A 72,089-nucleotide genomic window follows, 5' to 3' on the forward strand; every position below is an offset into this window, starting at 1 on the left:
CTAGCCACTCCATTTGAGCACATCGAGCTCCTGTGCTCGAGATCGACCGAGGCCCCGCCGCTTCGAAGCTCCGTCGATCTCAGGCTACGAGCCAGCTCTAACGCTCCTCTCTCCTTCTCCATGACCCTAGGAGCCTCAAGGAGCTTCCCGATCACCTCCCCGAGCTAATCCTTGCCCGTATCACCTAGTCCATCAACATCCCGAATCGGCTCCGCCGCAGCCACCTCGTCGCCGGTGAACCAGGGCCTCCCCGTCGACCCCTCGACCACCAGCTGGTAGGCGATGGTGAGATGGATCCATTTCTGCCATCAGCTGGGCTCGAGGGCACCGGTAGCGTCACCGGCGTACCTCCCCTCCCCTCTGTCCAGAGGTGGAAGACGACCCCGACAGGTGGGGCACACCTGTCGGTGGCTCTCCTCTCTCCCCCTCTCTCCTGTGTGTCGCTGACCGCAGGGGCCCGCGCGTCAGGTTTGAACCTAGCCGCGCGCTCGCTTGGGCTGGCTGGCTCGCTGTCTAGCTCGGCCGGCCCAAGCCACAGGCCGAGCCAGGCATGAGCCTTAGCCCCTTTTTCTTTTTCTGTTTAATCCAGTTTTAAAGGATTTATATAAAATTTGTTATCCAATATATTTTTATTATTTTTCCACCATAATTCTTCTAAAAATGAGTAGGATTTAATAAAGCATTTGCACAAATTTTTGTAACAAGTTTTCTGTATAACAATAAATAAAAAGGCTATTTGGAATATTTTTGCTTTTGTTAAAATGATTTTTAAAATAATCCTTTCACCAAAACCAGAGACAAATATTTTTAAAATGATAATATGGATTTATCAGAATAGGGCAACATTTTTAAAGTGAGTTTGTGATCTGTTTTTGAGTGAGCTACTTATTACTTCTTTATTTATTACGACGATAGAAACCACGTTTGACGAAGGAGTTGGACTTGAAGACCTCGAAGACCCCGAAGACCCCGGATACTTAGCTGATCAAGGCAAGCAACCCTTTGACCATGTTTGAGCAAATATTATATTGCATGCTAAGTAGAACAAATATTTCCGTTGCATATGACCATAAGTATTCGGTAAATCATCGATATGATGTTACCGATGGCTCCTCTTGAGCACTTGCATTTTGAGCATGATCCTACCACCTATGAGGGTCACACAAATATCATGTTGACAAGTAGAGCTAAGCATAGTAGAAGCATGAGCACAACGATGGTAAAGATCAAAGGCTTATGAAAACCCCGTCGGGTGCCACTAATGCCCGAGGGTGATGATGAGATAGGTGGACACTTGTGAAGAAGTGGTGCACCGGGTGTATTTTGGTGTTAGTGGTTTCAGAAATGGGCTTAGATTTATGATATGTCGACCGTCCCAACCTTACATGTGCGACCACGTTACCCCTTTATGGGACGGGGCTTTGTTGATTACTCTGGTCGGTGCTAGCAAAGAGCCACATTACTAGTGGCGGGAGTGATGTGTGGTCACTCTCGTGACGGGGTCGTGCCAGGTAGGACGACTATGCCGTTTTTATGTGTTCCAGGCACACCGTTGGTCCCCGCATGGATGATATTGTCCAGAGTTGGTGCTCGTAAGACGTACATCATGTGGGTTGGGTACCAATCGAGTGGCTCTCTTTGTCTAGTATCGTCAGGGGAAAGGCATTGATCGGGTACTTACCTCGGGTATGTTATATACCGCGAGTCGTGGATGACACGGAAGTTTCCCGGATCTCGTGGGTACAGCGTACAACCTCTACAGTGTGTAAAACTATTCGAATAGCCGTGTCCACGATCAAGGAAAGTTGGGTAATCCTTCTTAAACTACGTCTAGTCGTTTCCGCGTAAACCAAGTGTGTGTGTGTGTGTGTGTGTTTAATGGTGTTACCTCAGAAAGAGTTGATATGACCATGTTGGGTGACTTGGCATATCGGGTGAACCGGAGTGTTCATCCCACATCAGACATGATGATATCTGTAACATGTTCTTCTAAATACCATCTAGCTTAAGTTGCATATCCATCTATAAACATGTTTATTTACAATTAAGTTGCTATCCACCAATATTGCATATTACTTGTTATCCCATCGAATGCATTATCCATATCATGGGTTGTTTGCGAGTACATTCAAAGTACTCATTGGCTTGCCACTTGTTATGTTATTGACTAGGCATGGAAAGGCCAGAGTTTGGAGAAGAGTACGTCATCGGAGACGGACCTGCGAACTAGGATGCTTCTCAGTCAGAATGCTTGTTCGTGTAGGCTGATGGCATGGGCACCTACGTAGCCCCAAGATTTCCGCTATTAGATGTATGAGTGTGTTTTGGCCTTATAGGCCCTACCCATGTGAACTTGACCTTACTCATCATGTGTTGTATTATTTCGGTATGTTGGATGTAAGACTATTAATATTCGGCATCTGTGTGTTCGGTGTGCATTGATCTCTGGGATCACTGAACACGTTCATTCAGCGATCTCGGCTCGTAAGTCTGGGTCCCCACAGTTGTTGAGCCCATCGGCCACACCCTCAGCTTCTCCATGTTTCATAATGAAGCTCTTGACAGCATTTTCTTTGTGCCTATCTCATGAAGAACGTGTTGATAGAAGACATGTTTTCCCAAAGTTCAAGTGCATTCTTGCCGTCGTGAATATGAGAAAGTTTTGTTTTCGTTGCCTCTGGGGTTATCCCAAATCATTCACGCATGTGTGAGGTGTTATATGTTTCGAAGATTTGCTATCTTCACTCCATATAACTTGTCTTAGTACCCCAAGCCATTGACTGGTTTCATCAAGGGAAATAAGTTCCTTCATATGAGCTAATCCAGACTTACACAAGGACCTTGATATCCTCGATGATGGTTCCCAAATTAGAACTCGATCGCATTTTGTTGTAAGAATTATATGTGGGCACGAATGTCTCGACATTGTGTCCATGTGTCTTACAATCCAGCTCATGATTCAAGACTTGCTCCCGTAGTTCATATCCCGAGGATCTTGCATCATCATCTCGTAAGTTGTTGTTGCCATGTTTTCTTCCCACGCGTCCTGAGCGTGAGCTATCGTGATACCACTCACATCTGAAACCTGGGCAGATATGATGGTTGGAACATATCCCAATAATTATCTTTAATCTCTATGTAACCTAGTACGGTGATGTCTTGTCTAGCGCACCTAGCCGGAGGACCTATTGTTATAGCATCTTGTTCACTAAGATTCGTCGTTCTTCCATGCGGAAATTGTATGACTTATTTTACAAGTTGTTTTTGATGAATCCTTTGTGTATCCAAAGTCCGACCCTTATATGATGGCCATGTCGATTCTACCTCGAAGCACGAATGTGGTACTTCATTTGTCAACACGAACATTGGAAGCGCAATGCTAAACTGTTCCTGATCAATTATGCAAACCGTATGGTATGGGTAAACATCATGATTCTCCTCGCCCCTTTATCAAAATGGTTATGTACTTGATGACCTATCATGTATTCCATACTATGTTTTCCTCAAAGATGGTATACTTTGTTGCTTGTGTGTGTGAACACATTTTCCTTTCCATTGGCATGTTTAACTGTTTCTTGTAATCTAACTTATCGGAGAAGTGGTGATTGCCTACTTTGCTAAAATCCTCGGTGACACAACTGTCAGTAAGACCCTGTTACTATTCTGGATAGCATTCCGATAGCCGCCGGTGGACGAGAACCTTGCCTATTGGTCCGTCTCGTTTCAGCGAGCAAAAACATGGCTCTATTCGCCCCCCCCCCCCCCCCCGCCCTTGGTACCGATGTTGTTGCCAACATAACTGACACACAGTTATCCTCTGACATGTCTTGATATCAAGACCATATAAGATGTCATCGCTTTGCCTACTCTTAACCTACATGGCGGACCCATAACCCAAGTTCCACAGGATCGAAACCTGACTCTCCTGTACATTTTTGACTTCAGAGTATCCTTTGCACTTGGCTTCGCGTGAAATTCCCGAGGTATCGTCCAATGGGACGATCTATTCTTGTATGAGACACTATTTATTTTAATTGCGCTAAACCCCCTTTTAATCTTTGTTTTAGGCATCAAACGATTGCCTAACCGTTTGAAACCTTGGTACCATCGCATGTTACTCTCAATGAATTCCGTGAGTAACCGCTTGAGGAATTATTCATGTCCTCTTCACTGAGTTCCCCCTCGGATGTCGAGCTTTGTGTAGCTACATTCTTCCAACGTTTCCCTATTATCGCATTCGTACGACGATGAATATCCCGAGGGAAGGGTGACGACTCCATCGGGTTTACCCGAATCAGAGTAATGAATACATCAACAATAAGAACCAACATCATCGATGAGAGCAACGAAGACAAGAAGACTCGTTCGAATTTCGTAACCAAACATTTCCCCCTTACCTCTACCTCTGAATTCTCGGGACGAGAATTTCTTTTAGTGGTGGAGAGTTGTGACGCCCGGGTAATTAAACTGCAGTAACCACACACTAATGGTGCCACATCATCAAGTTTAGCTAAGTTAAACTAACACTTGTTAAAAATCAAAGCCATTTTCAGATTCAAAATAAAGTCTATGAATTATTTCTTCAAACTGTCAAACAAAAATTATGGATGGGTTATAATTATTCTCTAAGCATTTATAAAGTTGTAACCAACTTTTTAGAAGGTGTATTGATGCCTCTAGAACAATTTAACAAAGGTCAAGCCATTTATTAAATGCCCTTTTAATATCTACAATTATCAGATAAATTCAAAGCGTCCCCAAACTTTTTATGTTGCTGCCAAATAATTCATATGACAGCAGGGGCCAACTTCATATTTTTATAGAAGTGCCTTGGTGTTTTTTTAATTAAAACAGGAGCTTTTATATATATAACACATAAGGTTTTATAATAAAAAAGCAAAAGGCCCCCTTCCCCCCTACTCCACATGGGCCCGACCCAACTCGGCCAACCGGCCCAGCCCCGGGCCTTATCCCCCTCCCCCCGGGAGAGTCCCACTAACACCCCCACGATCCCCCACCTCTCTCCCCAACAGATCCCGATCTCGAACGGGACAAGCTGCCCCGTCACTGCCCCACGCCGGCATCGGCGCCCGCCGGCTGCCATGTCGGCACCGATCCTCCCCCTCGCGCCCCTTCACCAGATCCACCACCCCGACGGCTCTCTCCCCTGGCTTCCTCCCCTTGGGCTCGAGCCTCCCAGTGCATTGTTGCTGCTCCGGCCGCCTCGCCGACCTCCCCGCGAGCCACCGGCCACCGACAGGCCGCACCCCCGCGTAGCCTACCCGGCCTCCTCCTTGTCACCTCCCCTACCGACCACCACGAGCCCGCTGCCCCCGGCACCGGACTGTGAGCACCCCTCCCCTCTCCCCCCTTTCGCCCCCTCCAGCTAGCCCCCGCCGCCATCTCGTTGCTGCCTCGCGCCCTGGCCACACCCCGCTCGTGCCCCCTCGCCGCTAGCACCCGTCGCCAACGCACCTTACCCACCCACTCGTGCATTTGTCCCGCGGCCCGCGCCACCCTAAGACGCTCTACCGGGGCTGCGACCGGAGCTTTGCTCCCGTGGGTGCCCAACCCCGTGTACTGGTCCCACCCCTCGTGCCCCAGGCCTCAATTCCTCCCGGGCGGGGCTATGCCCCACTGCGCCGGCTGTCGCCCGTGCGCATTACCCCCCCCCCCCCCCAACCACCTCTCTCTCAAACATGGGGGGTAACCCCTGTGTTAGATTAGATTGGGGTAACCCCCAAGTGGATGACAACCGGGGCCCAGCCCGTGTTAATCACAAATAAAATTGTTATTAAAAAACAAAAGTTGAAAATGAATATTTAGGTAATTAGGTACCTAATTGGTTTGTTAATCATTTTAATTAGATTAATTATGTACTTTGTTATTTTAGCAATGTAGGACCTGTGAACCCCTTATGATAATTTAAAACTAATAAAAAAATTGTTAAGGTGTGTGGAAATGACAAGTGTGCCAGCCCCCTATAAATGACATGTTTAAATAATATGTAATAACCTGAGGCAATGACATGTGGCCCCCACATTTAGTTTGACCCAGTCAACAGTCAACTCAGTTGACTACTGACTGGACCTTTGACCAGTCAAGAGTCGACCCGAGGACCCATTTGTCATCCACTCGGGCTAGATCTAGTGGGTACAAAATGTATTATGTTATATAGTGTTAAAGTAAATAGGTAAAAGAAAATTCAGAATATTAATAAAACTTTCACATTTAACATAAAATAATCCATAATCCGAATGAAAATAATTTATACATTAAAGTTGATCAAAGAAACGAGACAAACCCGGATACGCTATCCGTTCGTGTGTCATGCGTCCCTAGCATGGCGAAAATGGAACTTTTCCATCCGTTTCACCCGTCCGATAGTAGCCATAGACCCAGAAAATATCGTCAGATATTTTCCCGATCCGCCTATTACGTTTAATGCCGCGTTAGTGCATGCCTAGCCCTGCATATTACCTTGTCATGCTTTGTGGTGTGTTTGGTTGTTGTGTTATTTATTGTGTTTCCCCTTCGCTACATCCTTTCCGGTAGACCCCGAGACCAATGATGATCCGGTGATCGACTACTTCCCGGTCGAGGATCTGTTTTTGTCTGTAGAGCAACCAAGCAAGCAACCCCCCCCCCCTTGATCATTCCTATATCGCCTATTCTTTCTCCCTCATGCTTGTATTAGAATTTTGCTACTATTGTAATTATCTTCTATATCGGATGCATAGCCTATTTTTGATAAACTGCTACATTATTCTACTACTCCTTAAAACTGTTTAGTATAGGTGGAGCAGTCATCCCCTTTGCCTCCTTAGTCTAGTTGCCCCATTTCTCGTCAAGTCTCGATCAACTGATCGACCAGCCAAGACCCGACACAGCACTCACGCCCCCCCTAGTTGTACGACGCTGCAGAGCTACTATCGAGTACCGAGGGTGATACCTCGGTACGTACTCCGATGTTAGCGTTGTAGTGTAGTTGACTGGCGGTGGTTCTTGGAGGGTGATTCCTCCTTAACCACCTCTGATAACGACTCTGTCGTACAACCCCTCAAGTGTGGTCCACCGAGGGTGATTCCTCCCTGACCACCTTGACGGTTACATCGTTCGGAATCCATCGAGGGTGATACCTCGGATCCCTCTGATGTAAAACCACACAGCTACTTGGACTGGTTACTGGGAACTTCATGAATGGTATGTTGCGCGTGGATTCCCGTGTGGATGACATGATGAGTTAATTAAAATGCTAATGGATTTGGGTATTTGATCTGGGTTGGTCGGAGACCTTTTCGCACTAACCGTCTACGTGGGAGAAATTATGGGTACTCGACGTCGTGGTATCAACCGAAGCTCTTCAAATGTCAGCAATGGAGCGGCGCGCGCCCGAGTGGTCTGGATAAGCATCCTTTTTGTATAAGAATTGCCAAGACTGACATCGGCTGCCCACGCAACATGCACAAGCGCAACGGGTGATGGGCCCATGAACCCTGCGCGCTTAGGATTTAGACCGGTGGGTTGGCCTCTCTGTTTTAGCCTAGATGGGGTTGTGACGTGTTGATTTTCGAAGGTCGGGCATGACCCAGGAAAGTGTGTCCGGCCAGTGTTTATCAAACGTGACAGGAAACTTGATTCACCCATGCAGGGATGAAAACTAACTATTCGAATAGTCGTGTCCACGGTTAAAGGAATGTCCACGGTTAAAGGACGGCTTGGAGTTGTGCCCCGATCTTATACAACTACAACGGTTACTTAACTCGAATGTTTGCCCCGGGATTGCTTCCTCGCAGGGAGTCGAGGAAGAATCTCTGGGCGTGACTTTAATTAATATTGCTGCAACAATATGACTATTAATTGTGTTACCTGCTCTACTCTCGTCTATTGCTGCAAGACCCCCGAAGATGCTAGTTATTGATAGGACTAGGCCTTCTCTCTCTATTCTCGCATTGCTGCACTCAGTCCACATATAACCCCTTCCTTTGATATTGATGCATACTTAGCAAGTTCTGATGTTAGTCTTGCGAGTACTTTGGATGAGTACTCACCGTTGCTTTGCTCCCCCTTTCTCCTTGATCCGTTGTTGCGACCAAATGGTGGAGCCCAGGAGATGGCGTATCCCGCCGACGACGACTGCTACCCCGACGATGCCTACTACTACATGGAGGTCGTTGAAGACCAAGAGTAGTTTAGGAGGTTCCCAGGCAGGAGGCCTCACCTCGTTCGATCGATGCATCTTTTGTACTAGCCTTCTCTAAGACATTATCATGTTTCATGTCTATACTCAGATACTTGTTGCTTCCGCTGACTCGTGTTCTTTTCGAGCTTCTGTATTCTAGCCCTCGAGGGCCCTGGCTTGTAATATGAAGCTTGTATGTTTTATTTGTGTCTAGAGTTTTGTTGTGGTATCTTCTCTTGAGTCCTTGAGGTTGGTCGTACGCATTTGCGTGTATGATTAGTGTACGATCAAATCGAGGGCGTCACAGTAGTCCATGGTTTTTTTGTTTTTCAAACACGGTCCCTTAGGGCCCAATCCATTAAAAAAGTAGAAGAGAGTTGTGTGATTAGTTAACAGAAACCCGAGAAAAAATCGTTACAACATGCCCCCAAAAGGGCACCACCAACACACCAACTCTCAGGGCCACGCGTCCAGCGATTCGTCGGCTCCGTACCCGAGCAACCCATAACCGACACCCTACAACCAAAACTGAAGGCGTCGCTCTGGTATCCACGCCGACCCCAAGGCCGCGCACCAAGCGAGCCGCCCGCTCTGTCGCACCGAGCAACCAAAACCGACACCCTACAACTATCTTCGGAGCCGCCGCTCCTACATAGAGAAGGAAACCTCACACACCGACCCCGAGGTTGCGCACCAGCCGAGCCGTCGGCTTCATCACCCGAGCAACCAGAACCGACACCCAGCAACCAAATCCGGAGCCGTCGCTCCGACCTACACGCCGACCCCAAGGCCGCGCACCAGCCTGGCCAACGACACTGTCACCCACATGACCAGTGTCCCCTCCATGACGACGAGTTCCGGAGCCGCCGCTGAAAGTGCATGTAGTTCCCATGTGTGGTATTGGTAATTGTTGACAATCCTAATGAACTAATGTTTGCTTTGAGTTATACATTTGAAGGAATGTTCTATTTGCAATACATGAAGAATATTGGATGAATTGAAGTATGTTTGTTCCATGAATATGCAAGAAGGAGCTCGAATGAATTCTAAATGAATGGCATATACATATTGTTGTGCATGCATCAAGGATGACCTCAACGATTGAATCAAATATGATACGATCAATATGAATTCCATGTGATGAACAAGATGTGACCTATGTGGAGTTCATTGAGGATCTTAGACATTCTCATGCTTTGGCCTATGGTTTGAACCATGATGGATCAAGATCTTGAGAGAATAATTAAAGAGAAGAATTCTACATGTTGAAAATAAGAGCATGATGAGCTCATATGTTGAGTCTTAGATGACTATGTCTTGAAGAAAGTAATTCAAGTGAAGAATTCATTGTGCCTCTCAAGAAACTATGTTGTATCACGAAGACGAGCAAGTTATAGCAAATATGAGATTCATGGAGAAACTTGATATGGTCATGGTGAGTTGAGATATTGATAATCATTTCTTAAAGCAATGAAGCCTAATAAGAAATCAATAGGGCCTTCAAGACATCAAGATTAATCATGGATCAAAGATAAATATTGACCAAGATGAAGATCAAAGAGTTAATTCAAAGTTGGTCATCACACAAGCTCAAATGATGTACCACATGGGATCTTGTGGTATGGTAAGTAATTGTCAATTGAACTTTGTGTACTAACCCATACTATGTGTTGTCTATGTCTATGAGGGTTAGGTAATTCCCATCGACTCGCATCAAGAGAGAGATTCCAAGTGTCCATGAGAGGACGACATCAAGTGTTCATGATCAAGTTTGACAAGGGCAAGTTCAAGGTAACCATCCCTAAGGATTACATGCTTGAAGCTTGTGGATGTTCACATTATGGAAAAGTGAAGATGAATAAAAAGCAAGGCTTTCCACATTGTGTATGGGAGAGCTACTTGAAGACTTCATTGTTGAAAGGGATAGAGGGATTGGTGGAATAGTTTTTGTATTGCTTGAACCTCATGGGCATATATATAGGAGTACATGATCATCTTGGAGTACAAGTCAAGGCAGGAACAAATCCTAGTCTATCTATGTTTCCTAAACAATCACGTTACTCAACATCCCCCTGTTGTCACAATAGTAGCAACGCATACAGTGAGGCTGGAGAAGAATTCGAAGGTAAGCCGATGGTCATCCCCCCCCCCCACACACACACAGTCGTAACGGTCGATGCATCGCAGAAGTTGTCCCTGGAGTGGAAACCGACAAGGTTTCTCAAGTAAGGCGGTAGCCCTTTGTGCATTTGTCGAGGTAGCCGAGAGCGTAGGGTGGTGTAGCCGTGATCGAGGTAGCCGTGCGAAGAATGTCGTGGTAGATGTCGAGTCGGGGTAGCCGGTGTCGAGGAAGTCGTCGTGAAGCCGTGGGCGCAAGGAGGTGCCGAGTCAGTCATGGGCATAGTGGTGTCGAAGTAGTGATGCGTCGGGAAGGAGAAGTAGTTGACGACGCGTGGTGTCGGGTTTGCCAAGCCTGAGGACACTTCGTGGACGAAGGCACGCATCAGTGTTGCCAGCACCGGGCATGCGTAGACGGACGAAGACGATGTTGACGATGCGTTGCTCCAGGTTTGCCAGGCTTAGAAACACATCGGGGACGAAGACACGCGGCGGTGTTGCCAGCACCGGGCATGCGTAGACGGGGACCTACACACAACTAGTACGCCATGTCGAGGAGGCTAGCAGAGAAGGACTCAACGACGGTTGTGGGGCAAATCAACGGGGGCCGATGTAGCCCGCGATGGTCGGAGTTGACGAAGTGGTCGAGGAAGACGACGCCGACGCTGGCGATGAGCTGGTGCTGGACGGAGATGAAGGAGGTAGATGGGCGGCGCGGCTCGGGTGAGCGACTTGCAGCGGCACCGAAGAAGAGCGGTGACGGCAGCCTGACAGCGGCGGCGGCGATGCTCAAAGTGGGTGATGAAGAACCCGACAGCTTGACGAATACCGGCACGGACGATAACGTTCCCACCCCGAAGGAGACGGCACAACGCATACCACAGGAAGTTGACGCGCGGGGACGACGGGGTGGACCGTGCGCCGCGGCGCTACGACCCGAAGGGGCGACGAAGCGGCAGCGCGCGGGTCGGGGCGACGACAGGAAAACCTCGGGGTGGTGACGTAGACTGCATGCCACGACGCTACGGCCTGAAGGGGCGATGAAGTGGCGGTGTGTGGGTCGGTGCAACCATGGGGACGTCCTTGGGCGGCGACGGGGACCGTGTGCCGTCGTGTTACTGCCCGAAAGGGCGGAGTAGCGGCAGGTCACGGGTCGGTGCAGCCACGAGGAGAACCATGTGGTATTTCTGCTTATCGCCCTCTCTAGCCGAGTAGAAACGAGACTGATATTTGGCAATCTCGTGATGCAAGGCCTCATGGAGACTGTAGAAGCTCATCATGAAAATAAGAAGGCTGGATAGAGAGGAGTTGATGAGCACGGTTCTAGCCGCCTTGGACAACCACCGGCCCTGCCACGGTTCAATCCGGTGTTGGAGCCTAGACACCGTCGGCCTCAGGTCAGCGACGAAGGGGCGCGAGTCACTAATGGGAATCCCTAGGTAGGAGTAGGGGAAGTGCCCAAGCATGTAGTTAAGGCGGTCGGCGATGAGTTGGGCCTCATCGGGCTGGTAGCCAAGGATCATCACTTCAATTTTATCGAAGTTGATCTTAAGCCCCGACATCTGCTAGAAGCATAGGAGTAGGAATTTGAGGTTGATAATATCATCCTCCGATCCCTCCACCATGATAATGGTGTCATCAGCATATTGCAGGAGAGAAACCCCTCCCCCTCCTACGAGATGAGTAACAACACCATGAATATGGCCGGCCGCCTTGGCCTTGTCTACAATGGTGGCAAGGGCGTCCACCACCATGTTGAACAAGGGGGAAAGGGGTCGCCTTGTCGGACCCCGCAGTGGGTGCGGAAGTACGGACCAGCCTCCCCGTTGATGTTAATGATGGTCCAGTCAGATGAAACCATCTACAGAACGCAGGTCACCCACCGGTCATCAAAGCCCTTCCGTAGGAGCACTTCCCGGAGGAAGGCCCAATACACGGTATCATAGGCCTTGTGAAAGTCGATCTTCAGGAAGACCGCACGTTGTCGCCTAATGCGCACCTCATGCAGATCCTCATGGAGGACTAAGACCCCAGGATAAATCAGTCTTGGATGAAGGCCGGTTGATTAGGATGGGTAATACGGTCATCCAACCGGATGACCCTATTAGCGTACCCCTTGGCCAAGATACGAAAGATCACGTTGATCACCGTGATCGGCCTAAACTAGCGGATGTCGAAGGCCCCGCCACCTTGGGAATGAGGCTAACGTTCCCAAAGTTGAACGGGAGAGGTTAATAGACCCAACGTAGAATTCCTCGAACAGAGCCATCACCTCCGGCTTGATCACATCCAAGAAAGTCTGGAAACTTCACCGGGAGGCCATCCGGACCAGGGGCGAAGGAAGGGTTCATACCCTTAATGGCCGCCCAGACCTCATCCTCCAAGAGCGGAGCGGTGAGTGCCGCATTCTCCGCTGTAGACACGCGCTGGTCAATATCTCAAAAGGATTGGGCCAGGGACAGCCCTCCCCGAGGGGAAGGCGAGAATAGCGCTTTGAAAAAACCGTCGACGTGGGCACGGATCTGGGCGGGGCGTTGGAGAAGGATCTCCCCCTCCCAAAGGAGGGGGGCGGAGTTACGGCGGCGATGGCCTACAGCCACTACTTGCAGCCCAATTAAAAGCTTGCAAGCTAGCCCATGGGGAAAAAAAACAGAAAACATATGTTTGTGACACGCTAATTGCAATTGTCAAAGCAACGGATTCCATATAAAAACGGTTAAAGGAAAGAAAGGAGAAAACAGTGGAAGAGCGACGTGCATATACCTCTAGTATGTGAGTACAGGCGCAACGAAATAGTCAATCCGATATGCTAACACATTAGCAACAACCTCTATTAGCCATCCACCATGATAGATGTCATATCAAAGTGTGTTTAAATTTGATTACAGAACTAAAAACAAAATCGCTCTAGTTGAACAATCGAGTACCCTTCTCAGACTCAGCATCATAACAAAACAGACGAAAAAGTATGGGCTACAGAAGACTGTCGAGCTGAGATTGCAGATCAGATATAGACAGCATACCAATAGACTGAATTTCGTCAGCAGAGTATTCTGAGTTCAGAAGGGACTGTAGCTGCATATGAGCCTCAACTATATTCGTCCTAGAACAAAGAAAAAAGCATAAGAAGAAATTCGCAGAAAATAACTTTAGTACCATGAAAAAAGCATTAGAAGAAATTCGCAGAAAATAACTTTAGTACCATAGTGTTTGACCCTCTTCAGTATACGTTCAGTAGTGTCAGCATACATGTTAGAATTTCGTAGTATGAAAAAACATGAATAAAGGACAATCTCGCATTCAATCAAAACCAAAAGTTAGCTGCATACAGCTTAGAACATTTCAACTTACTAAACGAGGTACTCGTGTGAAAAATCTAGATGATGCACACAAGTAAAAAAGTACCATGATTGACAATGATGTATGGAAGTGTACAGATTTGCGAAATTAGTGGAATGATAAGGTAAAAATCTGCTCAACTACTAGGGACCTTTGAGAAATATAAACATTGCGTCTCTCGCAGTACTAGGTGGAGATATGCTTCAAGTGGCCCAGCTCTAGTTCGCATAATGACAACACAGAATAGAAACGGGCAGAAGCTGAGCTTAGGTTGGAGGCTTTGATCCCCGCACCTGCTGCTGAGCTCTTGTACCTATTTACCTCTCTACTTAATGATAAAATTGTCTATTCATAGTTGTGAAATACCACCCCTAAGGATGATGGGGATCTATAAAGGTGCTTGATCAAGCTCTCTCTTTAGGCTCTGGTACATTTATATATATCGGCCTATGGCATCCTGGGAATACATGTTGGTATTTCCCTAACAAAGATTTGATTTCCATCAATATATGTTGATTTCTTATAGCAAAAACTTATGTTGGTTGCTAACTTTGGCCAGATAAGCATTACTATTACAGTGGATAAATAATGCCATAGTATTCTTGATGGGTGTTGTAGGATGTAGAATCTTACTTGATGGGTTTGAATATAATTAATCTTGTCGAAGGATTTTGCAAATACAACATCAACTTGGTCATTGCTTTGGGCAGATCTTGTTGAATAGCAGTCCCAACCTGTTTTTGGCAGAATCAATAGTTCCATGACATATGAAAAGCCGCACAGTAGTAAATAACTTTTCATAAAATGACATGTACCTTTTGAACCAGCTCTGCAACTTTATCGGGTGAAGCAAATGCTTGTGTCTTGAGGGGTTTTGCTAGAACAGAATCCAAATTCTGGCCCTGGCTACCTGAGGACAGTGCAACTTTGACAGCTGTTACCTGCCATACAAGTGAATCATGTTACAATCGAAATTTTAGAGTATAGCCTACAACACTGGATATAACACTGATTTTCTAGGATTGTGGTTACACATCTCACATTCTGGCTTTGCTATTTGGCCTGATTAATACTAGAGATTGGGATAGTCACAACTTGCAATACAAAATGGCAAGAAAGAAGTCCACTTTACTCTTCTGCAGCATCTCCAATGTCCACATAACATCCGATGTATCATGCTGTTTATTAATCACCAACAAACATCCCAACCCAACCACAACCCCCCCAACCAACCCCTAGGGCTAGTTTTGCCCGCTACAAGTTCCAGTATATTGGCCACATATGAAAGCCGTGTAACCTGGTTTTGTTTTGCACATCATGGCGTCCATGTCACCCTTTCCTCTCTACTTCTCTCTGCCATCCATCCATCTTTCCATCCAACTCTCATGGCTCTGCATGCAGAAGACCTTTCTCCCCTCCATCTTTCCCTTCCACTCCCATGATATTCTGCACGTAGAAGACCCATACACAGCCATGCCTCAACACGCTCAACAGCCACCTGAACTTGATCTCAGTGCTCATGCCATACGATTAGGCCCCTTGAAAGAAACGCTCATCAAACTAACAGCAAAATAACAGGCCTTGTTTCTAAGGCGTCCTGCTTTAGACGCTTAAGCGACAAGGCGCCCTGGCAGTGGCTTAGAAATATGCAAATATGCCCGCTTTAGGCGCCGCTTAGGCGTCAGATCGAGTGGTGCTCACCTTAGGTCTTTACCGCCTTATAAACAATGAGAACAGCACTACAGATGATTATAATGGAGGATTGGCGGCAGAATGGGGAGGTGATACGTGGGGAATTAGGGCACGGGCTGGTCTTGAGCTACTATGCACGCACCAGTGTCTTCTGTTCCTGCTACTCGTTGCCAATTCAGCACTTCTTGTGTGTACTGTTGGTAACTCTTTTGTTGTATGACTGCTTTTCCTTGTAAAATTTTACATGCCAAGTTGGACATCTGGTCATTCAGCTGTATAACCCCATGCGATTGGAGTGCTCCACTTCCTGGAGGCAGAATATCAAACAGGTTCCAGGTGGGCAGGGCAACTCTATTCGGCCGGTGGCACGAGACAAACCTGAAGCAGTAGAGGAGCGGCAAGTTCAATAACCAGATCTCATGTTCATGCTGGACCCTAATCAGGATGCAGCTCTGAGACCCACAGCAGACTGGCACCATGTCCAGTCTCACGGGGGAGCGCTGCGCAGGAGGTCCAAACACACCAACAAGTCCTTAGCCCTATCTGTGTCAAGACCAAGAATGCACCTGCCTCCAAAACCAGTTGAAGGGGAGGCCACATGGGCAAAGCAGGATGACATGGAAATGATCCTAAAACCAGCCTCAGTATTAGCCCTACCTATACCTCATTCTTACGAGAAAGAGAAGGGGTTGGCATAGAGAGAACAAAATTAGTAAAGCAAACAAACGCATGCTTCCAGATCAAGAAGTACAAGATGGCAAAGAAGGCCGCAAAGCGAGCTGTGAGTGAAGCAAGAGGTCGGGCGTAAGAGGACCTCTACCAATGTTAGACACGAAGGAAGGCGAAAGGGACATCTATAAGATGGCAAGATCCAAGAGAGGAAGACGAGGGATGTTGACCAAATCAAGTGCATCAAGGACGGAGCAGAGCAACTCCTGGTGAAGAACGAGGAGATTAAGCATAGATGGCAGGAGTGCTTTGACAAGCTGTTCAACAGGGAGAGTGAGAGCTCTACCATTGATCTAGACGACTCCTTTGATGATACTAGCAGTCGTTTTGTGCGGCGAATCCAGGAGTCGGAGGTCAAGGAGGCTTTAAAGAGGATGAAAGGAGGCAAGGCGATGGCCCCTGGTTGTATCCCCATTGAGGTGCGGACAGGCCTCGGGGACATAGCGATAGTATGGCTAACCAAACTTTTCAACCTCATTTTTCGGGCAAACAAGATGCCAGAAGAATGGAGACGGAGTTGTTAGGAAGTATTAGTATTAGTCTAGGAGTCCTTATTAGTCTATGTTTACTTTCCTTGCACCTCAAGTCATGTGTAATATATATATGCCCCTTGGGCCTTCAATAAAGATAAGTTGCTTTCCTAACATGGTATTAGAGCTTTAGGTTATTTTTTTGCACGCGCAACTCGTGCTGATCCAATCTCGCGCCGCCACCAACCTCCTCTCGGCCGGACGCTCCCTCCCCTCGTGATGCCGCCATCGTCCTCTGGCCATCTCGCGCTGCCCTCCCCGATCGAGAAGGAAGAACCGCACGGGCTCCCGCTCGAGCTGCTGCTCGATCCCCGAATCAATCTCCCGCTCGAGCTCGCCCTCGTCCCGCTCGCAGCCTCGGCCTCGCTCCCCAGCCGGCCCGATCTGATCCCCGATCTCCTGCCGGCTCCCGATCTTCAGCCGGTCCCGCAGGCCCTGGATCCCGCCGGCCCCCGTGGGTCTTTGTCCCCGGCTGCTGCAGATCAGGCCGGATCTCGCAACGTCGGCCCCGCCATCCCGCTCGCCTACCCCGCCGCCGAGATCCCATCTGCCGGGGGCTCCTTCTCGTACCTGCGGGTCGAGCTCGGCGACATGGCGGCGTTCCTCGCCGCCGGGAACATACTGCTTGAGGCCGTCATGGGGGCGGCCGGCCTAGGGCGCTCCTGGACATCCTACCTCGCCGCGCTCTTCGGACTCGACATGGACGCGCTCCGCATCCACGTCCCGGCGCTGCTGAAGGTTTCAATCTGCAAGATCCCAGTCGTGCCTGCCCTCAACCTCCCTGCTGCTGGCCCAGACAGCTCCTGCACCTCCAGCCTACTGTGGCTGCTCACGTGTTGCTCTCCTCGTTCAGCTGCCCTTTGCTGCACTGCTCATGCATCCGCCTTCGGCATGGGCAGCAGTTCCTGCTGCTACGTGGTGCTACTCCTGCTACTACTGGCCGCCGCTGCCTCTGCTCCGCACGTTGCTGCTGCGTGCTACCTTGGCATGACGTGTGCTGCTTTGCTTCCGTATGCGTACATGCTCTGCTACGCTGGCTGCTGCTGCATGCTTGTCTGCACTAGCTGCTAGCCTGCTACTTGGTGCTCTCTGTTGTTAGCTGCTTACGTGCGATTAATGCTGCTACAACTCTGCTGTTTGGCCTCGTTATCATCTTCCGCTGCCATTGCATCTAGTCTAGCATGTGTTTTTTTTTTCGCTGCGTCCACCAAATCCGTTCATATTTTGTGTTTTCTCATGCCATGCGAGTCCATCATACCTTAGTCCGTCAGCCTTTCTCCTGTCCTGATCCATCTATACAACTTTAGTGGCCTATTTGCCCTTGTTGTTTTCTATAGGATTGTCTGGACTTCTTTTGCATTGTCGATCTACGTCCATCGTGCCTTATCCGCTGAGCTTCTTTCGCCGACGGTTGTCGTGGACTATGATTTTCTGCACAATGATTTATTCTCTTGATGTGCAATCTTCTTTTGACAACCCATCTTCTCTTGATACTTATCTTGTATCTTCAAGTGATGCGGTGTCTACCTTTGATGTGCCATCTCTTCGTTCTCTCCTTCGGCGACTCGACAAGTTTTGAAGACTCTTCATGCTACGACGACACTCTCAAGACGCGGATTTGGATTATCATTTTTTTTTAGTATTACACTTTTTCAAATGCAATGCTATTGCATACGCTTTGCATTTGAGGGAGGGTGTTAGGAAGTATTAGTATTAGTCTAGGAGTCCTTATTAGTCTATGTTTACTTTCCTTGCACCTCAAGTCTTGTTTAATATATATATGCCCCTTGGGCCTTCAATAAACATAAGTTGCTTTCCTAACATGGTATTAGAGCTTAGGTTATTTTTTTCGGGCGCCGCAACTCGCCCTCCCAATCCAATCTCGCGCGTCGCCACTGCTTTTCTTGCGTGGTCGGATCTGGCTGCTCTCCCGTCGCAGTCCTCCCCGTCGTGCTCCCTCACCCAGGCCGCGTCGGCTCCTCCCTGCCTCGCCGTCTCGCGCTGCCTCGTCTCCCGTCGCTGGTCCAGGACCCGCCGCCGCAGGTCGCGCCGGTCTCCTGCCTCGGATCCAGCCGCCGCCGCCCCCTCATCAGATCCGGTCATGCCGCCTCACGCCTTGGATCTTGTCACCGCCCCAGTCCGCCCAGATCGAGGCGGCCCCTCATCGGGTCTGGTGCTGCTCCAGATCGAGCGACACCGAGCCATTTTGTCAGCCTCCTTGCTCTCCGCTCAGGCCAGCGCTCGGCTGTGCATGAAGGCTGCTGCTCCAGCCGAACAAGATTGATCTGGATGGACACGGGTAATGCCCGTGGCTGCTTCTCGTCGTTCCACCAAAGCGCTGCTGCCTTACGCCTGTGCTGCCTTCTTCCAGCATGTATTTCTGCTGCTACCTCTGCCCAGTGCTTGCGTTCTGCAGCTACAACTTGCGTTTGCGTTCTGCAGCTACAACGCATGGTTGTATGCTGCTACTAGCTGCTTCCTGTTGCTACGTGATGCTGCTTGCTGCTGCTATGTGATGCTCCTATCACTTGCCGTTTTATAGTCTACTATGTGCTTTCTAGTTTTTCTTTTTTTGTTTTCCGCTGCGTCCACCAAATCCGTTGATATTATATGTTTCTCATGCCATGCGAGTCCACCATACCATTGTCCGTCAGCCTTTCTCTCTCCGGTCCTGATCCTTTCCATACAACTTTTGTGGCCTATTTGCCCTTGTTGTTTTCTATAGGATTTTCTGAACTTCTTTTGCATTGTCGATCTAAGTCCATCGTGCCTTATTCGCCGAGCTTCTTTCGCCGACGGTTGTCGTGGACTATGAATTTCTGCACAATGCTTTATTTTCTTGATGTGCCATCTTCTTTTGACAACCCATCTTCTCTTGATACTTATGTTGTATCTTCAAGTGATGCGGTGTCTTCCTCTGATGTGGCATCTCTTCGGTGTCTTCCTCTGATGTGACATCTTCTTTTGACAACCCATCTTCTCTTGATACTTATCTTGTATCTTCAAGTGATGCGGTGTCTACCTCTGATGTGCCATCTCTTCGTTATCTCCTTCGGCGACTCGACAAGTTTTGAAGACTCTTCATGCTACAACGACACTCTCAAGACGTGGATTTGGATTATCATTTTTTTTAGTATTACACTTTTCAAATGCAATGTTATTGCATACGCTTTGCATTTGAGGGGGGATGTTAGGAAGTATTAGTATTAGTCTAGGAGTCCTTATTAGTCTATGTTTACTTTCCTTGCACCTCAAGTCATGTGTAATATATATATGCCCCTTGGGCCTTCAATAAAGATAAGTTGCTTTCCTAACAGGATTATGTTAGTACCAATCTTCAAGAACAAGGGGGATGTTTAGAGTTGTACTAATTACCGTGGAATTAAATTGATGAACCATACAATGAAGCTATGGGAGAGAGTCACTGAGCACCGCTTAAGAAGAATGACAAGCATGACCAAAAATCAGTTTGGTTTCATGCCTGGGAGGTCGACCATCGAAGCCATTTTCTTGGTACGACAACTTATGGAAAGATATAGGGAGCAAAAGAAGGACTTGCATATGGTGTTCATTGACCTGGAGAAGGCCTTGTTAGGAATAAGCAACTTGTCTCTATTGAAGGCCCAAGGGGCATATATATATTACACATGACTTGAGGTGCAAGGAAAGTAAACATAGACTAATAAGGACTCCTAGACTAATACTAATAGACTAATAAGGACTCCTAGACTAATACTAATACTTCCTAACACCCCCCCCCCCTCTCAAGTCCAAAGCGCATGCAATAGCATTGCATTTGAAGAAGTGTAATACTAAAAAAAATGATAATCCAAATCCGCGTCTTGAGAGTGTCGTCGTAGCATGAAGAGTCTTCAAAACTTGTCGAGTCGCCGAAGGAGATAACGAAGAGATGACACATCAGAGGTAGACACCGCATCACTTGAAGATACAACATAAGTATCAAGAGAAGATGGGTTGTCAAAAGAAGATGGCACATCAAGAGAATAAAGCATTGCGCGGAAAATCATAGTCCACGACAACCGTCGGCGAAAGAAGCTCGGCGGATAAGGCACGATGGACGTAGATCGACAATGCAAAAGAAATCCAGAAAATCCTATAGAAAACAACAAGGACAAGTAGGCCACAAAAGGATCAGGACCGGAGAAAGGCTGACGGACTAAGGTATGGTGGACTCGCATGGCATGAGAAAACACAAAATATCAACGGATTTGGTGGACGCAGTGGAAAACAAAGAAAACTAGAAAACACATACTAGTTTAGGGATGATGGCAGCGGAAGAGAAAAAATAATATCACGGCGGCGAAGGCCAATTCCAACCAGAGTGTGCGTGAGACGGTCCTGACTGTGTAGAAGGTGGTTGCTCAGTGCGGGAAGCCTGAGTCACAATACCAGCAGTACCCGTCGAGGAAGAACCTGAAGCAGCGAGCAGAAGCTTAAGTCTCAGAATATCCTGCTCAGTCAAAGCGATGGCTGAAGCTGTCGAGGTAGCAGTGGGACTCAATATGACCATCATTGTTGCAGTAGCCACAATGTGGACGGGGGCGACCTGAGCCTCCAGAAGGAGTGGGCAAGAGCGGCGGAGCACTCGAGTGAGAAGGGGTCGGTGCAGCAGGTGGCGTAGAAGTAGCCCTAGCAGCGAGCACCGAGGGAACCTCCAGTAAACCAGCACCACGTAAGCGAGTCTCCTCAGCACGAATCTCAGAAAGCACCTCCATGAGAGAAATACGGCCACGAGCAAACAACTGAGCACGCCGGGGCTCAAACTCCTTACGGAGCCGAGACAGGAACTCGTAGACGCGATGAAACTCCAAGTTGGTCTGGACAGCCTGGCAACAGGGGCAAGTATGACAACCAGCACTGCGGAGAGAATCAAGCTGGCGCCAGATAGCAGAACTCTGTGCGTAGAAGTCATCAACAGTAGAGTCACCCTGCTGAAGAGCATGCTCCTCACGGACCATAGAGAGGTATAAGGCATCACCCGAGGTCTCATAGCGCTGACGAAGGCAAGTCCACATCTCAAACACAGTAGGAAGGCCTAGAAACTCAGAGGCAAACTGAGGCAGAAAGCTAGTAGTGAGAACAGCTGCAGCACGAGCATCATCATCAAGCCACTGGGTGTAAGCAGACAGAGCACCATGATACGTCTGAAGAGCCTCCTCATAAGTCAAAGCCTTCTCATCATAAACACGGATAGAGGCCTCATCAGCAAGCTTAGCCTCATCCTTTGCGGCCTGAGAAGCATTTGCAGGAAGAGCCGGTGGGGTCGGCGGAGTGGGAGCCACGGGAGGAACCGGACATGACGGACAGCAGACCTCGCCAGAAAGAAAACCCCATAGGCGGATGCCACGCATGTGAATGCGCATGAAGCCAATGAACTCGGTGTAATTAGTGCCATCAAAGATCACCGGACAACGAGGAACAGCAACGTAGCCGGATGAAGCAGACATTTTTTTTAGAACTCACGGGAGCTGCAGATCAGAGAGGGCCGGCGGGAGCAAAACAGACGACGAGGCAGCGACTTGCGTCCCGATCGAAGTCAAAGCAGGAGGAGATGCTCGATCTGGATCCCGTCTGGATTTGGATCTGCAGCAGGAATCCCGTCTGGATTTGGAGCAGCAGCAGGTGGAGGCACTCGATCTGGATCCCGTCTGGATTTGGATACGAGACGGCTTCTCCCTGGAGGGTGCCTTCACGTGAGATTGATTGCTCCAACGTGAGAGAGATTGATGGGATCCTGGTTCCTGTGGGTGCAAACAACAACAGGAACACAGAAGACAGCGGCGTAGAGCAACAGGAACTAGTACTGCTCGAGCCTGGTGGCTTCACGTGGAGATTGATACGAGACGGAGCCTTCTCACCAGAAGCTAAAAAAAAGAGGGGCCGGCCTTCCCAGAGAGCGATCCGAGACGGCTTCTCGCTGGATCCTGGCGAATCGAGGCTAGCGGATCGAGGCTGGGCGAGATCCAGGAGCGGATTGGCGCCTGAAGTCCGGGAACCGCCGCGAGAGCAGAGTCGGTTCTGGACGGGATCCGGCGACGAGGATGATGAGGAGGAGCGGATCAACAGCACGAGTTGCGGCGTGCAAAAGTTAACCTAGCTCTAATACCATGTTAGGAATAAGCAACTTGTCTCTATTGAAGGCCCAAGGGGCATATATATATTACACATGACTTGACGTGCAAGGAAAGTAAACATAGACTAATAAGGACTCCTAGACTAATACTAATAGACTAATAAGGACTCCTAGACTAATACTAATAGACTAATAAGGACTCCTAGACTAATACTAATACTTCCTAACAGGCCTATGATAAGATACCGCGGAATGTTATGTGGTGGGCCTTGGAGAAACACAAAGTCCCAGCAAAGTACATTACCCTCATCAAGGACATGTACGATAATGTTGTGACAAGTGTTCGAACAAGTGATGGCGACACTAATGAATTCCCGATTAAGATAGGACTGCATCAGGGGTCAGCTTTGAGCCCTTATCTTTTTGCCTTGCTGATGGATGCGGTCACAAGGGATATACAAGGAGATATCCCATGGTGTATGCTCTTTGCGGACGATGTGGTGCTAGTCGATGATAGTCGGACGGGGGTCAACAGGAAGTGGAGTTATGGAGGCAAACCTTGGAATCGAAAGGTTTTAGACTTAGTAGGACTAAGACCGAGCACATGAGGTGCGCCTTCAGTACTACTAAGCACGAGGAGGAGGGGGATGTTAGCCTTAATGGGCAGGTGGTACCTCAGAAGGACACCTTTCGTTATTTGGGGTCAATGTTGCAGAAGGATGGAGATATCGATGAAGATGTGAACCATCAAATTAAAGCCAGATGGATGAAGTGGCGCCAAGCTTCTAGCATTCTCTGTGACAAGAGGGTGCCACAAAAGCTAAAAAGCAAGTTCTATAGGACGGCGGTTCGACCCGCAATGTTGTATGGCGCTGAATATTGGCCGACTAAAAGGCGACATGTGCAACAGCTAGGTGTGGCGGAGATGCGCATGTTGAGATGGATGTGTGGCCACACAAGGACCGAATCCGGAATGATGATATACGAGATAGAGTTGGGGTAGCGCTAATTGAAGAGAAGCTTGTCCAACATCGTCTGAGATGGTTTGGGCATATTCAGCGCAGGCCTCCAGAAGCCCCAATGCATAGCGGACGGCTAAAGCATGCTGATAATGTCAAGAGAGGTCGGGGTAGACCGAACTTGACATGGGAAGAGTCCGAAAGAGAGATCTAAAGGATTGGAGCATCACCAAAGAACTAGCCATGGACAGGGGTGTGTGGAAGCTTGATATCCATGTGCTAGAACCATGAGTTGGTCGCGAGATCTTATGGGTTTCACCTCTAGCCTACCCCAACTTGTTTGGGACTAAAGGCTTTGTTGTTGTTGTTGTTGTTGTTGTAAACAAACGCACGCTTCGAGAAGGTGAGGCCGAGGATGTGACCCAACTTTAGGGGTATGGAACTTTTGTGTGTTATTTAGGAAACGGTGAGAGAAAAGGGAACTTTTTATTACAGCAAAACAAAATACAAAGGGCTAAGTTTTGATTAACCATACCTTAGTAACGAAAGAAAGCATTGGGTCCACTACTAGTTTAGTGATGGACATTATAAACTCTTCACAAGTAGATTTAAGGCCTTTCTCCAGTTCCTGAAATAAAGGAGTATTTGCAGGGAAATTAGCTGGAATCAACAAAACTGAAAGAGGATGCGAGCGCAAATGGTTAAACATTCATGTTTGAGTATTCAGTGTTGCCATATTTTAGACATTAGCAACTGTCAACAGCTTCATGACATGTCAAGATGCATTTGTACATCAGCACAGGCAAGGTCCGACTTATGCTCAAAAGTGCATGCGCATCTGCACACTTAATTCCAATTGTCACCATATGGAATGCCAACTTTCTACTAGCTGTTGAAGTAAGTCTTCTCCAAGGTTCGGACTTTGATTCTACCAGTTAGCGCACATCTGCACACTTAATTCCAATTGTCATGATATGGAATGCCAACTTTCTAGTAGCTGTTGAAGTCCTCCATCGGTTCGGACTTTGATTCTACTGGTTGGTGCATGAAACTTAATAGTACAAAACCATGGGAAAATGACAAAAACATCTTACACTTGGTAGCAAATGATCACTTGTAAGCCAAAAGGTCAAGTTACTTACTTTTCTGGCGTCAATCTGATTCTCCAAAATGCGGGGAGAAAAGGTCCTAGCAAGTGATGTTGACCTTGACCAGTCAAATAATGAGACCTGCCCCCTGAGAATCCTTCTTAAGTGATCCTGTAAAAGGAGCACGTGATTTTTTTAGTTATCTAGGAAATATGATCGACCCACATGATAAATAACATCAGCATGATCATAGCTAAATGTAATTAAAAAAGCTTTGGTCCTGCAGAGATCACATGATCAAGTCAAAATGATATTACACTGTTGAAAACCTTAATAAAGCTTCAAGAAAATCCGAGCTCACTACAAAATAGATGCAAAGAAAAAGTAGGAGTGCATTTGAAAAACATAGGGTTTAAATTTTCTCTAAAGAAGACAAGATTATAGGTGCATCTTATTTGGTATTGCCAATAGATCACTTCTATTCTACTGAAATACAACAAACAGAAATTAGGCGCCTCGTTGGTAATAAGTACGAGCTTTTATGATATCATCACAATGCAACGCCTTTTAGTCCCAAACAAGTTGGGGTAGGCTAGAGTTGAAATCATAAGATCTCGAAACCAACTCATTGTTCTGGCACGAGGATAGCTAATTTCCGCACAACCCTGTCCATGTCTAGTTCTTTGGCAATATTCCAGTCCTTCATATCTCTCTTAACGGACTCCTCCCATGTCTAGTTTGGTACCCTAACCTCTGTTGACATTATCAGCACGCTTTAACCGTCCGCTATGCATTGGCGCTTCTAGAGACCTATGCCGCATATACCCAAACCATCTTAAACGATGTTGGACAAGCTTCTCTTCAATCAGTGCTACCCCATCTCTATCACGTATATCCTCGTTCCAGACACTATCCTTTCTTGTGTGGCCACGTATCCATCTCAACATGCACATCTATGCTACACCTAACTGTTGGACATGTCACCTTTTAGTTGGCCAACATTCAGTGCCATACAACATCGCAGGTCGAATCACCGCCCTATAGAACCTGCCTTTTAGCTTTTGTGGCACTCTCTTGTCACAAAGGACGCTAGAAGCTTGGCGCTACTTCATCCATCCAGCTTTGATTCGATGGCTCACATCTTCATCGATATCACCATCCTTCTGCAGCATTGACCCCAAATATCGGATGGTGTCCTTCTAATGTACCATTCGTCCACCAAGTCTAATATCCTCCTCATGCCTAGTAGTACTCAAACCGCATCTCATGTACTAGTTTTAGTTCTACTAAGCCTAATATCTTTCGATTCCAAAGTCTCTCCAGAGTTCTAACTTTCTAATAACCCTCGTCCGACTATCATCGACTAGCACCACATCATGCGCACAGAGCATACAACATGGGATATCTCCTTGTATACCCTTGTGACCTTCATCCATCACCAAAGCAAAAAAGATAAGGGTTCAAAGCTGACTCTTGGCATAGTCCTATTTAATTGGAAAGTCATGAGTGTCGCCATGTCACAACATTATCACACATGTCCTTGATGAGTGTAATGTACTTTGTTAGGACTTTGTGTTTCTCCAAGGCCCACCATATTTCTGGGTTTCATCTCCATAAGTGGTTGAGTTTTGATGTTGGGTCGCCAAGTCTATCACACCCCTTGTCCTTTACCTGGGTTTGGGGCCGGAGTTTATGATCTCATCACAATATCAAATAAAAATTAGACATAGCAACTAAGTTTATTTTTTATTTAACATAACATATGTCATATTATGCCGTTGACTGCATGCTGATGAGAGCTAGGAAATGTACAAGCATTCTCATTTCATATATCAGATGGACTAATACGGGTTAAATTTTCACATTACTGAGTCTTTCCTCTCAAAACTTCGTTTTGATGCATAATAGGTTAGCTCTCAACGCTCCCTCCCTCCCGCCGCCCGCCACTCCGGCGACGGCGTCCACCCCAAACCACTGACGGTCACCCTGACCCCGGCGTCCACTCAAGGATCCGAGCCTCCTCTCCGCGAGGAACCGTGGCCTCCCCGTCGATCCCCGCGAGGTGGGCAGATCTGTCTTCCTCCGAGGACGAAGACCTCCATCCAACCCGCTCCTACTGCGAGGTGCAGCGGAGCGGCACGCCGCCAGAGCCCCCCCCCCTTCGGTCGGCCCTCCCCCCTACGCCGGTCTCGCAGGTCAACCCCATGATGCGCCTCGCATCGCCTGCGCCGTGACTGGCGTCTATCGTTGTGCGTCCTGAGGACGAGGTGTTGGCATCGCCCCAAGCTGCCGCCGCCCACGGTGGGTGGCAGACTGCTGGCCGCAAGCGCCGTCGCCCACGCCTATGCTTGGATAGACGGTCCGTCTTTGCTGCCCAAGGAGAAGATCATTCTGGTGGAGGAGCCTGACGAGGCTATGGAGGTGGAGCTGGCGGATGGCCTCGTGTTGCCAGCGGATGCCCTCGTGCCGTCGGAGAAGAGCATGCTGGAGTACCGGATAACCGTGCACCTAGTGTCCTCATTTGGGGACATGGACTTCCGTGGGATGACTTCCATCAATCAGGCATTCATCACTCTGTTGCCGAAATTTGTTGTTGCGCTTGAGGTCCGTGACTACAGACCGATCAGTTTGATACATATCTTTCCCAAACTAGTTGCTAAGGTGCTAGTGGCACGGGTGACCGACGATATGCCGCGCTTGGTCGATACCCACCAGAGTGCGTTCATAAGAGGAAGATGCCTACATGACATTTACATGATGGTGCAATGCACGGCAAAGAAGTTACAAATCTCCTCGACTCCTTCGGTCATGCTTAAACGAGACATCACCAAAGCATTTGACATTGTGGATTGGGCCTTCCTGATGGAGGTCTTGCAGCATCTAGGTTTTGGCCCCAAGTGGATCGCCTGGGTGGCCGGCCTCCTAGCATCCTCATCAACAAGGGTCCTACTCAACGGCATTCCAGGCGAAGTTGTATACAAGCGGCAAGGGTTTCGACAGGGAGACCATATGTCTCCACTGCTGTTCGTTATGGTCATGGAGGGCCTTCACCATTTGCTCCATCGCACGACATTGGATGGCCTGCTGACGCCCCTCGCACCAAATGGATTACGGCATAGGACATCGATCTATGCGGATGATGTTGTCACATTTCTCAAACCGGACCTCCGGAGCCTTAGGGCATGCTCACAAACTTTTGGCATGGCTTCGAGACTTCGCACAAACATGGCCAAGTGTTCCGCGCACACGATTCGCTGTTCGGTGGAGCAGGTGGAGCGGATAGCTGACGAGCTAGGATGCGAGGTGGCTGGATGGCCATACCGCTACCTCGGACTGCCTTTGGGCTTGCGCAAAATATCAACAACGCAGCGGCAGTATTTGGTGGATAAATTGGCCGATTGACTTCCTGCGTGGCAGGCAAGACTGCTCTACCGGGCTGGGCGATTGGAGCTTGTGAAGACCGCGTTATCTTCTATGCATGTTCATGCAATGGTGGCCCTCGACCTGCCAGTAAAAATCATCGAAGCAGCAAATAAGATATGCCATGGCTTCCTGTGGAAAGGACGCCGAGATGTGCATGGTGGTCATTGTTTAGTGGCTTGGGACCAAGTTTGCATGCCGAAGGAATGTGGTGGCCTCGGCATTCCAAACTTGCGTCTTCTCAACGCGGCACTCAGAGCAAGATGGCCTTGGCTGATGAGAACTGAGTGTGATTGCCATGGAACGAGTTCAACTTGCAAGTTTCGCCGGACTCCTTGAGCATCTACAAGGCCGCGACCAAGTGTGTGCTAGGAAATGGAGAGGTGGAATTGCTCTGGACAGATTGGTGGCTATGGGACAGACGAATTCAAGACCTACTACCAGAGCTTTTCGCCGTCGTTAGGAGAGCGCGAAAGAGGACAATGAGATAAGCCACAACTGACGGTTGGTGGCGAGTCGTGTCACCTAACATGAGCACCCAAGCATTGAGTGAGTTCCTACATCTTGTAGACAGAACTCAGCACATCCAGCTCATGGATGGGATTGAGGACAAACTCGTTTGGGCTTGGGAGACAAACGGATGCTACTCAGCGAGATCGGCCTACCGGGCGTTCTTCGCTGGGAGAGTGGAGGCCAATGGAGCCACGCAAATCTGGCGGTCGAGAAAGTCGGCGACTTGCAAGTTTTTTGCCTGGCTGGCGGCTAGGGAGAGGTGCTAGACGGCAGATAGGCTAGTGCGTCGACTCCTACCACACCATCCGGCTTGCCCTTTCTGTGATCAAGCGCCGAAGACAATCAATCACATACTCCTCGGCAGCGTCTTTGCTAGACAAGTGTGGTTCTCCATCCTAGACCACTGGGACAAGCTAACTTGGCTGCCAAGCACGGAAGCCAGTCTGGTGGAATGGTGGACTACAATTAATCCACGGCCTAAGCTTAGGAAGGAGACATGGACCGTAATTGCGCTGGTGGCTTGGATGTTATGGAAGCACAGGAACGATGTGGTGTTCAATGGAGCGATTCCTTCCACAAGTCAGCTTCTCAGTAAGATTGATTTAGAAGGACAAGACTGGAGGATAGCAGAGCTGCTACGGGAGGCAGGATCGCTCCCGATTAGAGTAGATGAGTGGGATAGTAGTGAGTAATCAGCATGTTGAACAATGGCTATGATAGCCGTGGCTAAGTTGTAAACCGTCTCGCCTTTCTAGGCACTTTCTATATATGATCTCGATACGTCAATCTTTGACGTACCCTTGAAAAAAAGGTTAGCATTAAATCAAAAAAGTGAACACCCAGATAGTTCCCGAAAATAGGCACGAACAAGTGTGTGTGGAAAGAGAGAGAGAGAGAGAAGATCATTTGTGTATATGTCAGGGCATATATAAGGCCCGAAACTTTTTCCTGAATCAACCAACCCGAACAGATACAACCGAAATAAAAAGGAGAAAAAGCCACCCATCCGCTCTGCCCGATCCCCTCCCTATCCCCCGGATTCCCCGCATCGCGCCACCAGCACAGCGCTCTGTCGGCTGGTCCTACCTCCCACATCTCCCCTGCTCCGGCTGCCACCCGCCCCCATCACCCCCGATTCCGGCCCCACCCCATCCTGATCTCCGGTGGCCACTCTCCCTCGTCTCTTCGTCGGCAACTTCCGCCGCATGCACACACCAACATCTCACCTTTGCTTCCCTGCCTCCTTTCCCCACACCCCGCCCCCGATCTAGCTCCGATAGCAACCAACGTGCGACCATCCCTTGGACACCTTGGTTGAGCTGCACATCGGGGTCATCGTGCACACGCAATCGCCGACGACATGGCCTGCACCCAACGCCAACAGCAGATACTACGAAGGAAAACTGCGGGGGTCAAGAACCTCCAGCACGGCAACGCATACGGATGGTGTGTGCGGTGGAGTGAGCTTGGGTGTACTGCTACGTTGTGGTGCGTGATTTGTGTGTGCTTGAGTGTGTTTCTGCTTCTGTTGTTTGCTGAGAGTGAGTGTCATAACTAAAGGGGGGCAAGGGGCTCTGCTGCTAAGGGAGATGACGAGGAAGGGAGGCAATGAGCTGCTTGTGGCGAAGAAGATGGCGGCCAAGGGCACCAACGACAAGGACAAGGACAAGGAGTGTGTTTCTGCTTTTGTTGTTTGCTAAGAGTGAGTGTTATAAGTGAAGGGAGGCAAGGGGCTCTACTGCTAAGGGAGATGGCCAGGAAGGGAGGCAAGGGGTTGCTTGCGCCGAAGAAGATGGCGGCCAAGGGCGCCGACAACAAGGACAAGGACAAGAAGAAAGCATGTGTCCCACTCCTCCCACATCGGGATTCAATTCCCGGTGGGCCGTATACACAGGCAGCTCAAGCAAAGGGTCTCGGCTAAAGGTCGTGTGGGTGCCACTGCCATTTGTGTACTTCGCGGCAATTCTCGAGTACCAGTCAAAATTGTACCCACCATTGGTTGGACCTGAACCTGCACATCATCATTAGTGTTAGTGCGCACATAATCACCCTGAGTAAGGGACATATCCATCTTTCACAGAGTATAGGTGGCCAAGCTCTGCAAACAATGGAGTTGGATCAATCGGCTAACCACAGAATGGCTCAGACTCACTGAAGGTGATATCCATACTTACAAACATGTGTTTTGCAGAGGGACTCCCAACACGTGTACCCCTGCTGATAGAGGAATAATCATAAACACATTTCACTGTTCGTGGGTCCAATTTTCCAACTGATGGTCTATGATTCCGAACAAAACATGCACAGCCAAATAACTTTGGAGGGACGACAAACTTATTTTCTCCAAACAACTCACTTGGGAATTGCATGCCTAGTATCCTGGAAGGTGTCCGGTTGATCAAGTATGTGGCCATTCCCAATCGCCTGCCTTGTCTGTCGCTCCTAAATGAAGCAACCGAGCTTGTCAAGGGTCACACAACAGTCCATTTGATCAATTAGTGCACTGAAAGAGACCAAATTAACAGGAAAGGTTGGCACATGTAAAACTGATGATAGAGAGATGGTCTAAGTGCACTTTACTGTGTCAACTCTTACGGACTGTTGTTTTGGACTATCAGCAGTTTGTATAGTGACCTTGTGAGTAGTAGGATGCATATTGTAAGACTCAAACGCACAGGATTTACCCGCAACATGCTTAGATGCTCCAAAGTCTAGAACCCACTCCGGAGCATTCTCATTACTAGCAAGAGATACATTTTCCAAATTACCTTCATCAATGGAGGCAGTGAGCAAAGTCTTCATAGGCAGCAGCATCTACTTCTTCGCCCTTTGACGTCCCATTGTCCCCTTCAACTGGCATGTACGCCCTTTGAACCCCTAACTTTCCCGAGTCCAACTCTGCCCCTAGCAGTCTGACCCCCTAAGGTACCCGAGTATCCAACTCTGCCTCTAGCAGTCCTGCCTTTGCCACTTTCCCCTCTATTATATCCCATGCCTTTACCAGGACATTCCCACTTCAGGTGACCTACCTCTCCATAGGTTTAACAGACCGTCGAATCTTTCCACTCTGTGCGATCAGTGACTGCAAATGTCGAAGCCGGCACAGCCTTCAGGTCTTCAATCTAAAGAGATTGCCGCACCTCCTCTTAAGTCATCGTTGTAGTAGCCTCATCAACACTGGACATGAGAGCTTAGTGCAACAGGGATGCATTCCTGCCATCAAAGCATCCTGTGAGGCCCGCCAAAAGTTTTAGCACACGCCTGCGTGCCATCCACTTGTGCCCTGACTTGATGCCAACCGCATCATAGAGTTTTAGAGGATCACGGTTATCCTGGTCTGCCCACAAAGTCTGTAGGCCTGCCACATATGCCATCACTGACATGTCATCTTGGTGACAGCCGACTAATCTTCCCATCGATCTGATCAATGAGCATGACACTGCCCTTCCCGGAGTACTGGGTGGACAGAGTCTTCCATATCTCGATAGATGTGGATAGCCCCTCCACAGAGCGTCCAAGCGTCCAACAGAGGGCACCACGGAGTTCAACAACCACCCAATAAGCATAGAGTTGATGCCTTCCACCTCTTTCCCTCTGCACTAGCCTTGTCTCCTGGTTCTTTAACCCAACAAGTGCCCATGAAGCTCCTTCTGCTCCACAGCCAGCGATGCCCTTCGAGACCAGCTCAGATAATTGGTAGCCCCCTCTAGCTTGATGTCCGTGGGTGACAACTCGATCTTCTGAGCCACTTCCTACCGAGGAACGATAGCCCCAGAGTTCGAGCCCGAGAGGAACCTAGTGAGCTGCTCGACACCTCGGCAAGTCCTTTTGGCCTCCTCTTCCCTTGCCAATCAGCAGCAGCAACAAGCAACTCAACCTGCCTCCCCAGTCAGCCGCAGCAGCAAGCACCTCTGCTCTCACGTCCACACAGCACCAGCACCACCTTTTTCTTCCTACCGCGCAGCAACAGCAGCAAGCAACAACACTCTCAGCACCTACACCCAGCAGTAGCACAGGCAGCCTCCTTTCCTCATCCTCCTCTACTGCCCAATCTTCCTTCTCTTCCTCCTTTGTTGCCTTATCGTCGTATACAGTCTCACCTCCTCCTCTTCCTTCCACAGCCCGAACGCACAGCCGCTTCTCCGCGCGTGCACGGCCACCACTTCTTCGGCGCCAAGGACCGTCGACGATCTCTGCCGGACCCTGTCGCCCCGCCAGCCGTCACCGTTGTCCTGTCACTGTCAAGCCCCGTCGAACCTGGCTCTGATACCATGTAGAATCAGGAGAGGTAGCGTACCAGCTCGTGTTCATGTGTTCATGCAGCGGCGCTCAAGGGGAGACAACGCCCAGGTCCTCTTCTTCTAGGTCTAGCACATGGGTTGGGCCATATGGGCCTAAGACAGATGGGCAGGGCCCATACCGGTTCAACGTCAAGTGTGATCCTTGTGCATGTGCACTGAGTTCTAATCTCTTGGAAGTTGACTAGTTAATATGTGATGGGAATATTGAGCTCATTTTTTCGTCATGGCTTGAGCACAAATAATCTGACAACCGCTGAAGCACTTAAATGAAAGATTTTAGGAACTGTTATATGAATCAACGCATGTTGAGTTTGACCTCAATGCTCATGTTATCTGAATCAACGCACAATCATGTAGTTGTGCGCACATGTTCTCTGAATAAACACCTATTTGATGCAAGCTATCTGAATATGATGCTTTTGTACTTCACAAACCATTAGTATAGAAATTTACCAACCACATTTCAGGTGATAGTTGTTAGGAAATATGCAACTTGCATTTTCTGGGACCAAAGGCCAGTATATATATATAGGAAAATGGTTATGTACTCCTGGGAGTCCGTACTCCCACTTCTCAACATAAGTGAATCTTTTATACCTCTTTATCATTTTAATATACTTTATTAATAATTACTTGATATCCAAGAGTGAGTTTCATCACAAATTATACTTGACTTCACATATTTTATTTTATTTACAAGTAAACTGCATTATTGTATGAAAAATTATATACTACTCCCTCCGTCTCAAAATTCTTGTCTTAGATTTGTTTAGATATGAATGTATCTAGTCACGTTTTAGTATTTAGGTACATCCATTTCTAGACAAGTCTAAGACAAGAATTTTGGAACGGAGGGAGTACATAAACTAATGGCTTCAGCAATATTTTTTTCCTGAAACTTTTATTGAGGTATATTAGAATAATTAATAAGGTATATTAAGAATGATGAAAAGGTATAATATTATTGTTTAAGATGTATATCCAAATGTGGGAGTACAGAAAGACATGTATAATATACCTCTTAAACAATAATATTATACCTCTTTATCATTCTCAATATACCTTATTAATTATTCTAATATATCTCAATGCAAGCTTCATGGAAAAAAAACGTTGAAGTCGTTAGTTTATGTAGTAAATAATTTTTACATAAAATAATGCAGCTTTCTTGTGAATAAAATAAAATATGTGGAGTCAAATATAATTTGTCATGAAACTCACTCTTGGATATCAAGTACTCCCTCCGTCCGGAAATACTTGTCCTAAGAATGAATAAAATGAATGTATCTATAACTAAGATAAGTCTAGATACATGCATTTCTAGGACAAGTATTTCCGGACGGAGGGAGTAATTACTAATAAAGTATATTAAAATGATAAAGAGGTATAAAAGATTTACTTATGTGGTAGTATATGAAAAGTGGGAGTACGTATGTGTGTGTGTATACATACATGTGTAAATATGCAGGAAACCCCTCATACAATGGAGGAAATACACAGACTATGGAATATAATATAACTCTAACCCCATCCCCCTCCCTCCCTCTCAAACTCAGGGTGGATCCACAACACTGAGTTCAGAGAGATAAAACCCATGTTCTAGTCTAGGCCTTCGTAAAGAAATCCGACAACTGTAACTAGGAAGACACATACTAAAAAGCAATAACTGATCCCGCACACATAAAAGAAGCATCAACACCAATATGCTTAGTGAGATCATGCTTCATAGGTCACGCGCAATACTAATAGCATTTGTACTGATTAACAGGAGCAGAGTAGGTGTAGTGACATAAATGCCAAACTCCTGAAGTAACCACCATAGTCACTATTGTCGTCAAGATTATTGGTGTCACATCGGCGGGACTGACTCCCATGTCACTCCCGCGGGCGGCTCGGGAGAAACCCTAGCCGCCGCAGACACCCACAACACCTTCCCTCTTACTGCTCCCGCCACCACCTCCTCTCCTCCAGACATGGCGGCGCGGGGCGCTCGGCTAGCTGCGGGGACTCGCGCGCGTGGACGAGGACGCGCACCAACAGTGGTGGCGCGATGCGGCAGCGCGGGCGGTGCGGAGGCTCAGACTGCTCAGCCAACTGGGAGATCCGACGTCGCTCTGTCCCGGGAGGACGGCGGCTCGCTCCAGCTCCAGATCTAGCTTCCTTGGCACGGCGGCTCGCTCCCACGGCCGACGGTCCGCGTGGCCGCGACCGGGGGTTGGTGGTGCATGGCAGGGTTGGTGGTCAGCATGGCGTGGTGGCTCGGGCGACGCGGTGACACTGGTGAGCTGCCATGCCCGGTCTGGGGCCTTTCTACGCCCAGATCTGGACCCCTCTAGGGTGGCAGCTCGCACGGCCAGCGGTCACCATGGCTGTGGCTGGAGGTGGTTGTTGTTGGCGGTGTAGGCGTGTGGTGGTGGGGTGTTGTGGCCGGCGGCGAGGGATTGGGTGCAGGTGGCGGCCAAGACCGACCCAACTCTCTCTGTGCAGGTGCTCGAGGTGAGCGGATGTGATAGCGGAGTCTCTTGTTGGACCTCACGGGGACGTTCGTCGTGGTCTGGCAGTAGGGAGGAAGGTCTGGGTTGCCGGACTTGGTGGCCGGCGTCTGCGGAGTCATACGGATTGGGATGCTTCAGGCGAAAGCCTAGTGTCGATCTCCTCAGCAACGATGATGACAACGCCCTCGGATGTCGTTTCCCTTCGTGAAGGCATCATTGCGGAGCTTCCATTGCCCGCTTTTTCTCTATGCTCCGGGCGAAAGCCTAAGATCCTTCCCTGGATCGAACGACGGCGGCATCTTCGATGTCGTTTCCCCTTGGGGCGTTGTTTTTGCAGCTAGGGTTCCGCGGTCGGTGATCGATGTCTAGGTTGGAGTGTTGGTTTGGTTTGTTGGATTGCAGGGCGGTGGTGGTGGAGGTGCGTTGTGGCGGCGACGAGTGCCTTGGTCATCCTATGTTGATAGTTGACCTCTCTTTTTGGGGGCTTGTGGCGGCAGTGAGGTCTCGGTGTCCGGTGCTCTTCGACGATGTGTGAGGTTTGGTGGCCTCGCATAGTGCTCTGCTTCTCTCTAATTGTGATGGTGGCCATGGTGTGGCCCAGAGGAGGTGTAGGATTGTCTCGGCGGAACATTGCCCTTCAGCACGGTCAGTGGCTCTCTTTGTCGCGACGTTCCTAGGCAGTGAGATGCCCTTCGACAGTGGCTAGGACTTCCTACATCTTCAAGGTGCAAAGGGATCGCATGGCAGCAGGCGGCTTCTTCTCTACGTCCTCTCGGTGGCGGATATCCCTTCGATTGGTCCAACAAAGCTAGCTCCCGCTCTTCTCAGTTAGCTGGTGGTCATGGGTGCTAAGTTCTTGGTGTTGGCTGCTTGTCATAGTTCGCTTCTGGTTCTCCTTCTATTGCTCCTTGTTCTATCTTGTGTTTTGGGTGTCGTTGTTCCCTTGTTCCTTCTTGTGTCTGTCAAGGTGCAGAGGGATCGCATGGCAGCGGGCAGCTTCTTCTCTACGTCCTCACGGTGGCGGATATCCCTTCGATTGGTCCAACAAAGCTAGCTCCCGCTCTTCTCAGTTAGCTGGTGGTCATGGGTGCTAAGTTCTTGGTGTTGGCTGCTTGTCATAGTTCGCTTCTGGTTCTCCTTCTATTGCTCCTTGTTTCTATCTTGTGTTTTGGGTGTCGTTGTTCCTTTGTTCCTTCTTGTGTCTGTCGGATGCTATTTGTTGTACCCGTCATGATGTATCTCACTCTTATTTATAATGAAAATGGTTCAGGCCGGCGTAAGCCCGTCGTACCACCATCAAAAAAAACTCTTGTCGTCAAAAGAGCCATAGCTCGCTACTCAGCCTCCATCAGGCAATGAGAAAACCACCAAGAAAAACATAGTAAGCAGAAAGTGAACGGCGATCCGAGGGATCACTAGCCAACGTAGCATCCGAATAGGCCTGAAGTTGTAACAACTGGAGGGAAAGAAAAGACTGTGAGAGATCGTGCCATGAAGAGATCGTGGAACACGAAGAAAGGTGACTATAGTGAACCAAAGTGGGTGCAGAAACAAATGGATAGGATAGGAGATATTAGGACAAGTGACAGCTAGATAGACAAGGCTCCTAACAAGATAACGATTACATGTCAGATCAAACAACGATTACATGCCAGATCAAACAAGGGATCACCATCAGAAGCACAGATGTGAACATTGAGCTCCATGGAAGTCTCATCGGTAAGAGCAGCACGGACAAGAAGATCCTAGCTATACTTTTCTTGGGAAATAAAGAAGCCGCCAAAGGTAGAGCAAACCTCAATCCCAAGAAAGTAGTGAAGAGGGCCAAGATCAGACATAAGACGTGCCTCAACTAAGACAATGTACTCAGTCTTGATAATGACATCAACATATAGAAGAAGTGTTCATTCAACATATAGAAGAAGAGTCCGACCATGAGCAGAAAGGTGGACAAACAAAGCAGGATCATGATGCCGAAAAACCAGTGGCAGTCACCATAGAGGGCACGAGAGGCTTGCTTAAGGCCATGGAGAGTGCGACGAAGATGAATGTGCAGACCTATGCTCCATAAAGCCTGTCGCAGCATACAGTTCGGCCGAGGGGTGCAAGATAGACCATTACAAGAGAGAAAACAGCGAGCTGGGTACCAAGGAATGAATCTTAACGCACAAAGATAAGTTATTCTACACCCCTAGTAAAAGGTGCACAAAATATAGTAACATAGCATACAAAATATATTTAATAAAAGCAAATGTAACCCAGAATACAAGGCTTCAAGTCGATAAATTCACATGAATATGCAATGGAATACAGCATAAATAAGCCATGCTTCCACGCAAAAAGAGTTGCACATACAAGCAAATGGGAGAAATCCAGCTCCTTGTGTGTGACTGAGAACTCAATCTCAAATGGTGCAATCTGTAAACATGTAACCAATGAGTTGCCAGATGAATTAATGTAATCAATGAATTTTATTATGACTGTTTGATAGTTGCATGCCCACCTGTTCCCTTAAAATGAGAAGGTGCTTAATTAGGAAAAGCTGACCATCCATTCGGGTTGCTCTTTTTGCAATGACCTTGCTTGCACTCTGTTCACAGGATCGACAGTTCGTTTCTAAGACTAATATAAGATATTGCATAGTACAGAAACTGCAAATAGCATGTTTTTAAGATCATGGGCAATGATAAAAGGAGAAGGGACCTGAAGGGATACTGAGCAAACTTCTACGGCTTCCTGTGACATTTAAGTGATATGTCAAGTCAAATGACCAGGGCATCAAGTAGTAAAAGAAGAATTAACCAGAGAAATCAACATAAGCTTTGAGTGGTACAATACCAGGGCTAATCCAGTAAAAACCGAAGATTCCAAGCAGTGATATAGCTTTGATAGGCACGAAACTGTTTTATCCAGTGGTCTGTACCATGTCACATACATGTCTGAGTTGTCACTAACCTACAAATAGAAACATAAGCAATAGAATTCGTTATCCTTTCTCAACTAAGATCTTCCCCATGCTCGCTATTGGCTTGATTCAGTTAGAAGCACCATTTGCTTTCTTAAAATCAGAAACTGAAGCAATCTTGGCACATATAGACAGGGAGGGGGGCATTTAAGTCCAAAATCTACTCATAAACTTGCATGCACATCTGTGAGATAAAATGTAGATACAAGAACGTGCAGCATGACTATACAGCAAAATAGTACAGGATTTTAGTGAATGCAAAGGACCAAAAGGAGTTGCACAGGAAATGATTAATCTATATTGCAATAATAAGAAAACTAACATTAGTTGTAGATCTCTCAAGTTTTCCAGGATAATCCAGATCTTCGTCAGAAGGGCGAAAGTTTGCAATCTGGAAAAAAGTTAGACGATAAGTATTAAGCAAAAGGTTTCAATAGTTAAAACAATAGCTGTTTCATCTTCCAAAAGAACTTGCACTTGTTTAAACAATGGAATGAGGTATTTGACAGAAAACAAAAAACACAAGGTGCAAACATGACATAAGGTTCAAAACAAAGTGATGCAAGAGTGTTATCCTATGAACTCAGATCTGCTGATCAAAAAAATTCCACTTTAATCATGGAAGATCACCTTTTAATCCTATGGCTCAGCCTTAGCAGTCAGCATCATATCCAGATGGGTAAGCTGCAGATGAATTATGGGGATCTAATTATGGGCTTAAGCTTCTCAATATGTTACTTCGAGAGGCTTCGAGTTGAGTGCAACTTTCAAGCTTTTAAATAGCCGTCAATATGCTAACAATTGCTCATTTTCAGGAGAATAACATAATCAAATACACTTCTTTAACAATTCATAACAAGCAACCGACGTCTGATTTCTCTCACTATTACATATGCAATCCACGCAGAGGCTTCCATGTGCATAACCATGCTCATACAGATGACCGAAATGGATACCAAACAGTTCAAAGGATTATCGTGTTCAAAGAGGGCATTTTCATTATAATTTTTCCAGTTGGGCATAAAAGCTGATCGACTGAAGGAATCATGCTCAGAATACATACGAAAACAAAAGATTTAATACATGCTAGGCACCAAAACAAGGAAACATATTGGCTGAAGAAACACAATGTCAGTCATCACACAAGAGATTCGAAATAGTACCCCCTCACGAATATGAGTCCGAGCACAAAATGCCAGACGCTCAAGAACGTCTGCAAGTATCCGCTGCAATATTGGACGGAGCCCAGCTGCTGCTTTACCACGTCTACTCAGTTGTTCTCCCAACACTTCGACCTTCAGAATGTCAACGAGTTCACAGAGAGAATCAATGTTGCCTTCATATATCAGTCTAGGCCTCAGAGTATCATACAAGTGTGTGCACCTGAATGAAAAGGAAATTCAGTTGATCAACTTAAACGAAACAGTTGTCTGCATAACAGATATGCATCAACTATCACAGAGTTTGAGTTTAGAAAGGTTGAATATCTACTCTCAGGATTCAAGTGACAGTTCTTTATGCACTGAAACCTCATCGAAGATGGCAGAAGAGATTATTAGCTGATGTTCATCTTCAGGTTAAATGCTAGTAGCAAGTATTGTATACTATATCTTCTGTTCTTCATTGGCTACTTTACTTTGTTCCCTCAGGTTATGCTAGTTAGGACTCTGCTCGATTTCTGGATCCTTTACTTGTACTATCATATTATTAACTTTGATACTAGTACCATGAGCCTACATACCACAGTGGTATCATAGAACTTTGCCAAATTGTTAGTATTACTCATGGCTCGATAAAAAAAAATCATTTTTCAAAGTTTTAAGATATTCGGATGAGTTGTGATATTATGGAAGTTTGCTCCAGTTCATACTTTTTGTATATCTAAAAGAGATTCGTATACAAGTTGAGTGAAATGTTCAATATAGAAACTGGAAGTGTTCAATTATACTCGACTCGGTGTACTGCAAGTTAGCCCAAAGAAATAGTTTTGGCATATACTTGATGATTCATTTATATTCCCTAAAATCCTGCATTATCACAGCATATGCAGGTACACAGGCTGTTCTGGTGACTTGCTGCCTCACACAGTCAAAAGTATTTTCTCTTTTGGTGCACTTTTCTTACAAAGATGGCCTACATGCCTACTTCTAGGCTTTCCCAAACCGACCGAACATTACAGCTCAAATGCAACTAGTTATACGACTCTACTACCAGTACAAACAGCTCAGTTACTGCTGTCATTTATAGCTCTAGCAAGTGGCAGAACAAGCAAAAACTAAATTGAAAACTAGCTGACAACTGAATACTCCTACTAGCTAAGTATTGGTCCGAACCGACCTATACTAATACCTAGTTAATTAAGCACAACACACAAGGATTATAACTAACATTTTCCCCCTAATCCTTGACCATTCCAATCCTTGCACTAAGCTCATGTCTGGCAACGGCATTAGACCGTGCTTGTCAGCCTCGCACTGACTTTTCTTCTATGATGGCATCACACCACCACCGCCGGCCTCTATTGGCATCACACCTCTGTTGGCGGCATCACACCGACCCTTCCTACAGATGGTCTCACACCACCGCCTTTGTTGGCCTCACATCAATCCTTCATATGAAAGTGGCATCACACAGCCAGACGTGCACTCCCCTCAACTCTTGTCACGGACTGTTGGCTCATCATCTTCACAATGAGCCTTAGCAAGGAGTGCTTCGCCTTTCTTCTCTAGAGACTCATAAGCATAATATCCAACATCATCCCAGTTGTAGCACCGTACCTCGCTTTTATCTTTGAGCCCTCCACCGCGCCCGCAGCCACGGTAGTGATCTCCTCCTCATGACAAGTCATGCATTCTCGTCATGAGAAGTTGCTCTTCCTCACCTCCTGTCTGGCTCAAGCGCTCGACCACCAGAACAGTGCTAACCATTTGAACAATTGTAGCAACAAGGAGCAGTGGTGTCTCCCTGAACACCCAACAGCGGGGCAACCAGTACCGGCGACGTAATCATCATCTTCTTCAGCTCATCAACGACGTCTTGCATTTCAAGTTCAACTGAAGATCTCCGATTTCTTCAGGAGCTTGTAAAGGGGCATGGTCTTCTTGACGGGTCAGGAGATGAAACGGATGAGTGTCGCCATGCACCCGATTAGCTTATGTGCATCCTTCAAGTTCTTGAGCATAGCGTCAATCTTCTCAGGGTTAGCCTCAATTCCCCATTCAGACACGATGAAACCGAGTAGCTTTCTCAAAGGGATGAAACCGAGTAGCTTTCTCAAAGGGACCCTGAAGACGCATTTCTCTGGGTTGAGCTTCATGTTAAACTTTTGAGGTTGGCGAATGTTTCGGTCAAATACGTCAGGAGGTCCCCCGCAGTTCTTACACCTGGACATTCCTGTCAATTTGATCGTGTGCACCGTTGGTATGTAGCACCGGCATTCTTCAGACCAAATGGCATAGAGATGTAGCAAGAGGCCCTGAAAGTAGTGATGAAAATGAGGTTTTGAGCTCATCTCCTTCCTTCATCTTGATCTGGTGATAGCCAGAGTAAGCATCAAGGAAGCACAAAAGCTCACAACCGGCAGTGGAGTCAACTACCTAGCGATGTGTGGCAGAGCGAAGCGGTCTTCAGACATGCTTTGTTGAGACCGATATAGTCAATGCACATCCTTGTTAATTCTATTTTAGTACAAGGCCTTGGTTTGCCGACCACTCAGGATGATACACTTCTTTGATGAAACCAGCTGCAAGAAGCTTAGCTATCTCCTCAACAATCGTCCATGCGCGGGTCTCACCTAAGCGATGTAGGTGTTGCACTGTTGCTTGACAATTTTTGCGTCCTTACGAACATCAAGGGGGTGCTCAGCAACTTCCCTCGAACTCCACGCATGTCGAAGACCTCCATGCAAATATATCTTTATTCTCACGGAGGAAGTTATCGAGTGTACATTCCTATTCATCGCCAAGCAAGGTGTAGATATGCACCACCTTGGAGGTATCTTCTGGGTTATCCATATTGTGTTGGTATCTCGCCGCCTGAAACAACAAGGAAGGTGAGCCCTTCTTGGTCGAGGGTGCGTCCGGGGTCACTTCTTGCTTCATAGTATCAAGCTCGACAACTGCGACCAAAGCCAGATGTCCGGTCGTGCCTCGCATGTGTACTTGTCAATGTCGCTGACTCAGAAGCGGTCACGAACTTGGCCTCGTAGATGCGGGAGCCAAACACCTTTGCCCTGCATACGTCGTGCGGTTATCGTCATTGTCGCCGTCGTGGTGATCGTTATCGTTATCGTGGTTGCCACAACAGGCTCGGCGCCTTGCATCCAGAGTGTCCCGCATGTCATGGTATGGCCTGAGTCATCGGTACATGGATCAGACTTGACAACCGACCTCTCCCACTTCACAGTGAGGGCATTGTGCTAGGACAATGTGTGCATGTTGTGGCCACGGTCAAGACTTAGTTGAGCCCCGAGGTCAATGAGATGAAGAGCCCGAGTGATGAGTACCTCCGGTGTGTGAGCTCTTGGAGCTTGCGGACAAAGAGGCCACACGTGCGCCGGAGATCGTCGCATGTTGGATAGCCGCCTCCTCGAGTTTGATGTGGGGCTGGCAGAGCTCGTCGTAGCCTTCATCGCCCTATTCGATCTTGATGTTGTGTGCGATCATCGTGACTCGGGGTCGCAAACACTAGAACACCGTCCTTCTCCTAGATGGAGAGCTTTGTGTTGACCGCTCGCTCCTGCCCTGCAGTCCCTTGCTTCGCTGACGGGCGAGATCGTCCTTCTAAAGTTCGATCTCTTTCTCCTTCACGAGAAGACAGAGTCGGGTAGTCTCAAATACAGTGCTTTCAGGCTTGCTCAGCGATGAGAGCATCAAGGCGTCGAGGCCGGCGGCCGCTCATTCCCGCTTCGGCTATGAAGATCTCACGCATCCTATTGTAGCTTATCGAGCGCTCGTTGTTGCCCAGGTCGGAGTCGTGAACAAGGAGGGAATCAAGCATCGAACCAAACGAGAGCCCTAACCTGCAGATGGAGAGGGTGACGCAAATTCCATCGAACGACTAGGAACTGTGTCACGAAGGCACGGCTTGCCAAGGTTGTCTGTGACGAAATTCAGATCTCAAACTGGAAGAGTTGACCCTCGATGAAGGAGACGAGGAGGACCAGACCCCCCCCCCCACTGTGTTGGCGACGAAGAGTAGGGAGCCGAAACGAATCTATCGATATGGAGCAAATCCGCCTATCTTGAAGGCAGATGGAGCCATCTAGATCTGTGCAGGATCCACACGCACAACCCAGAGGGGCGTATGGATGGCAAATCGGAATGGCTGCACAGGGACACAAGGATCTACCTAGGTTCGGGCCCTCCTTGGAGATGTCACACCCTACTCCTGCTACCATGAGTTCTATTGTTCACATGCCAGACAGAGATCGGAGAGATCTTGAGCTAGGGTTCCTAGACAAGGTCTGGCCGCGGTGGCGGAAGAGATGGGAGATGAAGGGTTAGGTGAGGAACCCTAGATCTCGCTAGAATGGTGTACAATGATATGAGGTGGATCGATCCCGACCGAGAGGGCCCCAGCTTGCTTTATATACGTGGTCAAGTTAGCATTAATGGCTATGGTGGGTTTACAGCTGGGTGCTAGCTACCGGGTCTAGCCGAACCTGGCTCATTAGGTGAGATTGTTGGTTGCCCTGTCTCTCAAGATGATGAGGCATCGCTCCTAGGAGGTATGAGGTGGGCCTCGAGTCGCCAGTCCGGACCATGCCCAGATTGTTGGGCCAGCTTTCGGCCTCGCTGACTATACCCAAGAGTCGTGTCATGGTCACACAGCCAAAGTTTTCACTCTTTGGATGCACTACAAGCTTATCATACAAATGATGGCATCCATGCCTATTTATAGGCTTTCCTAAACCGACCTGAACATTACAGGTCAAATACAACCAATTATACGACTCTACTACCAATACAAACAGCTTATTTACTGCTATCATTTATATCTCTAACAGGTGGCAGAACAAGCAAAAAAACAAAATTGTCTACTAGCTGACCACTACATACTCCTACTAGCTAAGTACTGCTCTATACAGACCTACACTAAAACAGAGTTAATTAAGCACAACACACAAGGACTATAACTAACATATATTACATGTAAACCTGAACATAAACAAGACTTGCTACACCTAAACTGCTAAGTTACATACAACATGCGGTAAAACTTGTAACAAGATGTGAGGACCCATTATTGGTTGTTGCCTTGTTGGTTTGTCAAACTAACTTTACGTGATATGAAGTCATGTTTTTTTTTTCTTTTTGCGGGGATTACCAAATCAAGTTGCTGAACTGCACAAATAAATCACTTGTAACTTGTAGGATTGCTAGCATGAACGTAAATTGCATTAACAGAACTAAGGGGGGTTAAATAATCTTACAATGGATCCATTAAAGGAGCCATACTTGAGACATCTGATGCGGATGCTGGAAAGAAGTGGGCAAAAAGCTGATGCTCAAACTGGCATGCCTGAGAAGAAATGGAGAACAATTATAACATTTTTTTTTCTAGCAGTAAAGAAGAAATAACAAAAGTAAATCATACCACAAGAATGCTACAAGCTCTGATAAAATATAAGTGTGATATTGCAGAAAACATAGAACTACATACGTTTTAACACACTGAATAATTTCCAGCGTGTTTCGTCGGGGGCATAAATATTCTAGTAGGTTAGCCCGCGACTGCACGTCTACCATTTCACGCTGTGCGCAAAAAGAAAATAGCGAGTTTTTGTACCCAATCACCGGGATTTACCTGCCATTTTATTGTGCGATTGCATACCCAGAAAAACTGGATTTCATTTGGTAAGCACTTATTGGCTTAGCAAAGAAAACATGTTTGGTAAGTAAGGCATGGAACACTTGAGGCGGTTTTTAGGGGGGGGGGGGGGGGGGGGGGGGGGGGGACGTGGGAGAAAACCAGAGATGGGAGGGGGGAAGTCAAAACGGAGAGGGGGGAGAGGGATACCGTACGTAGAGAGGTTGCACGAAGGAAAGAGCAAAATGGGAACCTTAGGTTCTTTCTAAGTAGTATAGGTAATTAGTATAATACTAGATAAGTAGTAGAGATTTCATATGTGAACACACAATAGTAGGTAATACTGAAGATACGAAGTGTGGTGCCCGCAATGTCCTCTACTTTACACTTCTCTGTATGCTACTACATATAAGAGTAAGTTGTAACTTAGGAAGCCAACAAAATCTAAATAGAATAACTAGCTAAATATGTGGTTACCTCCATCAAATAGGCACAACCAGACCTTGTAAAAGAAGGTAAGGCCTCTTCTTTAGCAAACTCAGAAATGCGTTGCTGCACCATGCCTCGTATCTAAAAGCAGTATTGTAAGCAATAGGATTTAATCACGTTAAGGTCAAAACAGAGTGCAAAGGTTTTAACTTACCAAGTACAGCCTCTGCTCACAAAATAAACTGTGACATTCTGAAAGAATCTGCGCGTATTCTTTCTTAGAAGACCTACTTTCAATCTCATTGAAAACTGGTTTTAGCTGCAAAGAAGAAAGAATCAGGAGCAACAGAAGTACAGAACTCCAACTGAAATCCTACCAGAGCTTCATAGATAGAGTATCTACAGATGGTTTAAACTTCTCAACGAACTGTAGATGTGTTCGAGAAAAACCATAGATCATGTAATGAACAAGTATACCTCCCCAGCTGCTGCCTTGAAACGAACATAGATAAGAGATGCTTCCACACCCTCTGTAACAGCATTTTTGCCAGAACCACTGCCTCGAATTGCAGCTTGAACCTGCTAACAAGTAAACCTACTATCCAGTAAGTGCTAGTTACAACACTCTACATATTAAATGCAACTGAGGAGCACCTGGGATGAAGCGCCTTTCAGTGTCGACAAGACATGTGAACGGATCATACCTAATGCCCGAGACTGCAATACAAGAAGTAGATAACTATAGGTTAACACACTCTTATTCATTATGACTAGAAATGTAGTTTGCCTCACACGTAGTCCTTCACCTGAAGTTGGCGAAACTTGACCAAATAAACAGCAGATTCAGCATACAGTGGATTGTTTTCAACATATCTATATCCACCAGAGGATAGAACATGAGCTCCATAAATCTCAACACAGAAAAGGAGAAACATGTCACTGTTATGCAACAACTACTTACAAGATACAATCATCAAGTCTTTTCAACAGTGGGAGAAACTGTCCATTTCCAATGTTCATAGTCTGGGAATAAAAGCTAGTAGAGGCCTGAAAAGTGGAAATAGGTAATTAGACCAAATGAATCAGCCTATGGAGACAAATGGAAATTGATTACAGATTTACGTGCCATCACGTCACATATATATAGTAGCCTGAATGTCAGTATTTCGATAAACTACAGTGCTTGGTCGGTGGCAAAGTGTGGTCAGCAACCAAAAAAGATCTACCTCTCAAAGCTATGGAATGTCCTTATTAACAATAGCACTCAATGGGGTCTTAAAAAGTTAACAGAAGTACTCCTCAGCATGTCCATTAAAGAAGTAATCACAAGATGACAAAATGAAGTGCAAGGCACACAATTCATATTTTAATGACATCCATGGAACCTAAATCATATCCATATATTCTTTCAACAACCAAATGGCAGCTCATTTTTTTGCACAAATGAACACCAGTCACCCAGTTGACAAAGAGCAAAACTTTTTTGCACAAATGAGCACAAGTCACCCAGTTGAGAAAGAGCAAAGATGCAAATACCAGCAGAAACTTCGCAAGTATGTTCATTATGTAGGTTTTCCCTTAAGTTCGTTAATTCAATTATAGGATAAGGATTAGAGCATTGCAGAATCCAGTATGTTTGGTTAAGGATGCTCTCATCTGAACTGAAGAAATTGTTAAAAAAGGTATTTAATCAACCAAATACATTCATGAAGTCAAGCAGAAACTTATTTTTAAGAGATAGACTAGAATGTCAAATCTTACATTTTCCAATTCATCAAAGTAGTTTAACCTACTTCGGAGTGCTTCAGCGAACCCAATGAGCCTTTGTTTCTCCACCAACTGCATAAGCATTTGAAAGCAAAAGCAGACCAAAATGGCCAAGTTACAATATAAATAAGCTTTTAGGACCTTAGTATACTATTGGAAATAAAATAACACAAAAAAAAAGTTAAAATGAAAGTTAAACCTGTCTCCAGTAGGTGAAACAGAATATGTTTTCAGATGACAAGTTGATAATACAGTCACACACAGAAAAGAATAGGGGAGATCATCATTACAGCATGTATTTTGTAAGCTGTCCAGCTAGTTGAGAAACCTAAGTCTTCCTTGTAGAACTTCCCAATAGAGTAAATTGGATTGATTCCCTATGATATCCTTACCAGAGTAAAAAAAAAATCGAGAAAACGCAGAGATGTGCGTTTCTTTGTATTGAAAAGAGGGAAAGTCAGTCTCAGAGGAGACGATTACAACAGATTACAAGCAACTCAATGGACATCCCAGGATGGGGGCAAGACTACCCTAAGCCCCTTGTCCCCAGCTCTAGCCCAACATCTCATCTCATCTCTGATCCCATCCGCGAGCTCGGGGAGCAACGGAGTGGCATGATCAAATACACACGCATTCCTATGTTTCCAGATCATCCATGGAACTAACAGTGTGGTGGACCTCAGTGCCTTGCGCAGTGATGGTGGTGTTGCATCTCTCGCCCTAATCCACCAGTCCTGAATGGAGATATCCTGCTCCGGTGTGGGGGCTGGTAAGCGCAACCAGGAAAGAGCCTCGTGCCAGGCTTGCCGCGCGAAGGGACATGCCAGTAGCAGGTGGTGAATGGTCTCTGGCTCCTGGTCGCAAAGTAGGCATCGGGCGTGGTGAGGTAGGCTGCGACGGGCAAGTCTGTCCGCGGTCCAGCATCGGTCTAGGTTCACAAGCCAGTGGAAGAACTTGACCTTCGGCGGAGCCCATCCCTTCCAGATTAACTTCCAGGAATGGCAAGCGAGGGATCCGTGGAAGGTGGCCTGATAGCATGAACGCGCCGAGTATTCTCCATTAGCAGTCCATTTCCAGACAAGCCTGTCTGGCTCGGCGGACAAGGCGGTGTGCGTGACGCGCTGCCATGTCGTCAGGTATTGGCCAATCTCTTGCAGCCCCACGACACCGCGGATGTCTCGGGCCCATGCGTTGCCGGCGAGGCCATCCGCCACCGTCCGCACCCTTCTCCTGTTCTTGGGAATGCATAGGTACAGCAGGGGTGCTAGCTTGCGAATCGACTGCCCATGCAGCCATCGGTCTTCCCAGAACAGCGCCGTGCGGCCATCACCTAGCACCATGAAGGTGGAGGCATAGAAGAGGCCGAGCTCCTCACTGGAGAACTGCAGGTCCAGGCCTTTCCAGGCCCTGTCGGCGTCCGTCCTAGATAGCCAGAGCCACCGCAGCCGAAGTGCTAGCCCAGTGCTCTCCAAATCTCGGATGCCCAGCCCTCCCAGTGCGAGAGGCCGACTGACCGCGCGCCAGTTAACGTGACAGTGTCCTCCCTGAGCAGCCGCACGGCCAGCCCAGAGGAAGCCGCGCTGAATCTTCTCTAGTTGCTTCAGGGTCTTCTTCGGGGGTGCCAGGGCGAGCATCTGGTGGATTGGGATCGCGCTGAGGACCGATTTGACCAATGCCAACCTCCCAGCTTTGTTCATGAGCCATGCTTTCCATGTCGGGAGGCGGCCAGCCACAGCATCGACTAGCGGCTGCATCTGAGCTGCTGTGGGTCGTCTGGTGGTGAGCGGTATGCCCAGGTAGGTGATGGGCAGGTTCGCCGCCTGGCAGCCCAACGCCTCCAGCAGGGCAGCGCTCTCCTCGTCGCCGTGTAGGGTCGTGGCCGAGCTCTTGCCATAGTTGACCTGCAAGCCCGACGCGGCCTCGAAAATACCTAGGATGCCCTTCACCGTGAGCACCTCATCCATCTCAGCATGGCAAAACAGCATGACGTCATCGGCGTATAGTGAGACAGCCGGAACAGTACGTCGGGGGTGCAGCCGCCGAAGTATGCCGGCCTGGAGCGTCCGATGCATGAGGCGGCCCAGCGCGTCGACAGCGAGGACGAATAGCTGCGGCGATGTGGAGTCCCCTTGACGCAGCCCGCGACGGTGCCAAATCGGGGGGCCAGGCACGCCATTGAGCATGACACGCGTGCTGGCCGAGGAAAGGAGGATGGCTATCCACTCCCTGAACCTGTCCCCAAACCCATATTGGCGCAACATCTCGAAGAGGAACGGCCAAGATATGGAGTCGAAAGCCCGCGTGAGATCGAGCTTGAGCATGATGCACGGGGCGCCCAAGTGGTGAAGCATCCGGAGAGACTGCCGAACGAGCATGAAGTCGTCGTGGAGGGAGCGTCCGGCAATGAATGCGTTCTGGTTGCGGCTGACTAGGCTGTCCAGCTTGGGGGCGATGCGCAACGACAGAACTTTCGCGAATAGCTTGGCCATGATGTGGATCAGGCAAATAGGCCGGTAGTCGCCAGCTTTTGTGCATCCGCGCGCTTAGGCAGCAGGGTCAGGAGGGCTTGGTTGAGCTTAGCAAACCCTCTCCCACGAAGCAGGAATAACTGCTCGAAGACATCCAGGATATCCTGCCTGATAACGCCCCAACAGGCCCGCAAGAACTCTGCAGAAAACCCGTCTGGCCCTGGTGCCTTATGCGCCGGCATGTGCTGCACCGCAGCCCAGATCTCCTCAGGGGTGAAGGGCGCATCCAGGCTGCCAAGGTCATCGGCCGTGACGAGCTGCTCGAGATCCAGAGTGTGCTCTCGGTCCACGGCAGTGCCCAGCAGCCCGTCAAAGTGCGCGAATGCCGCTTGGGCCATCTCCTCATGCTCACATAGCACATGTCCGTCAACTAGGAGGATGTGCACGCGGTTTTTCTGACGCCTGAACGTACACTGCTTGTGGAAGAAGCTCGTGTTGGCGTCACCCTCGGCCAGGAAGGAGATGCGGGCGCGCTGCCGTGCGATGGTGCGCTCCAGAGAAGCCAGCCCAAGGTACGCCACCTTGAGCTGCTTGCGCAGCCAGTCCTGCCGGAGAGAGCAGGCGACTCTCCATCGCGTGGTCGAAGCGGGCGATCAGCTCTCGACATATGGCCAATTTGTCCCGGACATTGCCCGTGGACCTAGCACTCCAACTCGTAAGGGCGCGGGCGGTGGCCTGCAGACGCCGAACCAGCCGCTGGAAGGGGTCGGGGTCATGCACGGAGCTCCAGGCTGTGGCGACCGTGTCGTGAAATCCATCACGGCTGGGCCAAAAAGACTCGAAGCAGAAGCGTCTGTGGGCCGTGGGCATGGGGGAGCAGTCCAACAGCAGGGGGCAATGATCAGACACGACAGATGCAAGGCATCTGAGAGGTGGCACTCTCCGTGGTAATCCTCCCAGTCCGTGGTGCAGAGTACCCGATCGAGGTGCACAAGCGTCGGCGGTGTCTGCTCATTAGACCATGTGAAGCGGCGCCCATTCAGGTATACCTCCTTCAGGGCAAGATCGTTGATGGCGCGGCGAAACCTTCCCATCATGCGGCGATTCAGGGTACCGGAGCTCTTGTCCGCGTCACGGTAGATGAGGTTGAAATCGCCGCATAGCATCCAAGGGCCCGGGCAAGCAGCCCGGATGTCCCGCAGCTCTTGCAGGAACAGTATCTTGTCGGGGTCGCTTTGGGGGCCATACACCGTGGTAAGCCACCACGGTGCACCACTAGGCGCGCACACTTTAACCGTGATCGCATTTTGGGTGAATAGGGGGTCGGAGATGGTGACAGCCCTACTCTTCCAAGCGATGAGAATACCGCCGCGGGTGCCGTCGGCAGGGAGATAAGTAGAGCCATCAAACTCGGACCCAAGGGTGTCTAGCACAATCGACGAGCAGACCAACGTCATTTTAGTTTCCTGGAGGCATACAATGGACGCACTGGTGGTACATATCAGTGAGTGGATAGCGCAGCGCCTAGCACGCGAGTTCAAGCCCCTGACATTCCAAACCACTATCTGGGGTCCTGGATACATAAGCACGAGGTCGACTACAGGCACCACCAGCCTAGCGCGCGCATGCCATGGCATCACCAGCCGGCAGAGACAGGCCTGCGGGGATCGCACGGTCTACGAGAGCGGCTATGGCATGCAGCGCCGGAAGCTTGATCGGCGCGGCGAACATGTCGTCATATGCTTTCATCTCGACGGGGGTGATCTGCTGATTCGCGCCGACGATCCCGAGGGTGCGGAGAATCTGCACCACCGCCCTTCTGTCCGCAGTGCAGGCCGCGGGTGCCGGAGCGACGACGGCGGCGGAACGCCCCCTCCTGGGACTGAAGTTGAGAGGGGGCCGCTGGCGTTTCCCGGGAGATGGCAGCATCGCATCAAGCTGCTTAGTGGCTGCGGACAGGAAGGCCCCCAGCGTCCATGTCTGTCCAGTGGCTACACAGGGTCGGCGTCTCTGCATAGTAAGCGGCGGCGATGCAAAGCACCCTGGCATCGAAGGCTGCGTCCGGTTGCTGATGGGAAACGCCCCAGGGTCCGGCTGGCAGGTAGGCCTCGACAGGATGGAGATGTGGCCGCGGCCGCGGGGGGGATCGACGCCTGGTCCCTGCTGTTGTTGCGCGTCCAAGGGCACCACAGACCGAACAACAGGCGAGCCATCGGGCGTGGGCGTTCCTCCAGCCGTGTGCGCATATGCAGGAGCAGGCGTGGCCCCCAGCGGGCAGGGGATCCTCGGCTAGTGTCCCAGCAACAGCGGCGTCAGCCACCAGCCCAGAGGGCTCGGTCCCAGCGGCATCCAAGGGTGCTGGCGCGGTGATCGTGGTCACGACGGCCGCGGGCCCCGCCTCCATAGAGCAGGCTGGTAGGGACGGGGCGGCGTCAGCAAGGCTGGCGGGGGCGGGCGATGCGCGTCCCGCCCTCTCCTCAAAGGCGCGCGAAAATAGCCGAGGGGGTTGGTCAAAGGGGGCCTTTGTTGGTGTGGCAGCGGCAAGGGATGGGATCGGCTCGATTTGCCCCGACCGGGGTGCAGGCGGCGACCTCACGCGCTGCTCGGCGGGCCCCAGACGCAGCAGGCACCGATCCCGACAGGGCATAGGATCAGCTGCTGCAGAAGTGGGTCCGTCCGTATCTGCTTCGGTCGTGCGCGACGTCGACGCCCCAGCCGCATCGTGGCCCTAGGCAGGGAACGGGGGAGCGCCAGCTGTCCCGATGCGAACGGCCAAACCGTCCTCCACGCCTGTGCTCGCCACTTTGCGCGAGGGGCCTGCCGACAAAGACGCTTTGGGCGTCACGACGCGCGTCTGCAGGTGTCCTTTCCTGACACCGTGACGAGGGCGTGTTGGGCCCTGCTGACCGGGCCAAGTCAGCATGCCAGCCCGCTTGGGGCACAGCCCCTGCCGCGGCGCGGCCGGGTACGGCCAGGGAGCCACCACGTCGGCGCCGTCTGAACGGCCGGAGCGGCCACGTGCGTGCGCGAGCGGCGCGAGCGCGTCCACTGCCATACCATCGGCCCGGCCGTTGTGTGCCTCCGTCGTACGACGGCGTTTGCGACCACGCCGGCGAGCGCGCCCGAGCCCAGGACCAGGATCGTGACCATGCCCATTGCCGGGGCCATGTCGGCCGTCTGCGCCACCGTCCTCACCGTCTCCGGCGCTGCCCGCAGCGTCCTGGGCAATAGCCGGAGCAGCCCTGATCAGCTCCGCCTTAGTGAGAGCAATGGAGACGGGGAAGGTGAGCGTTCTGCTGTCTGGCGCCTCCGACGGGACACGGCCGGGCAGCTGCTCAATGATCTCCAGGGTGGCGGCGCGCCGAATGTCAGCCGGGTCATGGGCGCGCCCGGTGACGCGGAAGACGGCCATGTCCTCGCGGGAACGCGTACGGGGGTGCAGGCGCTCGATCCAGCGGCTGCCACCCAGCACGTGCTCCACCGTGGAGAGCAGCCAGGCGTGGGCGGGGATGCCGCGGAGCTCCAGCTCGACGCGGTACTCGAGCTCGCCAGCGCCGGCGTGGGCAAGCTTGCACCAGGGCCGAAGGGACAGAGCAAAGCGCGGCGAGCTGATGAAGTGCTCGCCGCGGAACCTTCTCATGGTTGCGAGGGAGGAGAAGAGAATCAGGAAGTCCTCCGGGTGATGCTGATGGACCGAGAAGTCTCCCTCCTCCAGCTCCAGAGAGGACATGACGAGCTCGGACACCTCGACCAGGGACACAGATGGCCGAGTGCCCGTGACGGTGGCCACCATCGCGCGGCCGAGCACCAGCTCCGCCTCGTCCATTTCTTCTGTCTGGGCCAGGAACACGCGGGCGGGGGCATCATCGGGCTGGCGAGGCCGCTGCAGGGGAGGGGCTACAGCGGTGGGGATCGGAGCGGGCAGGCGCGTCGTCGGGGGGGACGCCCTGGCAGGGACACCGCGAGGAGGCCTGGGCTGCTGGTCCCCGGCGGCGCGCTGGGAGCGCTGGGGCGCGGCCGCGGTCGCGGGCCGCCGACCATCGCAGTCGCCGGAGGCGTGGCCAGAGGCGAGACAGCGGCGGCAGCGGATGTCGTTGGGGCAGTCCCTGACGCAGTGGCGGTGATCAAGGCACCGGAAGCAGAGGCCCGCGAGCTCCTCCGGGGAAGGGCTGCGGCGGTGCGCAGGCGAAGGCGCGGCCGGCGCAACGCGGCGCGGGCGACGGGGCCGTTCTCTGCGACGAGCCTGTTGGAAGCCGTCGGCGTCGAGCACTGGGCCGCCCGAGACGCGATGAACCTCCGAGCGGGGTCTGAGGCGCTCCTTGGCGGGGGGACGGACTGCAGGCGCAAGGCGGCCGGAAGCGAGGGCGGCCGGCGGCGCGGCAGCGGCCGGCGGAGTGCGGGCGACGTCTCTGTACGAGCGCGCCGAGGACTCGCTCTCCGAGCTCGACCAGCTGTCCCCATAGGAGACACGCTCACCGGAGAGGGTCTCGCGGCGGTCGACAGGGTCAGCCCCCACTGGAGCCATGTCGCGGGAGGGGAGAGCCGCGGGGGAGGTCCGGCCAGCGGGGACGGAGGCGGCGTTGGCGACGCGGCGCAGCAGTCAGGATAGCGGGGCGCGGGGGCGGAGCGGGGAGCAGGGTGGAGCGGAGCGGAGAGCCATCCCGAACAGATGTGATGTAGCAAAGGAAGTGCATATTTACCAGAGTAATTACATAATAACATGATAGATCATCTTAATCGCATAGTTCACAATATTAACTTATGGACAAATATTTCATAAGGATCCACGCAGGAACTGGTATAGCAGGAGACCACTTACAATAACTGATCGAAACGTCAACACAAAATGTAAAGTTTCCAACAAAATATCTAGTTGATGCAATAAGTAGGGATACAAAAAATATCTAATCAGAACATTAACATGGGATTCAAACTGAACAGATGGCAAAAGACACGCACGCCATGTAACCTGAAAAATTTTAGTAGTATCAAAAGACACTCTTAAAGTAGACATGAGTGCACAATAAATTATAAACTAAATGTCATTTCTAGTGGAAACCTCACTATGGATAGTTGATTCAGACAAGAATGAGTAAAAGGGGCATACAAGTTGGTCGCAAGCATCATGCAGAGTTTGGGTCTTTATGGCAACACTCGAGTGCAAGGATTGTAGTTCTTCAAAGAAGCTCTGTGTGTCATCCACCTGAATGGAGATACTTAATGTTAAAATGGAGGATGTGTTCCGCATAAACTAAAAGAAAGGTTCAGAGTCCTACTTGTTGAAGGATACCGTCACATGTGTTAACACGTTCCTCTAATGTACTCTCGTAGAGGCGATACTTTTCCTCAGTCTGTCAAAAAAAAAAAAGAGGACTTAAAACTCAGCATGTCATTGCAAGCTGTGCACTACTTACTGAAGAATAGCATATGCACAAACCTCAGATTTCATAGCTGATTCCAGTTCAGCAAACCATTTGTAAAACTACAGGTGGTAATAAAAGCATTAGCTCAATCTGCAGAAAATTTGTACTTTTATCCTTAAACAACTTAAGGCTAAACATGAAAAATAAGAACAACAAAGAAATGAGATCGCAAAGTTCCCTAGTCAACCAATATAAATAGCAACGAGGGAAAATTTACCTGATGTGTATTCACCAAGACCGCATCCATTGCACCCGCCTCCTCCAAAACAGATTCTTTTTCTGGCACGGCCGTACCTCCATCTTCCTGATATAACAGCTCGATCAATTTTAGCCTAACCCTGATGGCAGTGCAATATAGAACGGGAAGCATGAGCTAATAATGTTACAGTGATCGCCATTTTTTTCTGGTAATTCACTAAACAAAGTCGGTAGCTCTATTACTGCTAATAAAATATCTCAGATCCTTCAAAACAAAATGAATTTCACAGCGCTCCGGTACAATACAAGCACAGTAAGGGGCAAACAGGAACCGAATTACAGAGACCCTGACGAGATCACATTATTTGCCATCTCAGCAAGTGACGCGTAGCTTAGACAACAAATGCGAGATCGGCGTCTTACCAGATTGACCGGGAACAGCCGCTCTGCCACAGCGTGCGAGAGCGCGGAGATCGCGGCATTCTGCTGCTCTGTGACCGGCGCCTTCTGCCAGAAATGAGGCCCCAGATCAGATCCACCCGAACTATTCATCGCGGCGGGGCGGGGCGGGGGGGGGGGGGGGGGGTGCACCAACCTTCTCCCACGCGTACGCGAAGTTGTAGCCCTTTGAGAAAGCTCCTGACCTGGGCAGGGTCGGTTGCTTCGTCGCCATGGATATCCTACGCGTGGGCTCGCACCAAACGGGAAGCGGAGGAAGACGAAGGACAGGGGACAAGTGAGAAGAATAAAGTTTGTTTTTTCTTTCTTTTTGTTAGAAATTAATTAGTCTTTATTGCCAACAACCATGTGTTTTAAAAGGATGTCTCCGAACAGACACATTTTTCCCCACCTCTTCCGGATGCATATATACTACTTGACTTTCATTCAATTTTATTTTACTCTAACACGTTATCAGCACTTAGACTTTATCAAGAAAGAGTAATGGCATACAGAAAAACGTGATCTAATCCTACCGGCAGCAACGCGTGAAGATGAACCTTACGTACACACGATGGATTTCGGCCATGAAACCGCTACACACGCCAGTGCAAGTCTCGAGCGGGCGTGAGGCGATCCATCGTTGCTCCCAACGAAACAATGGAGGAAGCAAAGATGGGCATGCATGCACCTTAGTCTCCTACAGGGAATCCACATGCAAGCATTCCTACAAAAAATTATTAGGGAACGTTAATTTATTGCCTTCTTGTGATTAAGATCAATACTCTAAAGATTTTTTTCTTAGGAATGCCCTACGTGAATTGTTCACTGAAATTGATCAAGATAAAGGAATGATGGATCAACCGTCTGGAAAAAAAAGCGGGGGCAGGTCGTAGACGAGCGCAACGGCACAGCCAAAGGCAGGGATTGGCGGAGACCGTCGACGCCCTTCATGCTAGTCGGATTGCCGTGCAGCAGCAGTGTAGTGTCTTCACGGCCGCCGTTGTACTCGCCGACGGTCGTGAAACCGGCGGTCCAGAGGCCATCGCACGGCGGTTCCTCCCGACGCGGATGGCTGCGTCGCGGTTCACGGCAGCGACCTCCACCGACAGCCGCGGCCACCCCGTAGCACGACGACTCAATCGTAGCGCGACAGCGCGGCCTTGCCCTCCCGTCCGGCAGCGCGGCGCAGCGGCCCGTGGTTGCGGCCCTCCACGGGGAGGCAACATAGTGCCCGAGACGTCGTCCAACGAACGACGCCCAGCGTGAAAACAACCCATGGCGCAGCACGACGACCTTCAATCGGCAACACGACAACCCTTCCTAATTCTTCAAAACGGAGATGTATTATGTGCAATGCCTAACGAAGTGAATCAATCATTCGTGGCCGCACAGAGAAAGACACGAGCATCTTATCTCTTCGATCATTTGACGTTTTACCACTTCTAATGAGACCTCACACGACTACCTCAAGATATCATAAGATCGGGTTGAAAAGCCCTTTGATACATTTTACATCTCCTTATGATGGTACTATCATTTTACATGGTAAAGAAACATAAAAAATTCCTTAAAATCATCAGATTCACCCAACGGGTGTTATTCCATTATTTGAAATTTTTGTTAGTGTTGCAAATACTAAGCAGGTCATTGGTCACAAAATAGGACTGTATGAATTCAAAGCAAAGTGGAGGTTAAAAGACAACCAAAGATAGAATTAACTCTTTACAGGGAATAGGTCGTTTTCTAACGATTACAATGAAAACTCTCAAGTTTGTCAAATGTGTAGTTATATAAATATTCGTACCTATACTTACCAAACCCTCAAACATATGGTCAAACCACATCATAATTTTTTTTCAAAAGGCTGATAAGTTCACTCGGATATTTGAAAATTTGCAAACATATAACCAGAAAATATTTTTTTAAATGATGTTCTCAAATCTTCATCAGAAGGAGAACCAAAAATATAGTGCAATAAAAGAATGATCAATTCTTTTGCATCTATGATATGTTTGCGCAACTATTTTTTTCAGTAATATGGGAGACCTCATGCAATATCCTGATTATTCCCAAAATATTGTTAGCCTATACTTGTACTACTACATGTAGTGCGATGTCCAATATCCTATTGCTTGGACATTATATTTGATAAATTTTGAATGTATGGGTCAATTCATACTCAGTTTGTTGCGTACACAATAATTTTATAAATCTTACAAAATATTTGGTTTTAAGCCTTACAATCCAGGTTTGGGGTTGATTAGAAAAATTATTGGCAATTCTATTGGTCACAACTTTTTCAGTTACAATATTTCCCAAATCATCAAAATTTATATGCACCACATGTGTCATAGGGGAAATACATTTTAAGGCTCTCTCACCTTAAGATTCTAAATGAGCCACTCATTCTTTCTTGAACACATTCAGAAGATATATATGGATTACTTAACCATTATGTGGGATTATTTAGATACTTCATGGTACTCATAGAAACATTTATAAAATGATTTCAAGTGTGGCTCTTGTCACACACAACCATGAATGATCTTACTAAATCAATTGCTCAACTTCTCAAAGTAAGAGAAAATTATCCTAAACAAGGGATAAATCCATTCGAATAGACAACTTTGTTGAACTCATTTCACAAGCAATGTCTAATTATACATAATACTTTATGTGCATACGAGAATGGTTTAGTTAAATATCTTACCAAAGATAGTGAAATTAATAACATGATCAAACTTATAGAATTGTAATTTGCTAGACTCTTGCTAGATAAATACGACATTACACACCGTAAGTATGATATAAAACATACAAACTGCATAGCATACTACTTTCCCCTTGTAGTAATTACGTGAAAATCAACAAAGTATTTCCTGTCTGCGATAATCCAGTTACATACCGATATCACCACTCTAGCGTACATCAATGGGCTCTCACAGAAAATTGTGGATCTATGTGAGGAATAACAATTTATCCGTCAATCAAATTTATTCATAGCCCGTATGCTGATTGCATTAGCAATAAGGACATTTTCGGCATTAGGGGGAGATTAGTACCACAAAGAATGCCAAGAAATAAATTAGAAATGTTATTGACATTCAGTCCTTATATCCACGGACTCAAAGAATCTGAACTAGAAGTTTAGAATCACATATTTGCAACTCGTTGCAAATCTGCCACATATGCTTACTAATGACAAAGGTGTCACTAAATTTTATATTACTGCAGTAAAGTGTCAGAAAGAGTGGAGGTACCTCATAAACCACTCTTCTCCCCAAATGTGAGCAATAGAGGGAGAAGTCTGACCACACGATATATAATCTCGCATATGCTTCCGCGGAAATAGAGGAAATCAAATCCTCAACCAGTAAATGTAATTCAACATCAAGTTGAAATACACCTCACTAGATGCTCATCATCCAAAGCCCGACATAAATATGCACAAATGTTTTTGTGTCCGGACATTAAAACACCTTGACTCCATTGTTGTAGGAAATCACAAGGAGTTAAAAGGGATAAATATATTTCCAAAAATTTCATCGATTCCACGAGAAACATATAAAATAAAGACTACATTTGTCGATGTATATTTCTTTTAAAATTGCTAAAACCTTTTGGGCCCTGAACCAAAATTCATGGTAGAGTGCCTCTTGCATTCATATTGATTCACATAAAAGGAAGCAAGTAATAAAGAATAGCACTCGCTAGCAAAGATTGCTATTTACCACAGTAATACCTACTACTCATAAGTATATCCCATAAGGAATAGAAAAAAAACTTCTCATTTATAGACAAAGTCAATGAGGTGGTGAGAAAGCGAGGCTTGTAGCAAAATGGTTCATGGACCCGACATCAAATTATGAGTGGAATTATGTTTCAATAATAAATACCATTGACAGTACAAATAATATTATCAAGGCAGTTAATGGATGCATTGACTACATACTCATACGGGTCACTTGTTTCGTAATTTTATAACGAAGTCCCTGATACATATCCATTGTATCTACTTTTCCAACCTCTTTTGCCCTTGTTTTGGACTCTAATTTGCATGATTTGAATGGAACTAACCCAGACTGACGTTGTTTTCTGCAGAATTGCCATGGTGTTGTTTTTGCGCAGAAATAAAAGTTCTCGGAATGACCTGGAAATTTACGAGGATTTTTTGTGAAATATATAAAAAATACTAGCGCAAGAATTACCTCGAGGGACGAAGCCATGAGCCCACAAGCCCAGGAGGCGCCCCCTGGCCGCGCCTGGCAGGCTTGTGAGGCCCTCGTGGCTCTGCCGCCTCCAACTCCAGCTCTATATAGTCTCTCTCGCCCAGAAAAAAAATTAAGAGAGAAGTGTTCATCGCGTTTTACGACACGGAGCCGCCGCCACCACCCGTTCTTCCTCTGCAGGACAGATCTGTAGTCCGTTCTGGGCTCCGGAGAGTGGAGATCGACGCCGTCGTCATCATCAACCATCCTTCATCGCCAATTTCATGATGTTCTTCACCGTTCGTGAGTAATCTCATCGTAGGCTTGCTGGACAGTAATAGGTTGGATGAGATCTATCATGTAATCAAGTTAGTTTTGATGGGGGTTGATCCCTAGTATCCGCTATGTTCTTAGATTGATGTTGCTACTACTTTGCTATGCTTAATGCTTGTCACTAGGGCCCGAGTGCCATGATTTCAGATCTCAACATATTATGTTTTCATCAATATATGTGTGTTCTTGATCCTATCTTGCAAGTTGTAGTCACCTACTATGTGTTATGACCCGGCAACCCCGGAGTGACAATAGCCGGAACCACTCCCGGAGATGACCATAGTATGAGGAGTTCATGTATTCACTAAGTGCTAATGCTTTGTTCCGGTTCTCTATTAAAAGGAGACCTTAATATCCCTTAGTTTCCATTAGGACCCCGCTGCCACGGGAGGGATGGACAATAGATGTCATGTAAGTCCTTTTCCATAAGCACGTATGACTATATACGGAATACGTGCCTACATTACATTGACGAACTAGAGCTAGTTACATATCTCCCCATGTTATAACTGTTACATGATGAATGTCATCTGACATAATTATCCATCACCGATCCAATGCCTATGAGTTTTTCCTACTGGTCCTTGCTATGTTACTTTACCGCTACTGATGTCATTGTTGCTACTGTTACCGCTACTGCTGTCACTACTGCTACTGTTACCGTTGCTACCATTACTATCACACTACTCTGTTACTGGAACTTTGCTGCAGATACTAAGTCTTTCAGGTGTGGTTGAATTGACAACTCAACTGCTAATACTCGAGAATATTCTTTAGCTTCCCATTGTGTCGAATCAACAAATTTGGGTTGAATACTCTACCCTCGAAAACTGTTGCGATCCCCTATACTTGTGGGTTATCAAGACTATTTTCTGGCGCCGTTGCCGGGGAGGCCTAGCTCTATGATCTACTACTTATCTGAGAATTTTTTTCCTGCCCATAACAAACAAGCTGCCTTGCAGGATATATATATAACTTTGTGCAAGTTAAAGAAGAGAGTCTCCCACAAGCTTGGGGGAGGCTTGTCCAGTTACTGAATGCTTTGCCTGATCACCCTCTTGAGAAAAATGAAATACTTTATATCTTTTATAATGGACTAACCAATGCTTCTAGGGACCACCTAGATAGTTGTGTTAGTTGTGTTTTCAGGGAACGAACTGTGGAACAAGTTGAAATTCTATTGAATAATATCTTGAGCAATGATAATGCTTGGACTATTCCCGAACCACCTCCGAAGCCAACCCCGAAGAAAAGAGGTATTCTATTCCTCGGTCTTGAAGATATGCAAGAAGCCAAGAAATCTATGCAAGAGAAAGGTATTAAATCTGAAGATGTTAAGAATCTACCACCTATCGAAGAGATACATGGTCTTGATAACCTGAGACAGGTAGTAGAGGTAAATTCTCTTCGTAAATTCAATGAGAGTGATATTCCTTTTGATTAACCTGCTGGCTTATGCTTAGACGAATTTGATAACTTTGTTGCCAAACAACAAAGTTTCAATGATTATGTTAGCAGACGATTGGAACAAAATGCTCGCATGATTAATCATTTAAGTGCTTGTGTGGATAGAAATGTCAATGATCTTAAGGTATTGAGTAAACATGCCTCTATGGTCACTACTCAAGTAGAACAAGTACTTAAGGCTCAAAATGACTTGCTCAATGAGTTGAATGACAATTCTGTTAGAGTCGTCACTAGAGGTGGTAGAATGACTCAAGAACCTTTGTATCCTGAGGGCCATCCTAAGAGAATTGAACAAGATTCTCAAGGAGTTAGCACTGATGCACCTAGTCATCCTAGTAATAGGAAGAAAAATAAATATGATAGGAACTTGCATGCTAGCAAACCTGCTGCTGTTACACCTGAGAATCCAAATGATATCTCTATTTATGATGCCAAAACACAATCTGGTGATGAACATGAGCCTAGTGATAATATCGATAGTGGTGTTCATAATAATGCTTAACCTAGTAATGATAAGGATGTGGAGATTGAACCTAGTGTTGGTCTTGATAACCCACAACCTAAGAACAAGAGATATGATAAGAACAACTTCATTGCTAGGAAGCATGGTAAAGAAAGAGAACCATGGGTTCAAAAACCCATGCCCTTTCCTCCCAAACCATCCAAGAAAAAGGATGATGAGGATTTTAAGCGCTTTGTTGAAATGATTAGACCTGTCTTTCTGCAAATGTGTTTGACAGACATGCTCAAAATGTCTCCTTATGCTAAGTACATGAAAGATATTGTGACTAATAAAAGGAAAATACCTGAGGTTGAGATTTCCACCATGCTTGCTAATTACACCTTCAAGGGTGGAACTCCTAAGAAACTAGGTGATCCCGGAGTGCCCACTATACCTTGCTCCATTAAAGGAAATTATGTTAGAACTGCTTTATGCGATCTTGGAGCTGGTGTTAGTGTTATGCCTCTCTCTCTTTATCGTAGACTTGAATTGGATAAGTTGACACCCACTGAAATGTCTTTGCAAATGGCCGACAAATCAACTGCTTTTCCTATCGGCATTTGCGAGGATGTGCCTGTTGTGGTTGCTAACCTTACTATCTTAACGGACTTTGTTATTCTAGATATTCTCGAGGATGATGCCATGGCGGTCATCCTTGGAAGACCCTTTTTAAACACTGCAGGGGCTGTTATAGATTGCAACAAAGGCAATGTCACTTTCGATGTTAATGGTAATGAGCACACAGTGCACTTTCCGAAGAAACAATATCGAGTACATTGCATCAATGCTATTGAAAAAACTTCATCAATTCTTATTGGGAGCTTTGAATGCCCTATACCTACTGTCAAGATGAAGTATGATTTACTTGTTGGGGATATGCACATCCCCATTGAGGTAACCTGGTGATTATTTGAAAATTCTCCGGTTTTATGTGATTCGAAAAAAGTTTGTCAAGGAGACTTGATCAACCTCATTGACGAATTTATTTTGATGACCATGAGATGGATGAATCTAGGAGTCACAACCCTGTGTTCCAAACTTTTACTTTCTGTTGCTTAGAAGAAAAATGATAAATTTAGCTTTATTTTCCTGTTTTCTGCTTTTTGCGTCCCTTAGAAAAGTGTCCCGAAAATAAAAGTTCTTCAAATGCCCTGAAATTCAAGTATGATTTTTTTTGGAATTTTTGAAAAATTCTGAGATAGAGAGCTAGTCAGGGGGATGCACCAGTGGGCCACAAGCCCAGGAGGCGCGACCACCCCCCTGGCCGCGCCTAGTAGGCTTGTGGGACCCACGTGGCTCCCCTCCACTTATTCCAGCTCCCATCTCCTTCTTCTACCTCCAAAAAAAATCATTGCACAGCTCAAACCCGTGTTCTTTCTCTGCTTGCTGCATTTTTCGATCTCCTTGTGCAAAGACCCATTCACCAAACTGTTTTTGGGGAATTGTTCCTTGGTATGTGACTCCTCCATTGGTCCAACTAGTTTTTGCTCTAGTGCTTTATTCGTTGCATATTTTTTTCTGCCTTGGTGACCCTGTTCTTGAGCTTTGCATGCTAATTTTAGCTGGTCCCAAGTAGTTTTGATGCATGATATGGCCTCTAGGCACTTGTAGGAGTAGTTGCTATGAGTTTTGATTAAGCCTTGTTCACTCTTCTTTTGAGTCACTAAAATTTCAGAAAAGGAAGATGTCCAGGAGAAACTATCATGGTGGTTCCTCAAGCAAAAGGGGTCCCCGTCTTTTGATTCGGGAGCCCGATCCTTATCAGCCGAGGAACGCACAGGTACAACCATGTGAATAGCCTTCCGATGAATTCATGATTGATGCAAGTTTCAAGGACGAGTTTGATACATTTGTTCACAACGCCGGGCTCGAAGAATTCATCTCCAACAAATGCGAACATTATACTACACTCACTGCCTCTTTTGTTCGTAGATTCAAATTTTTAGTTGGCCGTGACGCATCCATACTGTTTGATCTTTATGACAAATCGTATACCATGGATTTAGAGGATTTTAATAGAATTTGCAAGATACCTGGTTGGGGTAGTCTCAATGATCCTCCTAAGTCTTTGATTAGAGATTTTATCTCTAGTATAACTGTTGGAGAAACTAGAGATATTACGCAGGCTACCATGGGGAGCATTCATTTTCCTGCCTTACATTACTTTGCCCTCTTCATAGGTAGATGCATTAACGACAAGATTGAGCATTGTCACCTCTGCGCACCTGACCTTAGTATTCTAAAGAGCGCAGTAACGGGTGATAGAAGTTTCAACATGGGAGTTATAATCGCGAGGAGGCTAAATAATAATGCTAATGAAGGGGATTTCTTTGGTGGGATCTATGCCACTCGCATAGCAAATTTTCTTGGAGTACCCATCCGTGAAGGAGATCCCCCGCTCCATACAACTTTCCTTGATCGCGCCGCTATGACACGTTATTAGTTCCTTGAGAGGGATAATGAATCCCTCCTATACCAGTTAATATTTAACCGATAGCGTGTTTTCCATATTACCCTTTATGCTCCTGCCTTCTTTGACTTTCAGGTAAAACGAAGATATTACATAACCAGAGGAGTGGTAGAGGAGTATGAGAGGGAGGCAAAGGTTGCTCGCCTCCGTGAGGCAGCTATTCAGGCGGTAGCTGCCGCGTTCCCGTACAACCCCCATTATGATTTTGGATATCGCCCGGACCAGCCGTGGGAGTAGACCCACTTAGGCCAAAAGCCTAAGCTTTGGGGAGTACGTGTTTCTCACCGACTTTATATTCATGCTCATGCTTTCACTTTGTTAGTCGGTGTTCACACCTTGCCACTGTATCATCCATGCTAGTTTATTTCTTTTTCTCGCTTTCTTCTCGTGTGTTTGTTTAGATTGAGAAAAACAAAAAAAATTAGTTGTAAGTTTACTTTCCAGCTTGCTTAGTGGTGTTTAAAAAGAGAACCCCAAAAGATTTCCTATTCTTCTTTTGTTTGTTGGGAGCTTTCCCGTGTAAATAGTTTTCTTTTTCTTTGGGTCAAGGTAGAAGACCATGGTTAAAATGTTTAGTGGCTCTTATATGCATATTTGTTTATCTGTCAAAGAGCCATATTACTTTGTCTTCTCCTCTGTGTTTGCTTGCAGATTCCAGCTTAGTCCAATGCACGAACACTCTCATTATTATTCACATCATTCGGTCGTGCAAGTGAAAGGCAATAATGACGATATATGATGAAGTGACTGAGCCTGGAAAAGCTGGTATGAACTCGACCTATTTTGTTTTTGTAAATATGACTAGCTCATCATTCCCAATTCAGCATTGTTATGAGAGAAACATGTTTGCAATGACAACTTAGAGATCATAGTTTCTGATGCCATGCTTAATTAGCTAGGAGCTTATAATGGTTTGTCTTGGATGCCAACATGAATTTCAAGATGATTATGATGTAGTATGATAGGATGGTATCCTCCTTTGAATGATTCAAGTGGCTTGACTTGCCGCATGTTTACGCATGTAGTTGAAACAAAATCAACATAGCCTCTATGATATTCATGTTTATGGTGATTTATGTCCTACTCATGCTTGCACTCAATGTTGGTTAATTTCAATGCATCTTGATGACTGTTGTCGCTCTCTAGTTGGTCGCTTCCCAGTATTTTGCTAGCCTTCACTTGTACTAAGTGGGAATACTGCTTGTGCATCCACTTCCATAAACCCAAAGTTGTTCCATACGAGTCCACCATACCTACCTATATGCGGTATCTACTTGCCGTTCCAAGTAAATTTGCATGTGCCACTCCCTAAACCTTCAAGTAATAATTTGTTTTGCATGCCCGAACCGCTCATGTGGTGACAAGGGTCGGTCAGTATCTTCCATGCTAGGCGTGTTATCCTCGATACGTGTTTATTCACTATCACTCACGAGAAAGGGGCCGGTAATCGTAATGCCCAGTTCCATGCTCAAATCGAAAAGATAATTGCAAACAAAACTCCCCTGGATTGTTGTTGGTATGGATGGCACCCGAGGATTCGGCCAGTCGTGGAGTGTGATTGATCGGTGGTGGGGGAGTCAAAACTTTACTTTTCTGTTTGGGAACCGCCTATAGTATGTGTACCATGGAAGATGGTGAAAACTCTTGGTCATCACGTTGACAATGAAAGCATGCCAACCAAAATTATTTATCTCTGTCTTCAAAGCTTGAGCTCTGGCACCTCTGCAAATCAATGCTTCCCTCTGTGAAGGGCCTATCTATTTATGTTTCTGTTGAGTCATCCTCTCCTTATAAAGGCACCAATTAGAGAGCACCTCCGTCATTTTTATGCTTTGCTATTAATTGTTATTGAGTATGACTGTGACTGAATCTTCCTTGCCATGAATTACAATGTTTAGTCAACCCTTGGTCTTTGAAGGTGCTCTGCATTTATGTTTTGCGGTCTCAGAAAGGGCTAGCGAGATACCATCTGTTCATATTGCTTCATGGTTGTTTTGATTGAAGTTTTGACATTTGAAACTCATTATTATTGCTCGCTAGTTGATTATGCCATTGGCATGAGTTCACCGTGAGACCTAAATGTCATTGCTTATGTGGTTAGCTTATGATCTTGTTGAAAATCTGAATATGAGTTAGACATATTACAACAATAAGATCAAACAAAGTTTGTAAAAGTTTTTCTTTTGTCTCATTCAGTTTGTCAACTGAATTGCTTGAGGACAAGAAAGGCTTTAAGCTTGGGGGAGTTGATACGTCTCCATCGTATCTATTTTTCCAAACTCTTTTGCCCTTGTTTTGGACTCTAATTTGCATGATTTGAATGGAACTAACCCGGACTGACGCTGTTTTTAGCAGAATTGCCATGGTGTTGTTTTTGCGCAGAAATAAAAGTTCTCTGAATGACCTCGAAATTTACGAGGATTTTTTGTGGAATATATAAAAAATACTGGCGCAAGAATTACCTGGAGGGACAGAGCCAGAAGCCCACAAGCCCAAGAGGCGCGCCCCCCTGGCCACACCTGACAGGCTTGTGAGGCCCTCGTGGATCCGCCGCCTCCAACTCCAGCTCTATATAGTCTCTCTCGCCCAGAAAAAATTAAGAGAGAAGAGTTCATCGCATTTTACGACACGGAGCCGCCGCCACCACCTGTTCTTCCTCTGGAGGACAGATCTGGAGTCCGTTCTAGGCTCCGGAGAGGGGAGATCAACGCCGTCGTCATCATCAACCATCCTTCATCGCCAATTCCATGATGCTCTTCACCGTTCGTGAGTAATCTCATCGTAGGCTTGCTGGACGGTGATGGGTTGGATGAGATCTATCATGTAATCGAGTTAGTTTTGATGGGGATTGATCCCTAGTATCCACTATGTTCTGAGATTGATGTTGCTACTACTTTGCTATTCTTAATGCTTGTCACTAGGGCCCGAGTGCCATGATTTCAGATTTGAACCTATTATGTTTTCATCAATATATGTGTGTTCTTGATCCTATCTTGCAAGTTGTAGTCACCTACTATGTGTTATGACCCGGCAACCCCGGAGTGACAATAGCCGGAACCACTCCCGGAGATGACCATAGTATGAGGAGTTCATGTATTCACTAAGTGCCAATGCTTTGTTCCGGTTCTCTATTAAAAGGAGACCTTAATATCCCTTAGTTTCCATTAGGACCCCGCTTCCACGGGAGGGATGGACAATAGATGTCATGCAAGTTCTTTTCCATAAGCACGTATGACTATATATGGAATACATGCCTACATTACATTGACGAACTGGAGCTAGTTACATATCTCCCCATGTTATAACTGTTACATGATGAATGTCATCCGACATAATTATCCATCACCGATCCAATGCCTACGAGTTTTTCCTACTCGTCCTTGCTACGTTACTTTACCGCTACTGCTGTCACTGCTGCTACTGTTACCGCTACTGCTGTCACTACTGCTATTGTTACTGTTGCTACCATTACTATCACACTACTCTGTTATTGAAACTTTGCTACAGATACTAAGTCTTTCAGGTGTGTATGAATTGACAACTCAACTGCTAATACTCGAGAATATTCTTTAGCTTCCCCTTGTGTCGAATCAACAAATTTGGGTTGAATACTCTACCCTCGAAAACTGTTGCGATCCCCTATACTTGTGGGTTGTTAATCCCTCAAGGGCTTACAATTCCAAATCCAAAAATAAGTCGCAACATATTTGTGTAAAATTTCAAAAGCCACTCTATGGCTCGAAATAGTCGAAAAGCATATGGTACTACCGACTAAATGATTTTCCTTCTTCAGGATTTCTCAAAGGATGATGAGTTTTTTATGTGTTAATAAAGGATTCCCAGTATTTGATTTCCTTACATCACCTTAGTGTATATGGATGATTTCATCATCAATGTCTCTACAAGACATAGACATACACAAAATCATCTCAAGACGGAAAATTTGGATTCAACCAAATTTAGTTCAAATTTAACTTGAGCATTATATCAAGAATTGAAAGCACAATTGCTCCCTAGGGTGGTTTTGATAATTGATCACAACATATGCATCATTGGACTAATGCGTTTTCCAAGTATATTTCAGAAAAGTTCAAAAGATGTTATGGCTTAAGGTTTATGTGGAGATGCCCCTAGATGCAAGAAAGGAATAATATTGGCTCAAGCTTCAAGCTAGAAAACTCTTCATTTTATATTTGTGATAAATCACTTTTGATTCCATAGGAAAGCCAATACTATTAAAAGGGGGTGAGGTTGTAAAATGAACTAATTTCTCAAATGGTCAAAGTTAGCCACCAAAATACTCAGTCATTTTTCCCACATATCCACTCTGTCAAGTTCCACATACAAAAATTCAGTGTCACCAACATAGCCACATCGGACCCACCAAGTTTGAACCCAAGATAGAACCCTAGCCATTCCCACCAAATCGGTGCAACTGAAACTGCATCAGTGCTACCGAGTTCAGTGTGACTAACATTCTGTTGCCAAGATACACAAGATCAGAATTTCCGAGTTTGAGTATCGCTGCCATCGAGTTTGGCCATCTGACCGTTAGTCACCTTTTCGGTGCCACCGAGTTCTATATATCGGTCTCACCGAGATTCAAAGTTCACACTTTTAGTACTAGTCGGTACCACCGAGTTGTCCACTTCAGTGTCACCGAGTTTGCACTTTATGTGTAACGATTGGATTTTGGCTGCTGCCTATATATACCGCTTCACCCACCTCTCATTCTGGGAGAAGCACGCACAACACACACTTCATTTCCAGATCCATTTTTTGAGAGAGAACCACCTACTCATGTGTTGAGACCAAGTTAATCCAATCCAATCATTTGGAACTTGATCTCTAGCCTCCCCAAACTGCTTTCCACAAAATCAACCTCTCCTACCCATGCATATTCTGTGAGGGTGAGATTTGTGTTGAGCAAACTATCTTTAGAAGCACAAGAGCAAGGAGTTCATTGATCTACCCCATCTATTACCTTTTGGAGGGTGGTGCCTCCTATATTGGTTAGGTGTCGCTTGGGAGCCTCCTACTTCGTGTTGTGGAGTTGAACCAAGATGTTTGTAAGGGCAAGGAGATCACCTACTTCGTGAAGATCTACCGTGAGTAAGGCTAGTCCTCCGTGGACGGAAGCTGTGGTGAGATAGACAAGGCCGCTTCTTTGTGGACCCTCCGTGGGTGGAGCCCTACATGGACTCTCGCAGCCGTTACCCTCAGTGGGTTGAAGTATCCACTAACATGGATGTAAGATAGCATCACCTATCGGAACTATGCCAAAAATCGCCATGTCAACCTTATGTGTTTGATCTCCTACCTTAATCCTCTACTTTACACTTGCATGTTTTACTTTCCGCTGCTATACTATTGGAACTGCATGTGTAGGGTGTGCTTGACCTGTTATAACTGTCGTAGCTGCCTCTCAAGTAAAATTGGGAAAAGGCAAAATAATTATCTTGTCAAGTAGTCTAATCACCCCCTCTAGACATACTTTTGATCCTACAAGTGGTATCAGAGCTTTGGTCTCCATTTCATTGGTTTAGCAACCTAGGAGAGTATGGCATCTAGTTAGGGAAATTATCATCGTAGAGGTCCTTACTTCGATGGCACTAATTTTGCTAGTTGGAAGCATAAAATGAAGATGCACATTCTTGGCTTTAATCCTCGTGTTTGGGTTGTTATTCGTGTTGGTGTGCAAGGTAACTTATTTGGAGAAGAGCATGAACCAGATCGTGATGCGGAAGCTGATGAACTAAAGGTGTTGCAACTTAATGCTCAAGCCTGTGATATCATCTTCAACTTCCTTTGCCCTGAAGAATTCAACAAAATCAGTCGTCTTGAGAATGAAAAAGATATTTGGGATACTTTGGTTGATATGCACGAAGGTAATGGTTCTGTCAGAGAATCTAAGTTGGATGTGCTTCAAAGTCAACTTGACAAGTTCAAGATGAAGGATGGTGAAGGAGTCGCTGAAATGTACTCTAGGCTAGCTCTCATCACCAATGAGATTGCCGGCTTAGGAAGCGAAGAGACGATCGATAAATTCATCATCAAGAAGATACTTAGAGCTCTCGATGGCAAGTATGACACAGTGTGCACATTGATCCAACTGATGCCAAATTACAAAGATCTCAAGCCAACTAAAGTGATTGGTAGGATTTTTGCTCATGAGATGTCACTCAAAGACAAAGATGAGCTGCACAACAAGTCAAGCGGTGCTTATAAAGCTTCATGCGATGCTCCCGCTACTTCAAAAGACAATCTTGTCAGTGATGAAGAGATAAGCCTCATGGTCAGAAAATTCAAAAAGTTCTAGAAGAGCAGAGGCAAAGATAGAAGCTCAACTTCAAGACATGATGAGAAGCGTTCGTCCAATCGTGACCGAAACTGCTACAATTGTGGGAAACCTGGACACTACACAAATGAGTGCTCGGCTCCCTACAAAAGAAGAGAAGAGTCACCTCGGAGACGAAGCTCAAGAGATGAGTCACCTTGCAGAGAGAGAAGGAGTAGAGAAGATTACTATGAACGAAGACACTCACAAAGAGGCAAGGAATTGGAGAAGAAGGACAAATACACCAAGAGTAGTTCAAGAAGAAGACATCAAGCTCATGTTGGTGAATTGGTTTCTGGCTCCGAATCTGATCACCACTCCGAGAGAAGCTATCACTCCCACTTCGACTATAGTCAAGATGAAGGTGTTGCCGGCATTGCACTTGTTTCCTCCAACTCCTACGACTTATTTGATTCAGCAGATGAGGGAGTCAAAAACTGCTTCATGGCTAAAGGTCCCAAGGTATCACACCCCTAGTATCTTGATTTCAATAGTGATGACGATGACTTGTTAGGCGAAGATGTATTTCTTCTAGATAAAACTAGTGATTGCACTGAAAATGAACTTGCTAATTATCATGCTAGTCAAGAGAAATCAAATGATGATGATAAGAAAGAGAGTAAACGACAAACTTAAGAATTAAAAACTCTTAAGTTAGCTCATGAGACTACTCTATAAGATCATAGAGAGCTTACAAGAACCCATGATAAGCTACGCTTCGAGAAGCTCAACTTGGAGCAAGAGCATGAGTTCTTAAAAGCAATCAACGATGACCTTCGAAAGAAGAGTTCTTCTTATCTAGCCAAACGAT

At 47.3% G+C, this 72,089-nt stretch overlaps 1 protein-coding gene and 1 long non-coding RNA gene across 3 annotated transcripts; both read right to left on the bottom strand.

The window, feature by feature from the left end:
- Positions 1-13,093: 13,093 nt before the first annotated feature.
- On the bottom strand, positions 13,094-56,281 carry LOC123413558 (conserved oligomeric Golgi complex subunit 3). Of its 2 annotated transcripts, none has more exons than XM_045106490.1 (25): positions 56,116-56,281; positions 55,944-56,027; positions 55,540-55,626; positions 55,337-55,381; positions 55,176-55,250; positions 55,007-55,102; positions 47,426-47,503; positions 46,626-46,711; positions 46,471-46,537; positions 46,319-46,381; positions 46,142-46,243; positions 45,879-45,983; positions 45,713-45,805; positions 44,859-44,947; positions 39,589-39,808; positions 38,748-38,816; positions 38,299-38,415; positions 38,164-38,196; positions 37,964-38,050; positions 37,816-37,878; positions 24,786-24,902; positions 24,179-24,271; positions 14,455-14,580; positions 14,273-14,373; positions 13,094-13,403 (listed from the first exon to the last, which is right to left on the bottom strand). In XM_045106490.1, the coding sequence occupies exons 1-25, from the start codon at positions 56,191-56,193 to the stop codon at positions 13,274-13,276; spliced, it is 2,304 nt and encodes a 767-aa protein (XP_044962425.1). In that variant the 5' UTR covers positions 56,194-56,281; the 3' UTR covers positions 13,094-13,273. The 2 variants fall into 2 exon arrangements, with proteins under 2 accessions (XP_044962425.1, XP_044962426.1); XM_045106491.1 differs by having other exon boundaries at positions 55,944-56,024; positions 56,116-56,274.
- On the bottom strand, positions 30,196-33,420 carry LOC123413560. The gene is made up of 2 exons (XR_006613766.1): positions 31,433-33,420; positions 30,196-31,106 (listed from the first exon to the last, which is right to left on the bottom strand). It is a non-coding gene; the product is annotated as an uncharacterized LOC123413560 (long non-coding RNA).
- Positions 56,282-72,089: the final 15,808 nt, after the last annotated feature.

This window comes from Hordeum vulgare, chromosome 7H (genome assembly GCF_904849725.1).
Source record: "Hordeum vulgare subsp. vulgare chromosome 7H, MorexV3_pseudomolecules_assembly, whole genome shotgun sequence".
In the NCBI taxonomy this organism is placed as follows: Eukaryota; Viridiplantae; Streptophyta; class Magnoliopsida; order Poales; family Poaceae; genus Hordeum; species Hordeum vulgare.

Coding starts and splice junctions, on each gene's coding strand:
- LOC123413558 (XM_045106490.1), bottom strand. CDS start 56,193: ATGGCGACGAAGCAACCGACCCTGCCCAGGTCAGGAGCTTTCTCAAAG. Junction 55,627..55,943: donor GGCTGTTCCCGGTCAATCTG/GTAAGACGCCGA, acceptor CTGTTATATCAG/GAAGATGGAGGTACGGCCGT. Junction 39,809..44,858: donor GCTCCTTTAATGGATCCATT/GTAAGATTATTT, acceptor CTTTTCATTCAG/GTGCACACACTTGTATGATA.